General features: G+C 38.7%; 3 protein-coding genes across 7 annotated transcripts in view; 1 reads left to right on the forward strand and 2 right to left on the reverse strand.

Moving 5' to 3' along the window:
* Positions 1-6,806: 6,806 nt before the first annotated feature.
* LOC111262997 (brefeldin A-inhibited guanine nucleotide-exchange protein 1) lies at positions 6,807-31,484 on the reverse strand. 2 transcript variants are annotated; one of them, XM_022837676.2, is made up of 18 exons: positions 31,201-31,484; positions 25,470-25,633; positions 23,986-24,166; positions 23,598-23,768; positions 23,193-23,387; positions 22,774-22,926; positions 22,372-22,601; positions 21,877-22,108; positions 19,927-20,097; positions 17,785-18,057; positions 17,389-17,637; positions 14,661-14,809; positions 14,204-14,465; positions 12,740-13,828; positions 12,143-12,494; positions 11,521-11,710; positions 10,376-10,600; positions 6,807-8,999 (listed from the first exon to the last, which is right to left on the reverse strand). In XM_022837676.2, exons 1-18 carry the CDS (start codon positions 31,327-31,329, stop codon positions 8,477-8,479), a joined length of 4,938 nt encoding a protein of 1,645 aa, XP_022693411.1. In that variant the 5' UTR covers positions 31,330-31,484; the 3' UTR covers positions 6,807-8,476. The 2 variants fall into 2 exon arrangements, with proteins under 2 accessions (XP_022693411.1, XP_022693410.1); XM_022837675.2 differs by having other exon boundaries at positions 23,598-23,792.
* A 659-nt stretch (positions 31,485-32,143) lies between these two features.
* LOC111262999 (BOS complex subunit ncln) lies at positions 32,144-44,801 on the forward strand. Of its 3 annotated transcripts, none has more exons than XM_022837678.2 (8): positions 32,144-32,268; positions 35,158-35,392; positions 35,542-35,763; positions 39,998-40,235; positions 40,575-40,872; positions 41,639-41,795; positions 42,531-42,794; positions 42,964-44,801. In XM_022837678.2, exons 1-8 carry the CDS (start codon positions 32,159-32,161, stop codon positions 43,096-43,098), a joined length of 1,659 nt encoding a protein of 552 aa, XP_022693413.1. In that variant the 5' UTR covers positions 32,144-32,158; the 3' UTR covers positions 43,099-44,801. The 3 variants fall into 3 exon arrangements, with proteins under 3 accessions (XP_022693413.1, XP_022693414.1, XP_022693415.1); XM_022837679.2 differs by lacking the exon at positions 32,144-32,268 and adding an exon at positions 32,376-32,749; XM_022837680.2 differs by lacking the exon at positions 32,144-32,268 and adding an exon at positions 32,377-32,523.
* A 21,380-nt stretch (positions 44,802-66,181) lies between these two features.
* Positions 66,182-72,089, reverse strand: part of LOC111263009 (uncharacterized) — a 9,772-nt gene continuing 3,864 nt past the window's right edge. For both annotated transcript variants that reach the window (XM_022837704.2, XM_022837705.2), the window contains exons 5-8: positions 71,184-71,399; positions 69,114-69,241; positions 68,657-68,825; positions 66,182-66,509 (exon numbers count right to left, since the gene is read on the reverse strand). In XM_022837704.2, the coding sequence (XP_022693439.1) occupies positions 66,326-66,509; positions 68,657-68,825; positions 69,114-69,241; positions 71,184-71,399 (697 nt within the window). In that variant the 3' untranslated portion in view covers positions 66,182-66,325. The remainder of the gene's footprint in view (positions 66,510-68,656; positions 68,826-69,113; positions 69,242-71,183; positions 71,400-72,089) is intronic.

Below are 72,089 nucleotides of genomic sequence, written 5' to 3' on the forward strand. Positions count from 1 at the left end.
TAAGTGAATGGGTGTACACCCAGGTCAGTCAGTTTCTCAAATAAAATCCCATGATTTTCTAACAAATGCCCTTTTTTGATAAAAAGGAACGCAATGGCATAGCCTGTTACTGTTTATGTATGTAACTTAATTTTTCTTAACAATTGTGTACAAGCAAAGCAATGAGCAATGGAATCACATTTGGGCAAAATTGAATAGTTCATTTTTGGAAAGAGAAGCCAACATAGAACGCACTATTTTTATATATTATTAATACATTAGACACTTGAGTACTAAAGAACTGGACGCTTATTCTCTGTATCCCCTTTTCTTAACTCACGCGTAACAATGCTCTGTCGAAGAAGGTCTGGGACAGCACCATCATTATAAGATTTAGCAAAAATAGGACTTTAGGGGTTCAGCAAAGGTAATACCAATATTTTTGTTAAATTTGGATTGTCGAGTGTAGACTTTGTTTTTGCATCAATTGAAGACAATACCCTTATTATCGATAAGATCCTTTAAATAAGCGCTGTGATCTCGAATATTTCGACTGAACGAGTTCATTTTAAGCGTGAATCACTCTATCACCAATCGAAATAAGCCAACAAACGTTTTGTGCATTCTATGTACAGCATTGCAAGTGTTATAGAGCCTTCCACTTGATTTTGTCACAATCACAATCAATTTCATCGAAATTGAACTGGTTACTTAGAAACGTGCATCGATCAATACGGCATTATGTCGGTATTGTAGTTTAGAAATAAACCTCCATGTATGTGTGACATATGTCTGTTTTCAATTAGTTGAAGTGGAATGTTGCGAGAACAACAGTTAATAAACAGTGCATCCTTGATGGTAAAGTAGGAGAATGCCGCAGTATTTCAGTTAATTCAGGGAATTATGATTACAGTAGAATGTATACATAGAACGACAGAGGGTTTTAATACTTTCAGTAGTTTTCATAGTTTTCAGCGTTAGTGATATAACAGCTCTTAAAAACCATTACATTTTAAAAGTTATGAGGTCGATCGCAACATATTTGATGGCAATATTCATTCTACCACGTTTCTGCGTTCATTACTTAGTTGATTACCTGTCTAGCCAAAACATAGACTTCTCGGGCAATAGGTTTGAATAGCATTTTACAGGGTAGCCCAGCATCACGTACTGTGTTACCGAGTTCCATAAATATTACATCGATACGATTGAGTAAATACTACGCATGAATAGGAGTACCGACTTCAATGGCGGAGCAAAGATTAAGGTATGCACATTTTACTAGTTTGTTTCAGCTGGCGACGAACATTGCGGCCGTCAACAAGTCTAAAGCAGTTGATGTGTTCTGTGTAATTTGGATACGAGTATCATCAACATCTCTGTAAAATTCGAATAGTCTTTAATCGGATGACAGCCATCCGAGGAACATTTTGAATAGTACAGGTGGTCCGTAAGGATTATGTGTGTGAAGTCGTCACAATGATGGAAATTGTTTTAATTTCGGTCTTACAGAAGTCGAATACGCCAAAATTTGGGGCTATCCTTTATATATTTTTTGGGGAAATCGGTACCGGCGACAGCTGTCCCGATCATCACTAAACGACTGTGTCGATTGTTGTTTCGGTTGAGAGTGCATGAACTCTGGCAGACTGCTCATAAACATTGGACTCCGATGCGGCTGGCTACATCGTGAGCGGAAAAGGCTGTCTATTCACGGACGCACTAATGAAAAAGCTAAAGTAGTTGTTTGTACTCAGATCAAGCAATGTTTGGTTTTGACGTCGAGCAGAAAGTGTGATTAGCTCCACGTTTTACATGGCCAATAGTACCATAGCGATAAATACAGCGTCGAAGGGTACCAACAGCACGCGTAATGCAAATTATACAATACTGAGACGATTATCAAGTACTGCTCAAGGTCTAAAAAATAGTATAACACGTTTACTCGGTGCATTGATATATCGTAATTTCGATAGAATTGGACGGAGCAAAGAATTACAAATACATATTACGGGTCTACGGCAAAAAACATAACTGATGTTAATTGGATAAGCATGTGAGAACGCCAGAGTATTTACAGCACTTCAAGTAAAAACTTGATTAGATAGTACACAATAAAAGACCAAAAAAAAAGCAATTTGTGATGAAACAAATGACCGTTATAATCCGCGCTAAGATCTGAACTTGAGCTAAAAGATTCAAACAGAACTGGCGACTTTATACTCTCTGGCGGATATCGGTCCCTATGTGGAGATTCATTGCCGCGTTTCTTTGTTCACTTCTTACCCCTTTCCTCATTTTTTTTAACCCCGCTATTATTGTCGCTTCATACCGGTGAGCCAATGTTTAACTGGAACACGACACGTGTAGAAAACGATGAAAAGGCGTTTTTGGCTCCCAGCGCTTCAGCAGATTGACGCCTGACTGAGAGAAGGAAGAAGTTACTCGAGTCAGTAATCTTTAATAGTTCTCTTTCGTTCCGGCAAGAGCTATAAAGACGAAGAAAAATAAAAGCCATCCAAACATAGCGAATTTTTCATTCAAGTAGAGAATTTTGAGCCCCCTCGTCTTTTGCCCCCGTAATAGTGAGTACAACGGTACCATGCGACAATTGCGCGCCGAACCGGAAGAAACGTATCCACATCAGACGCTTGCACTAAAAAAGATTACGAAGAGGACATCGTCAAAAAGTTGCAGCACGAGTGGTAAAGCATGACAGAGGCCGCTGCCTAAACTAGAAAGTTGATAACGGAAATCAAAGCACAATACTGGAAGAGCTTAAAAAAGCGGCCTACTTCCTGACTTACATTTTCATTGGCCGCGGGTATTTTTATGCGTATCTTCGTGGAATAGGAAACAAGTTAGGTAATTCATACGTTTATGACGACATGATGATACATTAGGTACTGCATACCCTATGATGATAAAAGGACAGAAAAAGAAAACTAGAGCGGCTGTTTAGGGCCGATGCCATAGTAAATTGAATGCTTTAAGGTAAAAAGGGCTAGACTGCAATATTCAAGTACATGATAAAGGTTATGAAAACACTCAAGGAAAATAGAACACTAGCGAAAAAGACAGGCGGAGAACAGAGCCTCCCTGAGCTGTGCATCAAGTGAACAGGCGGATCGCCTCTGGAGTCGGAAGTGGTTAATTACAACAAATGTCAAAGGGAGGGGGTGATAGGGGACCGTCTGTATTTAGCGGATTAACTGAAGTTACCAAATGGTAACTAAAGTCGTACATGATCGTATCACCTATTTAGATGAGAGACCACGTATCCATAAACGATGTACTCATACTAGCCTCTTGAAAAAGTGTAGAAAATAATAAATACCCAGCGCCTTTTCTGCAGAGCCTACAGGTAATAAACTTTTTTTTGCTATGACCTAAATATCTTTCTTTTTAGAGCACATTATAAATTTCACTGTTTTGTATATACCATCTTGAGGAAACGTTTCATACTAAAGTGGCAGGAGCGCGAAGGGAAGCAACAATGTGTTGTGTTTCATATGTGAAATTTGTGTCGTTGGTTTATTTCAAGTCCCTAAAAAACATATCGGTGGATCATTATAAGTGTCCATGTTTTTTTTTTTCTAACGGAGGACTTCTTATGTTACTTGGAAATCCTCAATGAATCATCGACGCCGTCTGTTTTTTTCTGCGAGATATTCATTACTGATATATAGCGGCCCGGCGAAAGCTGGGTGGTGGCTACTCTGGCCTATGTCTGGGGTAAAAACTTTGCATGAGTGGTGTAGTTGAATTCAGTTACAGTCTAATACAGTTCCTGCATGCGGCCTCATGACTTTCGTTACGACGGATTTCAGAATGAAGGCAAGAAAATTGTTAAGCAGGCCTTTAAGAAAGAGAATGTTCAATTTGCCACCACCACTCTTTAAGAAATGTGCCAAAACTTTCAATTTTCATGTAACATCAATATATAACAATAATTCCGAAGAACTTCCATTCTGGAAAAGTACGTGATAGAAAACACCTTTCCTTGGCTAATATATTCAAATAATACAACGAATGACTAAAGTAGCAGCTGGGTACTCTCTTGCAGAAGTACACAATAGTTTTAGGTGATGTGAAATGTTCTCCATCTGGGCCAAAAGGGCAAGTGTTGCTGTAGACATTTATGGGCATTTGGCCATCGGACGCGAACTAAAAATCTCCAAGCAATCAAAAAGTTTAACTAAACTTACGAGAAACGAATTATAACTATTTATGCATCTTGCTTACGTAACGGAAGTAGCCTACAACGTTAAGAAGTGCCTAGTTGTTCTATGGTTCACATTATACCATCAAATAATTGCCCCTATTAGAAGTATCATTATTATTAGGGGATTGGTCTTGCCGTACTTATTTCTTTAATAGTCCAATGAAGCAGCAAGAGACGGATGCTGATGTTATGAATCGGATAGCTGAGCATACGAAAAAAACGCAGTAACACCGTATCAGCACAGGAACAGTGAAGACGTTATTGTAAATTGTTGTGCCGAAGATTCACATCTACAGTATAAGAGCGATTAAAATAAGTGTCAAAATAAGCACTTTTTTTTAACAATTGATAGAATTGATTCGTGCTCAATCGTCACACAACATCATGCAGATGTATCAGATTACGACTGTCTCTCATACAGCCATTTCAGGCTTTGAAAATATAGATCTGCCAGGTATACATCAATTAGTAGAGGAAGATGAGAGCAACTATTTTTTTTTCTAATGGAAGCAATAACTTTCTTTGCTGCCTTAGCTGAAAATCTATCCCAGACGCTGTTGAAAAACAAGTAGACACAGCCTTGTCTTCTCAAGGTTAACTCGGAACATTTCAAAAATAGGTGTGTCACGTGCCAGGAAATCACTTACCCAATGTCAACAAGGGTACCGTAGGGCTTCATTTTGGGGCCTCCGCTATAAAATATTGCGTACCATTATGCTAAATTTTCAGAACTTACCAGGAGGCACAGAGCTCTTCTAGGAAGCCAGAAGTCGTGCAGGTAAGAACCTTCCAAAAGGCTGAAATGCCTGTGAATAGAGCCTTTGAACTGCTAGCTAACTGATTATCAACACCAGGTATGCTCTTCTACATGAAAAATGTGAAACAACATTTTTTTTATATGAGAACGGCCTCCTCGACCTCTCAACGTAACATTTGGTAGCACTGGGTGTATCATCAAAGCACTCCAGAAGATTCCCTGGAACACTGCTAAACAGTCGACCAGTTGTATAGCAATATGCACTAGCAGCTACAGTCAAAGTTGCCAAAATAGCTATTGCTAAAGCATGCGTCCTTCCCCACAGAAATGGCCTGAGTAAATACAAAAATCGATCGTTCACTCTGTAGCGCCAATATGAAGTCAATTGACAAGAGATAAGAAAAACAGAGGGACAAGGCCTAAAGAATGCAGCCTATAATAACGTTCCGCGTGGTTAGTATTTCTGTCGCACTCCTACTGGCAGAAATATTGAGACTTCTTGAAAGTGACACAAATAGTGGAAGTTAGATAAGCCGAAAGCAGGGATCAAAGCCGCCAAAGGCATGTAACTATCCAGAAAAATAGAAGTGCCATGCAAATTACGAGATGCTTCCGGCACAAAAAGCCGTTCCGATTCTGGATCCGAGGTTTAGAGGGGAGATAAACTACTGCTTCAAATAAGTAATCATAGAACACGACCACATTCCGATTTATTTACACTATTAGGAGGCACCTAACTCACCTGTTGACTACGATTTCGCAGTGGAAATCTATGCATGCTACGCCCTGTTAGCTTGCTGTGAAACAGTGGATGATGTCTAGGAAGCAATGTGCTGGAATAAGCAGCTGAAGGGTAAGCCAGACATAAAAACTGAAGGGTGTCGCCAGAGAAAGTCTGGCTCGCTTCGTTGAACTTATCTTGGGTACCAATCGATGATAAGGGCTTGAATTAATATATACTTTTGATTAACTGATCTTCAAAATTAACAGGTTCCAATGCCTAAGTCGCTTTGGGCAATGATCTAGACCATATTAGGTTTCTTCGTTCCAATTTCAGCGGGGTAACACGTAGTGCACGACGCGACCTTGCTGAAGTTCAGGAGATGAGCAATAGGGTCACGGTTTTTGCTTGGGCCAAGGCTCGTTAGGCGGTTTACATAGATTTTTTCTGATTAGGTGATTCGGTGAACGTTGGCCAATTTTTTTATTCAGCATGTGGTGCTGCTACTGGAAATCCGATGAAGCTTAAGGGCAGGCGATAAAGTAGCCGGTGACCATCTTGGTGAACTGAGCCCAGCCGGCAAGAACGAGTTCAATAGAACTCCGGTGATATCCATAGAGTATTCAAGTCCATCGCCTTATAAAAAAGACGAAAAAGAATAGCACCGGATTCATGATGCTTTACTGCCTAACATTAAAACAAAATTGATCAATGCCTTCCGGAAAGTTCAAAAAAGTGCGATAAATGTTTAATTCTGTCGAAAAGCAGTAAAAGGAATTCTCGCATTTACAACTAGAGAAGAGCTTCATACATTAATTTTTTTACATAGAAATTTCCTAAAAAAAATATATCACGTGAGAGGCGCGTAAAAGTCCATTGGCGCTTACTTATTCTTAATCACAACCTCTAAGTTTAACGTCTAAGAGCGGTAGGCTAGTTGGATTCGTTGTTTCTAACCAAGTTGTACATTTAGTAACGTTTTGCTGGAATCACTGACCGGTTCAAACCCTGTCATGACACATATTTACTTAATATGGTGGTGAAATAGCAAAGGGTTTTTCAGAAGTGGTACTTTAAGACTTCTAATTCTATCACTTCTGAACACAAACAGTGAGATCGCAATATCTTAGTAAATTCGTATCGATTTTCCGACGTGTTTATTTAGAATCTCTTTTGAATTCACCCGTACGTTCATCCGTTGACCATATATGTGGTTCTAATATAATAATATTTGTGATTCTTAATAAACTTTTTTATTTATCATAGATATATCATCACTCTTTCTTCAACATAATACGATGAGATAGAACGTTCGGACTAACTACAGTAGATTGTTGAGTAATTCGTTCCTTCCTTGTTCCTTTCTTTGATTGGACAATGTTTCCGTTAATTCTACAGTCGTTAATTTTCTTTCTATTGACGACCGAACAAATGACTTGCGTACAGTGAGTGCTCCGTCTGATCTCAATAGCAACGCATAGGCGTATTTTTCGTCGTTACGTTTTCTAAGTGTACGTTCGTATCTACCACTCCTAAACAATAAACATTTGTTTGTACTCGTTAGAATGCGCAGGCTTCGCCGTGTATTATTGTATTATAAGAATAACAGGCTTGTCTTCATCTCAGTCAACTGCCCGTTTATCCGAGGTCAGTGCTCATCTGTGCAAAATTTACGCCAGCCTTAAATAACCTCGATTTTTTTTATTCCTTTTTCTAGTCTACCGGCTATCACGTATTGTTGTGCTATATTTTTCGATTTATATCCAGTTGTTTTTCAGTTTTTGAAATCTGGTGTCACTAACACTTTGGGGTCCAATGGTGAATAACCGAGTGGTCACTTTGTCTTAAGTCGCATTAATTATTGGTCGAAATTTAATATGCACCGTAGTGAAAATATGCGAAGTACAATTTTATTTACTAGAGCAAAACAAAACCCTTTCCGGTTAATTCTATAAATTTTTTTTTCTTGAATTGCTAATTCATACGATAAAATAAATATATATATATATATGATGAAAGATGAGCGAAAACATTTCTATTTGATCTTATTATTTTGCTACGAAAAGAAGATGTTCCAGACACGAAAAAAAGGTTAATTTGCTGACTGAATCGCCATCGATTGTATCTAACATTTTTTGCATAGACTGTATTATAACCATCTATGTCAACACAAATGTGACTTTATCAAATCGATCATAATGGACGTTTTTTCGTTATATTATTTTCCTTCTATCGGCGTCCGTTTCCTTTAGCTATCTTTAATCTTCGTAAGCACTTCCCTTCATTTTGCTGACATCCTTCCCATGGAACTAACTTACATAGGGAATATGGTTAACTCACCGCATACGGGCTGGACGATATATATATATATATATATATATATATATATATATCTGCTCTATTATTCTGTACAGGACTCCGTAGAGTTGTGTGCCAAATATAATAAAACATGCAGCACGGTAAGTTATTCGTTATGAAGTCTCGGTATCAACAACGTATTCATCCTCCCTATCGCTTAGCAGTAGGTTATCGTAACTCATATATATATATATATATATATTGCCCCTACAGTTATACTATGCCCCTAGATCATCATCAACAAAAAGCTCGGAGCAAAAAATCTCCGAAGTAGTGATACAAAACTTCACATTTGCCTCGTGTCATTTGTTTTTGCTTACGTAATTACCGCTCTTATTCTCATTGCCTTATTATTTTAGGCTTAACAATACTAATTAGTGCAAAACCCCTATCACAAGTTACCACTTCAATCATGTTCTCCATTTTGTTTAATAGCTCAGTAATTTTGGTGGCAATAATAATGCTCAGTAGTACTATCATGCTCACTACAGTGGTGTCCGTTGGCTTTTACAGTGCGCCGCGCATCGCACGAATCGTCCGCCGCAATAGCCGCGTTGTCACCAGCGATGTCTAAAGATGTCTTTGTTCGACCACAATTGCTAGAAGGCGTTAGAGATCTTTCTAATTCCTTTATTTCTTGGTTGTTATCAGCATTGCTTGATGTTGTGATTACCTCTACTGTTGACGTCACGCCAAATGCCACACCGCAACGCACAAAGAACTCTCGAAGGGGCTTTACAAGAGCTGGTTTTAGATCCGGCTGACATATGAAGTCGCAGAGGTACGGATAAAGGAGTGCCGAGTGCCGCTGAAACTGGTTGTCGTCGAGACGGTTTAGTCGAGAGATAAGCAGAAGGACAATCATAGACCAAGCTTTACGGTAATGCTCAGCATCCAATGAAAGGAAATATGAAAGCGATTCCCGAGACAGCTCGACTAAGCGGGTCTCCACCAACGGCCTGTAATAATAAAACGGTATACATTAGGTTGGAAAAAGTTGCCAAGACCAAACAGAACACAGCATATTCTTATCCTTGTGACAGTGTGAAGTTATGTATGTTATGTATCCGCCGTCATTGTTCACGACCTTTTGTTATCTGTCAATCAGTGTAGTTATGCCTTTCCGCCAAACCTTTTCAGGTTTGGTATTGAAGAATTCGTTTAGTCACGTTGTCAGGCCCCCTTCGAAATGTGCGGTTGCTGATTTCACTTGTCAATAAACGAAAAAAGTCAAAATCCGTCAGTGCAAGGTCCGGAGAATAGGGAAGGTATCACAAAGTTAAACAGGTTCAAAATCCAGGGTGGCAGCTTTTACGACGCTAGCCATGTATGGCCTCGCATTGCCATGGAACAGGTTGATCTGACCTCTCGTTTGTCGGGTCTTTTCGCTTAACTAGCTTGGCTACCTTGATGCAAATAAAGATGCAAATCAACTGTCTTGTTCATAGGGAGATACTCCTTGCACATCAGGTCCTCACAGTCCCAACAAACGCGGAGTATTATCTTTTTATGATGATCTGGGTGGGCGATAGACATACGTTTTTCTTCTAGAGCCATTCATTAAAATCTTTAGTTTATACTGATGTACAGACACCGCTCTTTATCACCAGTGATTATAATTCTATGCAAAAATCGGTCATTGAGGTTGTATGATGCTCGATACCGGCCGACATGTTGAGATGCAGCATTAAGCCATAGTTCTTTATTTAATTCAAAGAGTTCATGAAGTATCCAAGCTGCAAGTCTGTGTAAATTCATGATGAAATTGAGTTGATTAGCGACGATTTGATGATTGTGGCCCGCCTTTTTGGCCAATTACTGAGTTGTCTGTTAGAAAGTACCTTCAGATAGTCGTCATTATACTCAGACGGTCAGTTAGAGCAGGGGGGGGGGGGGGGGGAATTTTTTAGGTCTGGATACTGTTCTCAAATTTGGCAAATAGCTCTTGAGCAACCCTTACAGTTTCCCAATACGTTGTTACCATACATAAGGCAAATGCTTTAGGTGATTTCGGCATTAAGAGTTTCGATGAAATGCATTGTAGAGAAAATGTACTTTTTCTTCCACGTATATTATTATTATTATAATATATTTGAGCTCAATCGAGTAGAAATTGCACTGACATTACAATATCCTTATAGCACGTTGGCAGCAGGAAAGCGCTTTTGGATGAATTGAAAAGCGAACTTTATTTAAAAAAAAACTTCTTTACAACCTAATAGAACAGAAATCGTTTTAACTAAATATATTTAAGAGATGGTTGAACACCTATAAAGCTCTGCAACGTAATGTATTTGAACCTTATTTTAAACTAATCCGGCTTCGGACGTCTTACCTGGATTTTGTGCGCAAAGGATCTGCATACATTCTAAAAAGGATACGTAGAGCGCACGCAATAGCAGCTGTCTCCTGGGGTAATAGGTCGGGCTTCACATTACCCCTGAAAGCCGCTTTCCAGAGAATCGACCGCTGACTTGAATTCCGATTAAATGATTTGGCTAAACGATGCGATCGCGTCAGACAATCGACCAGCACCAAAAGATGTTCACACCGCAAATGCCTAAAGCAATGGCGTTACATGTGCACGTAAGTACTAGAAAGTTTATTATGCCCATCTCTGAGATAAATACATTTCGATGTGTTCTCTACCTAGCGTATTTCTTAGGTATCATTCCATAAGGACAACAGTTTAGGGATTCGTTTCTGTAATTCTGGTTAGGTAGAGCTCAGTTCGGTCAGTTGCTTTGTCACTAAACACATAATTAGGCTGGGTGAATAATAGAAACCGGCTTGCCGGTGTATTCTATTATGGTAAATTCTATATGGTAAAAAAATTGTATAATTTCCAATTAAACTAACAGAGCCTGTTCATCGTTAAAGAATTAGACTTGGAGAACTTTTGATTTGCATGTTGTTCAAATGAGGTAAAATAAGTAGGCAATGCCTTTTAGTGTGTCAATATGTTAGCATTTATTATTAAATATAATCTTAGAAATTAATTAACATTTTAAACTGCTATTTTTACTAATTTTTATTAAAAAAAGCTATAGTTGGATTCGTCAATTTTTGTCATAGGCAGCAATATGCATTAGTCGCTATTATTGACCTCGTCTGCGTTAATTGATTGAATTGGTTGATTTCAGGCGGCACTTAGTACTTATATAGCGCATATCGAGCAATTAATGGCGAACTTCCTGCCAGGAACTCCAGATCCGCACGAGTTCTTTAATCATTTTGTGGTGTTGTGCATATACCTTTTAGATCTGAATTTCTATTCTCACAACTTTTGAATCACATTCCGAAGGAGGTAGACAATATATGACTCCATTTAAATATCAACCTATCAGACCAGAAAAGGGCCTTCCACTTGAATACCATCACCAACAACTCCACCATCAACATATTATCAAAAAAGAACTTAATGCTCTTTACGTGAAGGACTACACATGCATAGCTCAAGCAGAAACGCTGTGCACTTACTTGAACATTCCAAGATCATCTTCTGGGGGTGGATAGATGTTGGCATTATTCTTGGCGACGATTCCTTGGAGTAATTCTTGTTCTTCTTTTCTCGAGGTCGCGGGGAAAAAAACAACATTATCGACACTCTGGATTACCTCCATTTGAACGGTGCACTGAATACGCAGCAGCGGAAACATACGCTCTTCCCCTGTAGTATGTTGACGTAAATGACAGTTCACCAAAATGATTCCGAATAAACATCTCGTAAATCTCATGAAAAACTATCATATATACTATAATATATACTAAAATATCATATAAACTATCATATATATTTATATATCATATCTATAAATCAACTAGAGTTTTGTCCAAATTGTGCTCGACTGATCTTTGTTCGATCACGTTGTAAAACGCTATAAAGATTTAGATGATACATTTTTTAATCCCCATTATAGACTCTAGTATAGGATTTTTTTAGTAGGGCCCTAGTATAGGTATCACAACATTTTTTGCCAGGTATAGATATCAAACCTATCTATTCACTAGTACTAGCTTAAACCTTGAAGACGAAGATCACTCAATTTGTCTGGAACATTTCTTTTAATCTAATCTGGGAATATAGAGGTATGGCTAATACCTTCTTTCCAGGTGAGCAGTTGCTGAGGCGCAGTCGCTTCGAACATCTCAACAATGCAGTTGCACGTTTTTACCCAGATTTGCTCGCTGAAACGAGTTCCGTTGCTAACAACAAAGTTCTCCAAACAGTTGGTGCCGCTTTTTGCTAACTGCTTATTGTCTTGTCGTGCGCACTGCAATAGCAACGTGTAAAGGTCATCGAGAAGAAGACCAGAAAGAACAGTGTAGTACTGAGTGAATACATCGATGAGCGCGTACAGAGCATGATTGCACGTGGTTGTCATCCATTCCGACTTTTCCGGGCCACTCTCCGGCAATTTCATTATCATATTGTCGAAGATGCGCAGAACAAGCTGTTGAATATACAGCAGATAAGGATATCAATAAATTATTTAGTACTAAAAGACAGTTATAAAATACATATATAATATATATATATATATATATATGCAAGCAGCATATAAAAGAGGAAAACTATCAGTTGTAAAGTCACTGCTGGCTGTAATGCAAGTCGCCTTGTTATCTAACATAGTCTAACTAGATTACATATAACTAATATAGTCTAGTATAATCTAGTTGACTACCAAGGGTTACTAACCTGGAAGAGATCGTGCCACCAGTGCGTGGCAAATGTACTTCCATAACTCTTCACCACTTCAAAGAGGACTGTGAGGGCACGCGTGCGCACGTCGAGCTTGCACCGGGACACGATACATGACAGTTCAAACAGAATTGGAATCCAGCCCCGTACCCAAAGGCGGTCTTCTGATCCCCCAATGTTTCCGCCTACTGTCGCAGCATTAACAGATTGTTGCTGTTGCGTATCTTGCAATTGTTGATGAAATTGCTGTGCAGGTGCTGAGATTGCTGGTCCAGTTCCTGTTGCTGTTGCCGTCGGCGTGGCGGTGGTTGTAGCCGTTGAAGGGACATCAGAGGCACTGACTTCCCGGAATAAGTCAGCCCGCTCGGCGACATATTTAGCGCAATGTCGAATTAACCGAATAGCCTCCATCGATGTATCGGGAAAATGTGCGTTACACGCAAATTCGGACAGGCACTTAATAGCGTCCTGAAAAGAATCGACCAGATGCGGAAACTGTGCTTCATACACTTGGGTAATGATGCGCAATGTCGTTTGGAATGCCGTGTCGACGAGAGTGTCATCTTTTTCCGACGCAGCTAAATGGAAGACTGAGAAGACGTTCGTCCAGCCTGAGCGAATGCTGGCCGAATGCGCGTGCACCATGCTAGCTACACAGTGCACTACGAGTTCCTTGATATTGCGCGATGGGGTCTTTTTCATGATGTGCTCAAAAGGGCGAAGAAATTCTTTTTGGAAGCGAAAATTAGCAAATTCTCCTTTTTCTAGAAATTTGAATGAAAGTTGACGCAAAGAATCAATCGAGGTATATGCAATATGTTCGTCGGGATAGGTTCCCACTGTATTGAAATGTTCCCCAAGTACTTCCCAGATACGAGACCACTGCAGACGAATTCGGGCCATGTTGTAGTAAGAAATTTCCACAATCTTATGCATGGAAAAAAGCCGTTTATGTGTTAGCTCCTCCATGCAAACTTGACACAGAGCCTTAACGAAATCGACAATGGCGTTTCCGTCTAAGTTCGCCGAGTTCGTGAATATTCGGTCGACAGCTACCACCAAGCCCTGCTGCTGTGCCTCGGCTACCTGCAATCAGCATCATAAATACATTTCTTCTCTTGACGTACTTGTCCTTCGAAATATAGCCTATATGTTCGTGCGGCTCGAATAAGCGACTCGTGGTCGAGTAATTCTGTTGCGTGTCAACAGTATATCTATAGGGTGTTTTGGAGCTCTTGGGAAATATTTTCAGTGGTAGTGGAGATCGGTAAAAAACATTTTTTCCTTACGGAGTGACACCAGGACATAATGAAACTGTGATTACATAATGAGGAATTAACGGACCGGTTTTTGGATTTTTTTAAACGAACACAACATCCAATAGAGAAGACGAAAAGGTGAAAGGCGAAGCTTTTTTTTTTTGAACGTAACTTATTTATTGGAATTCGCCGAATTGCTTACCTGTTGTCCGCCAGTAGCAGATTGCTGTTTACTTAATGAACCGAATAGTTCTGTCATTTCTAGCTGTGAGACACATCTTAATATGTCTAGCCAGGAAGTTGCCAAAAGATTTCCATCGTGCTGGGCAACGGAGATTAATGTACGAATGGTCGCGACGTTTTTGGCCTTCATATCCACGGCTGCTACTGCCGCGCCACCTTCAGCCGTTAGAAGAGTGAAACGAACCAGGGCCGCTACATACGCATTGCGCTCCAGTTCCAATCTGTTCCAAGTAAAAAAATATAGCGAAAAACAGAAGCTACTTTAATGATGAATAAATAGAAGTATGTACGAAAAGCGAGTCATAAACGCAGCGAGTAAAAACTGAGTAATCTAACATCGTAGTTGTTGACGAAAGCATGTTACTCACTTTGATCCAATTTTCATACTTGACCAGGATTATTTTATGATGTCTGACCTGAAAATGCATGCTATCCTTATTGCGAGCCGAATCCCTTCTAGGCAAAGTGTAGCTACTTCGGGTTCGTCACAATCCTGTAACCCGACAGAGAATGCCGCCAGAAAAGGTGTCCAAGCTAGGCGAAACATCGGTACCACATGCTCCACCTAAAGGTAAGAATCAATGAAGCCAACCTGTTGTAACGGCTAGAAATGCAAAGTCACATATCGATGTCATATCTAAAAGACCCTCTCACAGACACACCGTAGTGTATATTGTTACCAAACGCATATTAACCTTATAAGGAAAGCCAATTAAATTCGGTGCTATGGAAAATCAGGCATTTTAGTATTCAGGTTCAATGGATATAAGAGACTCTAGGTAAGATCTTGTCCAGCATAATATACTCTACGACAATCTTAGCTCGGAATTGCTAGATCCAGGAGGCAATATTATCTCTCATAGACACTCAACTCAAGCAGCTCCAAAAAGCCTGCGCCTATCGTCTGCTAAGACGTGCGTTGAAAATCACTCACAGTTTGCTTATTGCACCAGTATTTTGTAACTTACCCCACAAAACTTTCGCTGAAAACAATGTGCTTAAGCAGTATTATCAATTAATCAAATTCATTTAGTGTGTAGTTTATTCACTTTTGCTCACAGTAGCCAAAGACTTTATATATATAGGTTAACAGCACAGTATCCCAACATTAGAAAGTGTATATAGAATTATTTAGAACACTTCACGTTATATGGGTTATACGAATCTTATTGAGCTTAAAAAATTAATTTAAGAGATTTACCAAATGTCCTAAAAATAATACCAGGTAGCAACGAGCTCCATAATAACCATTACAACTTCCTCCGCACTTGAAGTACCTACATGTGTCACCAAGCTCATGGAAACCCGGTTTCATGTTGAGCCTATGGTGAGACGCACGCACGACAAAGCAAGTAACGACATGCCTGTTTAGTCGGTTCTCATCGTACTCGAGACCAAGATATTCCCGTAAATATCAGCTAAACTTTTGCTCCTAATTTCCGAGTTTAGTCTTAAGGATTACGTCGCTGGGAACTCAAGGCGATGACATAGTTCCTTAAACAGCACTGGCAGGTCTGCTAGGACATACATGGGGCGAGTTCGAGTCATGATGCAGTAGTCGTCAGAGAAATCTATCTGGCTGCAATAACCACAGAGTGCGTCATGATTTAGCTGTTTAAAATAAACAGTAAAAATAAAATATTTTCCCAACGAGGCATCTCAATTCAACGTTTCTCTGCCTGCGTCCTCGAATTTAAAAATAAGACCTGTGTGCGATGGGTCGCGGTCACACGGCTATAGCACGAGACGCTCAGCACGCCGCGATTACCGATTTACGTTAGCCCTTTAAATGGTTCTGCAGGCAGCTATGCCTCTTGTTGCCTAGCGTTAGCGCCTCCATGGAAAGGCTAGCATTCGCCCTGATGAGCTGCCCATATGGTAAGCATGTGATTTTGAATTCCTTGGTTTAAATCACTTTCCTAACTGGCATATCTTTAAATAGGCAATAAGTGGAACAAGAGGTTTTGCCATATAGAGCTACGTTGACCAAAAAAGACCATATCGTGCATTCATCGACAAACACGTGCTGCTAGGTTTTCCTTATAAGCATTTGGTCTTTTTAAAAAAGAAATACTTGCATTGGAAAATGATATCGATCTTCGAATCAATTTCTACAGAAAATCTCATATCAAAGAATTTTTAGTGCATTGCCATCGGCTGTAAAGAGGCAATACTGTCATTCCTTGAAATGTATTTGTTTGCTTACATGAGAAAGAGGGGGCCGAGCTGGTTCGACTCAACTGATCTTAAATCTTAGTTCGATCAAACAACTATCTTATGCTTCAACGCTGTGACGTGTATACGGTCTGTGTTTCCACTGTGAACCTTTTAAATAACAGTTAAATTATTCGCATCCTTAAAAGATATCTGTTTACATTTTTAAATGGTATTAGTTCTAGGTGATTGTCAGGCAGTGCTCTATTTTTGCACTAAATTTTAACACACCTAAAATTGTTGAAGTTCGAAACCGGGCGTAGATGCACTCGTTTCATGCTAGGAGCCAGTCGTCTGAAGCAATGCTTAACACCAGTACAAGGCTCAAAATTTGGAAGATTTATTTAGTTTTAGGTCTTAGGCCATAGATGTTATAGAAGCTTAGTAGGAAGGCTGCAGTAAGTTATTTTTTTGCAGAATATAGCCAGAGAGTTCCTCAGCACGTCACTAACTGAACTGTACTTGTGATTTTTATGTTTCTGAAGCAAACTAGTTGAAACAAAGCTGAAAGACCGAAGTGACCGAGGTCAGAATCTGTCTGTACATACAGTGTTCAATAAGAACTCGCACAAATGTAAAACGAGGAACAAAAATGTTTTTTATAAATTAATTCGTCATTGTCTCTGATGGATAGCAGTGTAAGTTCTGGAATACATTTTTGAGCTCAAATGCATAGGCAACAAAGCAAGTTCAAGCTTCAATAATATTACCTAAAATTCTGCTAATCCCTCCCAATACAACAATATTATATTTGAACGATGCTGCATAAAAGTATTTCAAAAACGTCTAAATAAGAAGATCAAATGTTGAGAAAAACACCAGCAGCCTAAATTACCAAATTTTCAGAATTAATAATTGCTTGGTACGCAACTAATTACGCTATTTTTCGAAGCATTCACCGGATAGTGTAACTAACGACACGCCGTTTACCTGACTGGCGCACTGGAACTCTGCATTCACATGGGATACTGACTCCATTAGGGCATTGGCAGTCGACGCGATTTGTTCAAGCTGCATATTGCTCAAAAGTCGACCTGTTGATGCTGAGGGCTTCATTTTGATTTCGTTTTCGGCAATCTCATCGTATATTCGCGATAGGTAATCGGAAGGTAAATCAGCCTGATCATTGATACCACGGTTCATAGTGATGTACTGCTCCTTCGTCATTTTGTGTTTAACCTGTAAGTTAATTAGCAACGTGCAGATAAACGAGTTAAACTTTAAATAAAAGCTTAAAAAAAACTTTAAATTGCGCGGTAATATTTATGGAAGCATCAAGGTTACAATCATTTCTACACTGTTAGTGTAGTTAATGTAGCAATATACCTGTTGGCTGTGTAAATCAGTTGTAAGCATGATGATTGAGTAAGCAAGTACGTATGCCGTATCAGCGGAAGCAAACACGCCGCCAGGGTTGTTCTCAAAATATCTCGAGGCGAACTTTTCCATGAGTCGATCGATTTTCTGCGCCTCGCCTGGTAGCCGAAAGCCTTCAAGAAAATGCCGTAATGCAGCCACAATTTCCTTCCCCGAAAAGTCCATCTGATCGATATATGCGCTCATAATTAAACGCTTAAACGGATCAGGATCACCAATTACCTTTAACATTTGATAAACGACATAACAACTTAGTTTCTATCGGACTCTTACGTATATGCACTTAACAAAGCCGCGTGCACCCCATGCTCAAGCATATATTAAAGAATTGACGGCGGAAAGTTATGACATAAGTACAAAGCACTGTATCTGAGCACAAGCTCCTTCACAATTGTTGGATCTTCCAACTAACAAGCAACTTTATGTCGTAGTCCATTGAAATTCAAATTAAGGAAATTGTAGAGCGTATATACTAAGTCATTTACTATAAAAGGTGATACAGTAGACTCGTAACTTGCTGAACCTTTTCCACAGCATTAGTTCTCTAATTTCAGTCGAAATATGCACCACCGTTATATATTACTTTCTGCCATTTCGATAGTAACTAATTTGCCTCTACCGTTGAAGTCTAAGTTCAAGATTTTTTGAAGTTTCGAAAAGCAACTTCGACAATTTCATGTTGGGCCTTCAACAATTTTTACATTAAGATGTTGTTGAAACTTTCAACAAAACGGTAATGCATGGCAGCAGTGCTTGGCTAGTGTGGTGGGTAGGAGGCCTTAAATTATTTCTGCCTTTTTGCCACTTTAAAGTCGCGTATGATCGTGCAATGAGGATGGTCTATCTCTGTTCATTATTCTTAACTGCTTAATGAAGATTTTTTAGTCATTTCTTTCAGTTGTTGGTATCCGTAATTGACAAACTATGACTAATGCAGTTGAATGCACCTTTATCAGATCGTGAAACAGATTCTATAAGTTTGTAAGTAAGCAGCCAAACATTTGCTGTAAACGAATGTCCAAAATGTAGAGGAGTAAGCATCTTTGTCTTTAAAAGGCTTGTTTTCGAGATCCAAATGTTCTTCCCAAAATTTTTGTGACTACCGGCGGTGTCTCTAGCGGTCGAACTTTCACCGAATACAAAGTTGATACGGTGAGCCGTCTCAATGCCGTAGTTGCAAGATGAAAGTTATATTCGTAAACCACTTGATTGCTAATTTCCCGTGACCCACTACAACTCACTCGCTAATAGCTCAAGTGACGATATTCGAGTCACGATTTCAAAATCTTTAGAGTATAAGTACATTTCGAATACAAAAAATGTATCATGACTCACCGTTGTAAACTGTCATGTACCACTGTCATAAAAATAGCGTTTTTTTTCACGTCCCATACTGAATGATTCAATATATATTTCATCCCGACGATTTTTAGAGAAATTGACGTCTGTACTGTTTAACCGGTCATAACTTTCTGGTTGTTATTTCTTTTAGAACTTCATTCATTAGAAATATCGAGTAACTCAAAATTAATTCTTGAACAAAAGAAGTCTTAATATGCTATTTGAAGCATAAAAATCTAGCAGAAGTACAAAGACAAGATCGCAGGAAGTTTTAAGTGAGCCCATACGTGACTTACAATTAATTGAATAAAGAATAAGTTTAAAAGGGATGGAACCGTTCAGAATGTTCGTAAGTAATATTTTTTAAGACCAAGAGCATCAACAGACTTCACTAGCCAAGGAAGAGCAGTGCATAGCTATAGCTAAGTAAAGCACCGCAAATATCTGTACACATCAAATGACAAGCTTGATATATCAAGTGTTCTTCGCATTGTTAGGCGTGAATTGAAAGTTGCATTTCAACAATGGTACATGCTATCAACGAAAATTATCAGGACCGAAGAAGACAATTGTCCAAATATATTACAACAATGTGAACAAAATGCACAATTTTCGGAAAAGGCGATGAAGCTACACTCAGATTAAATGGCACTACTAATCGACCTAACTGTGCTTACTGAGCAAAAAATAGTAATAGCCATATAAATTTCTTCTGTAAGACATCTTTCCCTTTCTGACGCAAACACTAACCTCTCCTATTTGCATTTTATCGAGTCGTGGCTCGGAATGGAAAAAGCGCGCTATATCTTCGGGCATATCCCCAACAATCTTTTGTTCTTGTAGAAACTGGAGACCTTTGGCGGGTTTTCGCTTAAATAGCTCGATGCCCTGCTCAATTATTTCCTTTTGCTGTTTTACTACCTGCAACAAAGAAACCTTTTAGTCACCGATTACGGGAAAATAAGTAATGATGGCAATGCTGTTAATGTAAATGCCCAAATCGGTACCAATGTGTTGCAACCGGCTTCAGACATCAGTAGTCCTTTGGGCACTATATCATTTTAAAAGGAAGTACAAACAGTATCTCTCTGACACTTTTTTGCTACTTTGATAGTTAGTTTTGAATTCTGGGTTGGGATATTTCAATACTTGGCCAAGATGATCACAAGGGACCAAGCGTTTTCATTTTAGTCGAAAAAGAACTAATTGCCAATTAAGTGCCACGCTTGATAATAGTGAACTACACGTCAGCTACCTAAATTGATTTTTTTTATGAATAAAATGGCCCCGCTGCTTGTAAATATTGTAATTTCTTTTTTGCAAGAAACCGTGAAAATGTATGCTAGCGTCACCCCGTTATTTAAAGGTATTTAAAGATTTTATTACGTAATAGTTCACGTGGCATTTTTTTATTTTAAGTTATATTACTTTTAGATTCTCGTCTAAGGTACAACTTCCTTCGGTTAGGTTTCGTTTTATAAACGTCAGATTCGGAACAGTGAAGTTTGATGTGCTTGTAGCACGGTTTCAATTAAATTTACCAGTCGATGAATGGCGCAGTATCTGGTAGTACGGCTTTCGAAATGAAAATTTAGAAAATATATGTATTGTATATATATTGGACTGAAAGGTCTTCTTCAGGAGTCTCCGCCATCTTGATTACGATCAGGTACCAGAAGAATTTCGTTGCACGTCGGAACAGCTAACATATTCCATTTTTCTCTGTTGGAAAAAACTTCCAATAGCACCGAATAAGTAAAAAATAAAGGATGTTATTTATCGGCGGCGGCAGAGCCTCGGACAGATCCACTGAAATGACCGAAAAGGACTAGATCTCCGGAATCGGCAGCAGCTCATTCGCCTGATTTCTCGTTAATTGTAGAGGATTAACGACAAGGTCAAGAACGCTAAAGGTTGACGAAGGCAGGCAATCTTGTGGCTTTATTCGTTGAAAGAGGCAGGTCTTGGCGTTTCTGTTAGTATAGACAGCGCATTAGGTTTGGCGATCGATGAGAAAGACAGAGAGCAAGTAGCTTTAGCAGAGACGCATCATCTGTGCATAAAAAGGATACGCATACCAGGAAGCGGGAGTTGTCGGCGGAAATGTTATAAATTAAATTCATAACTAACAAATAGTGTCTAAGTTGATAGTTAACCGGTCTCCAAAGAAGTTCCCAATAATAGATACACTAATGCAGCTGAAGGGTCTATTCAGAGTAATTCCGTTCGAACAGGAATTTAAGAAACTAGTTTCGTTAACTAAAGAAACTAGTATATGTTAACAAACAGAACTGCACCACAAACCAAACTTCAAGCCACGGCCTATACTCTTTTTCTCTAAATGAGTATAGCTTCTAAAAAATGAAAATATGCACGAAAAATCACAGAGTCGTTTGGCATATCATGCGGTAATATATGGTTATCTCACCCAAAACTAATGATCTCAAAATTCAGGTTGTATCAGCTCATAGAGTTTTATAAGCAAAATTATATTTAGCCAAATTGTAAATAGACGTTTTTAAGTTTACATCCAGTACGAGTGTTAAGCACTACTTCAGATGGTTGGCTCTCACTACGAAACTAATCTAAATGACCGTTCAGTCCCGAACTTTTTTCTATGCGACAAAGACCTTTTGACGGTGACATTTTTGTGGCTTAACGCTACCAAGAAACAGAAGTCTCGAGAACTTCGATACCAACCTGAAGTTGTTCAGCAGAGTTTCCATCGACTTCACGCCCACCTTGATTGTTCCTGTGGAGCCCCTGACGTTGGGACCCGTCGTCTTTCTCCGTATCTCCCCCTGGTCTAGGAGCTCCCCACTCAACGATACATCTGAGAAGCGAGACCAGACACTCGAGAGACTTCACTCGCATACTTCGCTCGGCTGCTTCTGAACCACTCTGTGCCAAACGGGCTAGATCCATAACCAATCTGTAAAAAATGACAAATACGTAACCACAACCCTTTGAAGCATCGTTAATATTTGGTCATATAAATTCATATACTAATCATGTTTCCATACTTTTAAATTTAAGATGGGGCGTTTGCTTCGGTACTGGGTCTCAAATCTAATATCCTTCTTTGAATTCACTTTTTGGCATTTTGATGCAAATAATATTTTTTTTCATTTGAGTTTGTTGTCGTGCATACACGAACTACATTACCTAGATTGTAACAACTTCAATTACACGAACCTTTCGAAAATATTCGCGGCCATCAGGTCGCAGTCGTAATTTACATAAATGTCAACAATCGACTGTGAATCCGCGCAGAGTCGGGTTAGCACCTGTACAACTTTCCACTTGTGGCTGAACGAGGCTGACTGACTCTCGAGAATACCAAGAAGAATTTCACGGAAGAAAACTTCTACTTGCATCTTAAGGTGCGTCTTAAATTTGTCCAACAGCGCCAAAAAGATTGTCACCTGTCAAAGCACCCCATCAAGGTGTCAAGTGATCTTCGGCAAAAAATTAGATTCGTTCAATCTTGATAATTTAAACAGAATGCTCTATTTTTACGAAAACATTTAATTAGGTTGAATAGTGGCCTTGACTGGAGCAGCTTTTGCATCATAACGGCCGTTAATGCAACCTTACCGAAAGCTGAAACACGTCTGGGAGCGGGGAAACCCCGTTCTTAGAGAGCGCTACGCAAAGGTACTGCTTGATGGCGTTGATGAACACCGGATTCGAGCGAAAGACTGGACCCGCATTCTGGATCACCGACAGCAAAAGCTGAAGAGACAGGATCTACAAAAAAAAAATAAATACATAACAAATAAAGCACAGATTTTCCTGTGGGCTATATAGTTTACCTTCATAACTGTACATTCATACAGTGTTCTTTTTCTGATATTTTCGAAGAATCGAGGTATTATTTTAAGTAAAAGTATTAAGGTAAATACACCGCTTCTTTGTCTAACGTCAGACCTAAAAATTTATCCGGAAACACAGTAACCCCCTTTCTTCTCATAAAATATTTTTATTTACGCATTTAAGAAACTAAAATATTGCACCTTTGATCTCATCTCGTGAGACTTGGGATCAAGTTGTTGTTGAGTTAAGGTCCCTGTGTGAGTGGTGTTCCCATTAGTTTCGTGAGGCAGGGGCTTCATCGAAAGTTTGCACAGTGAACGGAAGACCAAGAAGGCGTCTTTGTGCGTAATGTGCGCGAAGTGCGTTGCAGGCGAAGGCTCACCATCCTTAGCGACCTATTCATAAATGCAAATATTAGGAAGTTCGTTATCATTGATCATGTACAATTTTTCGCTTTGTATCCTTCCTAATCCATGTTTCTCAATTTATGTTCCTAAAACCGCAATATTTTTGTAGCTCTAGCGAATTGCTATTTTGGCTTAGAATTGCTTTCTCAAACGTAACTGATTTAATACACTTATGGTATGTTAAGATGTCAACCAGACCTGGCTGACAATATCGTGTAGAACGTTTGCAATTATAGCTTCATCATCCTGCGGCGCCCGTTCCATTCGAAGGAATATTGCTGACAACATCTGAGTTAGCGTGGCAATCGATGTTGTTTGGTTGACGAGACTTCGGGAAGCCAGATAGATATTGTACGCCGTTCGTACAGCCTGTAAAACAGCTCCTTCATGCACCTAAAATGATAATAACGTTATGAATTTGCTTGGCATTGTTGATCGCACAATGTCAAACGATAAAAAGTGGTTTTAATATTGGTAGACAATCCATATACAGAATAGAAGTTTTGTAACCAAAATTCTAAATATTAGATCTTAAAGTACGTTAAGTTCTATAAGTAGTTTCGTAATCAGACATGCCTCCACATACCTCGCAGCAGGCACATGTGAGCAGCGTCAATAAAGCTTTTAATATTTGCAGCTGAACCTTTTCATCCGTCTGTGGGCCAAGAAAACAGCCGCAAATTACTTCAACTATCCGGTCCTGACCAGATAAAAGATAACCGTACGCCACTAGCTTCTGAACACAATCCAGCGCTATGACGGTCAACCTGCAAAAATAAAAAACGTGCAAAAGCATTTAACTGAGTGGTAAATAAGAATAGATCACACATATACTTTCAAAATGCTGGGTGTGCGAATAAGCACCGATGGTTGTTGTGTATATTACACTGACCGCTTTGCGTTTAATTCGCGTAAGTATACCAGTAAGAGCTGCGGTAGCTATATATTCATTCCATGTTTAGTTTCAATACATTCAAATTACTGTTGAACAAAAATATATAACGCACGGAACCGCGAATAGGTTAGCTCGGATTGCACGTGTTTTCAGTATTTTAAATAAATTCATCGAAAAATCTAAATACGGATAATCTATTAGCGGATGTGAATTCCAGAAGTCTGCCAAAGAGAAAAATCAAGGTTAATATATAAATTTTGAAACATCCAGACGCAATTTTAGCTCCATATATGAAAAAAAAAACTAAATAAGTTAGAAGTTGCGTTATTACGAAACCAAGCGCGCACTTCACGGCTTCAAAAATAGAGCTTGGGCAGACCCTAAGCCAACGCCAAAATACCTTGCCTAAAAAGTTATCACCAGCTCCAACTGTTGTATTCCCTGTAGCTCCTGCTTGTCTCTAGTGTTCCGGTTTATTAATTATGTGAAGACAGGCATCCATTTACTAACAGAAGCGAAGTTTGTAAAGTCTCTAAGGGCCTGGGCCTTTTGTTAACATCATTCGTTTATTAATTCTTTAACCTTAAGTGCCGGAAGAAGCATTAAAGGAGGAATTTGGGAGTTGCACCATGCAGAATAGCGGTACGTAAATATACATAATATGAACTATCAATAGTTCTTCTTGAGCACCTTAAACCCAAGTCTCCAGTTTTTAAACGAAGTGTTTTGATAGGTACATTGAACAACTTCTGCGTGCACCTTATCCAACATAAAACATGAATTACATAACTACAATGGCATAGGTTTTTGGTCAATCATTCTCATTCACCAGTAGAATCCATAATTAACAACTAAACCCTTTTAGAGTAGTTAATGCCTCTTCTGCTTGAGTTAGATTAGTCTAAAACTTCTAACGCTAATTAACTTTATTGTTTGACTGATATTAAGGAATTAATACATTGTCGCGCAGTTCATTTTTCATAAATGGACTAAAGCCATACCCTTTATTCTAATCCCCGTATCTGTTATGCATCCTTATGTAGTTGATTACGGGACGCCAAACTCGTAAGAACATGCGGGAAGGAAATACAGGAAGCTCAATAGCGTGTCTATAGGTTTCGGTCATTTACAAAAAAACTCACTGCGATGAGAAGTTAATCAATTTCTATACTCACCTGGGCGATTTACTCTGACAAGCTAGTTCGAAGGGAGTCATAAAAATATGTGCAGCATTATTCTGCTGTTCGAGGGCTTCACAGGGACCAGGTAGCGCTCCTCGGCCTGGCCCAGAGGATTCATCCGGGTCTGGAGGCAGTTCTTTCAATGACTCTTGACACAACTGAAAAAAACGAGCAAAATAGGCAGAAATAAAAAGAGTCCCTGTCATTGCAGCCGTGCTAAATACTAACAAAATGTAAAACAGATACATGATAAGTTATCGAGTTTCGTACGGCTTGCGCAAGCCTTCCTTAGGTTCCCTAAGAGCCACTAGCAACGGGTAATACTGAAAGCAGTCACCTCAGGTAATTAGCAAAATTCATTGTATGGATTACAATACGCCTAGCACAAGGGCTCAGGATAGTCGTTGCCTGCATATGAAATGTCAAATTGATTACATTTGGTACAAGAGAAAAGACGTTCGTCAACGTTTGTAATCCGATGTAAATCTGCTTCGGATATGGAAACCCACAAATTCCCATTCGCATCGCAGACACCCTTGCACTATGAGCTGACAACCTGTTTAAAATATTCACCCTCAAAGAGTTAATATCATATACTCGCCTGAGCTATGCAGTTAGGTATACATATATAATCGATTAGGCAAAACCGTGCAGCCAAAAGGCATATTCGGAAAAAATAAAATTAAATAGTTAAAAGCATACGAAGATTTTTATTTAAGTGACCATACTTTATTTGTATTAGTGTGGATAAGTTCTATTGAATAATAGCCCGAAAAATAAGACTAGAGGTTTGTTGACATTTTTTGTCAGAGGAAGTTTTTGAATAGGTCAGCTTTTTATTTAGAGGGCGATGTCGCTTCAAGTCGCCTAATGCATTGGTCTTAGGCTAGTTATACATCTATCTATGAAACTAAGACCTTTTAGTATGCATAATTTCATCATGAATTAGTTACTTCCCGTAGTGGTATGTCAATTTTATACGACTAAGATTTATCTTTAACTTTAATCGAAATGCCATGCCGCGTCCTCAGAAAGGAGCAGACATGCTGGCAATTGCCTATAGCCTTCATGCGCTGCTAAGTGATCAAGTCATATACTTCCAGCCACACTACCCTGCTAAAGAGCTACTGCAAAACAAATAATGCGATTTTTATTTGATGTCTAGCAGCATTTTGAGGCTACCTCTCTTTAATTTTATTTCAAAAATATAAAAAGTTACTGCGCGTTGAGTCGAATAGATAGAGGAATTAAGAGAAGACACAGGTTGAACGATTTTGGTAGAAAACTGAAGTTAGCTGTAAAGCGTCGACAATTGCAACATCTAAAACATGCGAAGCGTCTTTAAAGAGTATGAACCTCTTGTATAGGACACGTTGACGGAATCACTCTTAAATTACTTATGAATACTTTTTTCTGACGGCAGCATTAACCAGCAAGAAAGATATTTCCTACTTCAACACACTGCTTGATTAGCATTGTTGAAAGTTTTCCATAAGGAAAGCCAGCTTTGAGATTTTTAAACACGGGAGTATGGCTCTTACAAACTAGGCTATGGACGTCGTCTCATTGCTCGTCCTTTTCGAATTTCGAATATTTTATTCACACTTGGTGTGTAAAATTAAGCTTGATGCAATTTTGCTGCTCCTTAGCACGCAAAAATCAAGCGCCATAGTTTACAATAGTCTGGAGATTAAAAATTAAATTGAGTGTAAATTAGGTCAAAACGATACTACAACGCAACACTTCCAACCGATATCCGACCATTCGAAATAGACCAATTCGTTTGGTTGTAAATATAATTCATCTTGGAATTTTTTTAATTAAGTAGTACAACCGGAGCGAAATGGAAAAAAAACTGTACTAATTGATTTGCGTTGAATTGAGACATAGGCTTCTGTAATTTGCCTTAAGGGTAAACTATTTTTAAGACACTTTTAATTTAGTAACAAATTACATACATAAAGTAAGAAAATTCAAAGATGGCGATGTAATAGTCCCTAAAATTGTAAACATATCAATGCAAGCTGATTGGCCTGTCCTATGTTAAGCTATGTAATATAACAAGAGAATGTAGCGAATGCTCGTCGTCGTCGTCGTCGTCGTCGTCGTCGTCGCTGTTATTAACGGAGATCTCCCCTATTGTCTTGATTGATTAGCCCTATAGGCGGTCGCACGTCGTGAAAACTGCCCTGCTCTTGAAGCTTCTCTTCGGTGCATTACTAACCGCAAGCTATTTCTATTTTATGTAAATATCTGTAATGTGTCAAAAAGCTTTCAATTGTAGACAAAGCCACATTTTACATCATTGTCTATGCTATCGCTTACGTAAGTATTTGCAGTTTACGGCGAGGCTTATTTAATTTACAGTATGAGGATATGTGATCTTTTTAAATTTGAGCGTTACTCATCGTGTCAGGTGTGCCTGATTTACCAATCAAGTAGCACCGTTCCGCAAAATATGTGACATTGAGTGGGATTACTTTGAACCAAATCACTCTAAAATTAGAGATGTAACCCAACTTAAATCTTGTCTGAATTGCACATTATTCGACAAACAAATTAGAGCATCGAAGAATAGAAAAAATGAACACCTAGTGAATGGCTTATACATTCTGCTTTGCTACTTTTGGCACTAACAACAGCAAACATATGTTAAAGCGTACTTGTGGCAATTTTACTTCTGTGTTGACAACCAATTTTTGCACCACCCGCGTGGGCATCCGCCATGTGCATCGATGCAGGCCTGTCGTTCCTGTATCCTCTTGCTATTTCAGGTTAGGTGCCTCTAGATAGTATTGAATAACCCCGCACGTACTAAACCAAAGCTGAATATGATACTGCACCATCATAGTATGTGACGGAATGCGTCCTAACAAATCGTACTGACATATAACAAAAAGATCATAATGCTTTTAGACCAGTATCAGAATAATCCATTTGCATAAAGTTGACAACAAATTTATCCCCCGCAGGCGACGTTTCTACAATAAGATCACCATAGAACCCATAAATAAATTCATTTTTTTTTACAGGCGGTCACGTATAAACACACAAAGTTCGTAGTATAAGTATGGAAACATACATTAGGTGTCGTTGCACATTGCTGGTCTTGTCACCTAAACACTTCGCATTATTTAACCTTCAAATCGCGTGCCACCCCGAATCGACGGGGGACGATTCACTCTAAAGATATCCTCCCCAGAAAATTTTTATTTCTTAGAGGCTAAGATTTCCAGGGACATGGAAAAAGTATAACGAGTACGCAGAATGAAAAATAGTTACTAAGATAAACATCTCACGTTGTTCCAATAAGCATATATTCTAAGTAAACGTTAATTATCGGTATACGCTTTTAGTAATAATAATAACATTAATATATAGTCAGCATCATTACTATCATAAATGTTGTTTGAATGTGTATGAATGAAAACGTTTGATCACACGCACGTATTGCCTATATTTCTAATTATAAAAAATAAAAAGTATTATAAAAACACGTTAAAGACATATTCACATAAATCCTAATCTTTCATAATTTTAGTATGATCACCATCAAAATGCTCTTTAGAGCTATTATATATATATATAGTTGAGTTTAGGTACCTTTATATGAATAGCTTGTAACCCTTTTTTTAGACTGTGCCTAACAAGCTAATTATGGTAAAGAAATAGTCTTTAGCATAATTAACGTTAATCTTATTTTGCTTTTTTTCCTATTTTCTTAATTTTTGCTTATTTTTTTCGAAATATTAATGCAGTCATAGTTATTTAATGCTTGAAACGTATACATGATTCGTTGCCCACGGGCATGATAAGAACATACGTCCATAATAGATTCGTAGATTTTCGGCAGCACTTTCTCATGAATACGGGTGAAAAAAATATACCCTTAGACTCACTTTTTTTTTTGTTATAAGACTTTGTTAGGTACAACACGTGAGAACATTCAAAATTAAACCACGATATAGAACATAACAGGCAGATTTTTATATTTATTCTATTCTGGTTTAATCTATATTCGATGACATTAGAGAACACAAAAGAACAACTATTTAGTCCCGAAGACTGTTTAATATTGGAGTATGCTTTACTGTGAGAAACACTCGAAACAAGTTGAGTAATATATTAAGGTTATGTATGATTAGGTTCTCATGCAGTAAGCGTATTTTTATTTTTTTGCTTTCTCCTACTAACAATAAGTCAAAGGGCTCTTCATTTGCGTCGCCAAACAGAATGTATCCAACGGATAAATTAAATAACTACAGCTCTTATATATGTGATATTCACACATTTATCGATCGAACCAATTATAAGGTGGCTTATCATTTTTGCAAACCGCAATCCGTGAGAGCATCAGTGCTAAACAGCTATGATAGTTACATTTCAAACATGGCATTCTATACACTCTGCATATGTAGCTAATATGAAGTCACAACATTAAGTCATAATACTATATAAGCAATTTCACCCAACCAACTCCGCCTTCAACAAGACGTTGTAGTACGCCTCGGTTGAAGGACCCAATTACTTATTTATATATTTTTTATGTTTTTCATCTTACAGTGCGAACTTCCATTAAAGTACTACGGAGAGCATCGCATGCTCTTGTGTCTTTGTTTGAATTTGTACAGTCGTATCTATGCGATATATACTTCTAACAACAGCATTAAAGATGCATACTTTTATTGTAACAAATAATTTAAAAAAAATTCTTATTTCCTTCCCATATTATTATGGCAAAATAGTGTTTGCACGTTTGCTTACCAAATCACGCCACATATTAAATTCACCTTCTACGAACTCTCAAGTCAATAGACCTTATTACTCGTTATCGAATATTATTATCAAACATTTTAAATACTCCGAAAGAAATGAAGTGGTGTAGAAGAAGAACCAGTCAAATGCTTATGTGATAAACTTATTTAATGTTGTTGCTCGTGGCTCCTTGGCTCGCATGTAACATCAATGACAAGCGGTAATTTTATTACGTTACTGCTGATTTGTATTGCTAACCCATAATATTAGCACAAAACGTGGCAAAAATTGGTTGTAGATTTTACAGACGATCCTACAACCAATGAACTTTGAAGATTTCTTACGTTACTACCCATTTCTCAAATATCTTCTAAGATAAATAAAGATAAATAATAAAAAAGTTGGAATCTGCGTGACTCTTAACGTGTCGACAAGCATATAACCCCATGATTCACAACTGTGACGGTTTCACAAGGTGTACAAAGGATTAAATACATTCGTTCTATTTTGATTCCCGTGCATATGTATTTTCTTTAGGAAAAAGCATATTATATAAATCAAAAACGTACACTAATTTTTATTATTATTATTATTATTACTAAAATTACTAGTCGTTTTATAATCAGCGAGACGTATTCAGCAGGATAGTACTTGTGGAATTTAAACTAAGCAGTGGAAGTACGATAATAAAACATATGTGTAAACTGCTATTTTGAAGTAATATAGTTCAAAAATACTAGCAATTAAACCCGAAACGTTGGAATTTATAGCTAGGCATTCCGCCCTTACTATTAAAGCAGCTTTTACAGTTGGATTAACCATTGCTATATGAGGATTTGGCACTACACAGTAATTTTAAATTCACTTCTTAAACTTTTACACAATTTATAATAATATTCAGAGCACGCTTACCTGTTCGATCATAGACCGAATCAACCTTTGCTCTGATATATAAAGGTGCTCAACCCACCTGTCTTAGCTGGGTACATCTCTTCGAGTCTTTTTCTGCCACCAATCGCTCGAGTGCTCTCCGTACAAACGGCTGCCAACTTTCTGCTCCTCCGCCACCGCCACTGGTGCCGCTGATGCTAGCTGACATTGCAGCAGCTGCCAGATGGCTCGAGCGCTCTAACCGCCACAGTTAGAAACAGGCCACGAACCTCTTATAGAGTGTTAGACCTCCTTTAGAGAACTTCCGCAACACCGATCTACAATCCACGGATCACTTCATTCGCCGGTTAAGACACTCGTTGGCGCAAGGTAATACAAAATTAACTGATGCCTTCACATCCACGTCACACGAAACTGCCTATGGCAGCGGTGTTTATGTCCCGTCAATAGAACTACGTGGAACACAGCACTAAGCTTCTTCGCATGGAATAGGTGAACGGACATATACGCACGCACTCTTTGATGGTAAAGGGCGTTTAATTTGCAGATATTTTACAATGCAGTTCCGAATAGCCGTGTCGAGTTACGTGGCACAGAACTTTCCCGGGAATGATGCCCGAAATGTTCCGGACAGGCCCTACGTTACGTGCAGTATCCGGCTGTCTTCGAAATATATCATTATGCCAACTGCTTACGCGTACACGAACACAGATAAACACACGACCGGATGGCCCATGTACGCAATTTACTACTAATACTGCTGCTCCTATGACCCACACGGGGTTTGCAGATGATGCACAAGGGTCCACTGCCAGTTCGTCTCTTGTATCTGGCATCAGTGTTTACAAACTCACTGTGTCTCTATTTGTTCTCCAGTTTCCATTCATTGTATCCTTGCAAATAGTGAACAGATATGTGGTCTGCTTACATGATGACCATCGAGACCGAAATCGTTACGGGATACGTAGAGAGTAATGAGAATCGTACTGGATTCATTAATTAGTAATCTCCTAAGTGATGTAAAGACTTCCTGGTACATGCCACATGCTGTCTTTCATAAATGTATTTCGGATGACATCGGCTTGTTCGGTTATTTAATTGCCTTGGTTCTTATCAAACCTTACGTAGCATCACCCCCCCCCCAGAGGTAAGTTTCAACAGGCTGCCTATCTGCAGTTGCAGACGGCCTGTACCTGTGAGGCCATCAGGTGAAGCTCAATGTCTAGTGTGTGGGATTACTTATGTGTAGGACAGTCAGTGAAAATAATATTTTCCGTTATCGGCGGGATACCAATTCCTGCCACTTGTACCCCGTGTTGAATTGTTATCACAGTCTCACCAGTGTTGCCCGCTATTGCCGTAGTGTATATAGTCTGCGATTTCGGTAGAACGCGTATATGGTGTGAGTTTCCTCTTAGTTGCGACAACTGTGATGTGATCGGTGTAGTCAGTGAATAATTAAGATATACTAAGCGAATTAATTCGAGTGCCGGTCGAATGGCCTCCTATTCGCTGATGGTAACCATCAGTTTATTAGCCCTTTTATTGTTAGCGGTAAAAGATGCGCTTGCTGCTGTAGAATTGCCGGCTTACCGTATGCAGCAGTACGAACTCCTTGGAATTTTCAGGTAACAGAACAAACTATCCGATAAATAATTACAGTATGAAACTAAGATATAATACGTTAGGGCATATGTAGGAAAATGTAAGACACGCATCTAAAGTTAATTCTAAAAATTACTTGTTTTATTCACACAAGTTGTGTAGTAAAAAATATGCCAGTGGTTCTAAAAGTAGGTCAGTGTAAATGTTTATAATAAAAACAAATTCGCTGTTTTTTCCATCTTAGAAAACCGAATATATGATTGTTTGAGTATAATACTAGTACTGTTAAAATCATGACGTACATATCGTAGTGTATACCAAACTGCGATGCGTTTCTACTCTCCTCGTCAGTCCGTTCTTGGAATTAACTTAAATGCAGTTCTGTAAATAAAGATTTGTTATTATTATTATTTTCTACCATATCAATTTTCAGAAATTCTACTTGGGAAATAGAACTATTTGGAGTGACCACTTCGTTTAGTAGGAAAGTCATAATATAATCTGGTTAATCATGCAGAAAACATTTAAAGATGTATGTGTCAATAAAGTAGGTAACGTTGAATCTGATAAAAGGATATTTAGACATTAACGCTTTGTTATGAAGTTCGCCCCCCGTACTTGTAGACAGCACAAGCTATTACCACCCAAATAATCGGCCTTAAATTACCTTAGAGCCGAAATTAGGCTGCATAGTACCAATTAATATATTTGTTTTTGGTATTTTACATCCGGTGCTCAGAGTTTACTTGAACCAGATATTAACTAAACAACAACATGGAAGGTTACGCAACTGCTGTTGGTCAGCATTAACAACAAACCATAAATTAAAAACCTGTACATATGTTTTGCCAAGACAGCATTCAAAACAAATTCGGTATGGAAAGAAGTTGAAGTCTGAAAAAAATAGCTACAATTTTAAACAAATTAAATTACTTTTAATCAGTAGATAGTCACAGTGCCGTTTCACTGTGGTCTTGTTAATGCCCCCGACAATTAAACTGTATCTATTTTGGCTGAACATCGGAACCGATATTACATAAAATAATGTCCAACCGAAAAGAAACTGAACGTAACGAATAAACGTTCTGTGATCAAATTAATAAATAAAAATAATATAGGTATGAAGGCGATAGAACGGAGTGAATATGTAGTTGAAGCAGAGCTGACATAAAGAAACTACAGGCCATTTGTAAGCAAACATGTGCCTGTATTGGTTAGCAAAAAGAGCTGTTACAATTATGGCATTTTTAACATAATTATGGTATCACATGTAGTCACATAAAAAACTACAAGTAACATGCGGTTCTCTAATATGTTACTTGTTGAGATGTTGATTTCTAAGCTTTGGTCAAAGGTTTTGTTTTGTAAAAAATTTAGCAAATGGTGAATCGGCTAATTGGTGTGATAAGAAGGCGGTGCATTTCGTAAAATTAGCAATTTCCTTCATAAGATGTGTGTTGGTAATGTGCTGAATACAGAAACATTCTCGAGATACATGCAAATTGAGTACTTTAGCCTGTCATCCTCTCCCAATACACCCAGCACAATTCTGATAAAGCCTTTTTAGGTGGAGACTGACGCGGTTTCGGTACCACTGCAAATATACATGACTTTCAAGATGAACGTAATTATAAAGCACTACTTTTAAGATAATAGTAACACTTAAAATGCTAGCCTTTCTTTACTAACTTTAAAAGTAACTATTGGAAGAACTAGGAATTTGCAAAATTACTTCCTTTATCTGCGTGCTGTAACGAAATCGACAATATAAGCACCCGATGGCCACCAGGGCTGGCAGGATTTTTTATTGGTTGATTCATAATTGCTATTCATTATCGCCAAGCTCCTGAAATTAATATTCTACAAAAGATTAAAATCTGTTCTGCATGCTTGCATATTTAATCAAAGCAGCAATTCTCATGCAATTCTGTGTTTTCTTAACTGATGTGTATTAAACCATATTTGGTGTTATACGCCTAGTACTGCCATTAAATAACATTTCGAACGACATATGTTTTTTTCAGCTTTGAACTTTCATATTCTTAAGTTAAATAGGCACCGCTGCGCAACTGCGAGGATGGCTCTCGGCGTTTAGCGATAAACTTTTACTTAAGTTACGTAAATCCTGCAGAAATATTTCTTTTGCTAAATTCTGTTGTTCCTTACAGTATAACCTATGAGTTTTGAAACACTCAGTGTAGGACACCCAAGGGGAATCCATCAAGGACTTAAAGTCGTAAAAAATTGTTACGGGTAACTGTCCTTCCCTGCTGAGTGGATCCTTATTGTTTTTATATGGAGAAATGAAGCCCGACCGCGTACGGTGCTTCTGTTTGAGCAGTTAGCCCTGAAATCGAATGCTTTCAATATTATTCAGATTAATCATCGAATGATTTTATGGCTGACTAAGCTGTTTATTACATCTGCACAGAGGTACCCGTTCATCCTCGTTAGCAGGGGAAGCCGCTAGTTGGAGTGCTTTATCACAACTTCGAAATGGCGCTGGTCGAGTGGCAGTACTTCGTTGGGAAGAGATCCATCATATGAGGGAAGTCATAGGAAAAGGCGTGGCTGGTGTAGTGCTTGTACTACCACCAGAAAATTCTACCGCACAAGATGAAGATATGGAATTGCAAACTATGGAACTTGAACACAAGCTTTTTCAGGTCAGTTTTATGTTAGGAAAACCATTCATGTGAGACTAAACTTGCTTGCATTATGGGAAGTTTTTTTTTCTTAAAAGGAAATTATGTAGACATTTAGTCCAGCAATACAATTTTTTTACAATTATCTGTATAATTCTATTCTAATCTAGGACACATATGCCGTCGCAGTATATTTGGTACGTAATTGCCCCGAAATTGAATCTGTTCTTTCCCGTGCAAGTGCATCTTCGTCAGCAACGTTCGATTTGAGCGCTCTGTGGGCTGGCACTGCCACTCAGCTCAGTATACAGAGAGCTGCGCCAAAACAGATTCGAAACCCACGACTGCCAACCCTATGGGCCAAGCTAGTCGGATTTGGACTCGAGGAACAGGTAACTTAACGTCATTACTTGACAAGAATCAGAATGTTACAGTTTAAAATTATATTGTGCAAGTTTACTTCTTTCGCTCTCTACAGCATGCTTGTGCGTTAATTTTACTGCCGTATCAATATATAACATTCCTGTTTAGACAGGGTATTCTGATTTTACCTATACAGTGCTCCGTAAGAAATCGGATTTTCAAGTGTTTCTAATGCTATCGAAATAAAAACAGATATTTTAATAAAATTTTTCCCTTGTTATGTAAGTGTCGGTCCCAACGGGTATTCTTATTTAATATAATATCTATTTATAGTTTGAGTTTGGCACCCAAATCGATTACAAACGCACTTCAAAGCTTTCCTTTGTAACCGAAGGAACGTCTTTTTGAAACACGAATGAACAACTGAAGCAAGATACATCGAATAGGTCCTGAAGCTCTAGCGGTCTAAAATAGTCTCTTTCACAGATGACACATGTCCGAGTTTCTTGTTAGCAATCCGGGAATGATAGCTATCCTACATAGAATGGTCTCTCTAACGACATTACCAAGGCAGAAGGCTAATATATTATATATATATATATAATATGTAATAATATAATAATAATTTTGAAATCTGTACTTTTTCGTCAGTTGAAATTTTCCCTTACGCAATAATAGAAGTTGCTTTTGCTTTTCTGCATACCCACTTGCAATGTCGTGCGCTGTTAACTCGGGGTAACCGAAGAAACTGCCTATCTCTATTGGTGTTTTGACCGATGCGAGAATATTGGATAATCGTTGATTGATGAATCGTTGTTTATTATTATGCCCATTATGCTTACACTTTTACTTGTATTTCCCATGGACAAATTTTCGTCTAGTAATACTGGTTTTGGATGAATTCGTTAATTAAATCGCGTGCAGGCTTTAAAAAATAATTAAACGGGTCTATATATATATACATATATATAGTAGGGTCAAGAAAGTATTGACCATTATTCAGGCGAAACAAAAGCAAATAATTAAGTATGTGCCATTTTGATCGATGACTCCCTGCCATTTTTCTTATGACATCATAATTCCTTTACCGTAAAATTCTGCGGTTTTTAAGCGAAACATTTCGAAAAAGAACTTTTGCATCGCTCAATTAAAACTAAATTAACAATATTTAAGGAGTCCTGTAAATATTGAAACAGATGAGAGTTTGGTAGTGTAAGGTCCTGGCTATACGGCGGGTACATGAAAATTTCCCATCCAAGCATTTTCAATCCTTGTCGAGTAGCTAAAGGTGCGTGCGGTCTAGCATTGTTATGGTGGAAAACAAAGCTTCTTCTGTTCAGTAGTTCCAGCCGGTCTTTTCAATGTTGATGCAATATTGTTAATTGCTGACAGTAAAAGTCTAAATTAATCGTTTTCTTAAGCTGTAGAAGCTTATAATGTATAAGTCCTTTCCGGTTCCCCAGAAAATATAGCACCATCCGAGCTTTGCCGCAAATTGTGTAGCACATTTTTTCGCGCATATTTATCGTATGTGATCCACTTTTTACGTAATGAACAGCTTAAACATTGTCTTATTTTGTTGCGTTTCTGTGAAGTTTTTCGGATAAAACTGCAGTCGAATACATTTTTTGTGTCAAGTTGTCTGGCGCTCAAACATCAAGTTTTTTTTTTGTAGCCAGCCTTCTTCAAGTGGTTCAAAACTCTTAAGTGGGGGAGATCACATGTCGTTCTTGCTCAAGCCCTGTAGTTTTATCAACTTTTTTTTATCGACCGCTCCGAGGATCATCTACCATATCTAAGTTTCTCGTATAAGAGCGACAGAACAATTTTATTTTTTATTTTTCAAACAAGGAAGCCGATTTGGCCACAAAATATTTTCCGTTAAAGTTACAACAAGACGCGGATAGCAACTAGCTAGCTAGTTTCAGAGTCCTACATATCCAACTACATCCGAAAATGAGGACACAACTTACTTTATTAAACACATATAAACTACAGCGCAACGTTTGTACCACATTAGCGATCATGCTTCTTAGGATTCCTACTTGATGACTTGGGATAGGCTGGGGGTCCTGTTTGTTTTAAACATGATTAGTGTATGCAAGTTGGCTCCATATATTGTAGCTGGCATCCATAGGAAAGTGGACAGTTTCGCAAACGATCTCTGTCCGCGTATTTGTAAATCAGCCAGCACGAGAAGAAACCTTGCACATCAGTTACTCTTTTCGTTTAGTGTTTTATTAAGAGGCGCGGGTGCGAATGCCATCGTTGACACAAACTTTACCTAACGTCAAATTGACAGTTAGCCGGCTATTTGCAGGGGGCTATATAATCACCCTCGTATTGTTCATGCCTCGAAAATATCGTGTACTGTACGACAAGTATGATTGACTCATTATTATACAGGGTGCCATAAAAACGTATGGAACTTCTAAGGAGTCATGACTGATTATTGTTCGTTTTTTCAGGGTGTAGTTACTTAGAACTAATAAGTGGATTAAGATTAACTTTGGATACAACAAATTTAAAACGATATTGGAAGTATGAAAATGTAGCAAAAATACAACAACATTGTAGGAAGATCAGGCAGGTTCAGCAACGCGCCTTATAGTTTATCGGATACAAGACAAGTTTGAAATTAAAAAAAAAAACTGTTGGGGATGTTTATATATAAACTTCCGGAAGATCTAGAACTTCTACAAGGCTCAGAAAGCACACTGGACAGTTATAACATCCAAAAAATTTCTAAGACAATCAAAAGTCCATTATATTTTAAAACGTTGAAAATAGAAAAGTTGCATTTCAACAATAATGCATGCCATCAATAAATATGATTTGGCCCGAAGAAAATTGTTTTGCGTATGATACTCGGAAAAATGTAAACAGGATGCCCATTGTCCCAGGAAGGTTGCTTGGAACGATAAAGCTACATTCAAGTGAAATAATACATTTAATCGACATATTTATACCCACTGAGTTGTAAATCCACATACTACACAAAAACATCCCGTAAATTAAACAGGGGTTACAGTGTGCAGCGGAATTTCAGACAAAAAATGAATTGCATCATTTTTTGTGACTGATGATAATCAATTCACGCGGTGTTTTGGACAGGCAAACTTGTGGTTGAAAGAAACTGAAATTACTACCTCAACTTTGGCCAACGGTACATACTATTTTACCTGTGTGAATTAAACAAAAATTACTTTATTGAATGCGTATAGTTCGTACTGTACTCCACTTTGGATCTTCTTTCGATTCCTCGCCGAGCTTTAACCTTATTAATTAATACTAATAAACAGAGAATAAACATTAAAAAGCAATTCACTTGGATTAGGTTATACGGAAAATTTTATCAGAATTGGGTTAAACTTTAACGGGCTGTATATTGTCGCGAACATGTGTCAATCTGTCAGCCTTGGTTCTAAGCGAAAGCCGGTTCATTTAAGAACAAAACATTAACGTCACCACAGAAAAAACTACGTCGCTTTCGCACTTTGAATGAAGATTATCCGATCTTTTCGCGCTGGACGAAGATCCACACATCGTGCGTTTTCGCAAATATTCGAGGAAGATTTCTATCAAGCAAACCGGATAATTCTCAATAGTGTGTAGATTTAAAGAGCCCGAAAAGCAAAACCGATTAGAGGTTATTCTTGATACATCTAGATTTTTGATAGTGGAACTAAAGACCGTTTTGGAGAAAATCTTATTAATTAAATATTAGGTTATCTAGATAAGCTTAAACGGTTAGTTTTTTAAGACTTTTTTAATTTTTAGGTTTCTGCGCGCTTTTTTGTCTTTTGGACTTCGAAGTTTTAAATTGGATTTTTGGCCTGCTGTCAGTTCAAAATGCACTTTCGCTGGTATTTTTTGCACGTTGCATATTAGAACAACACTTTAACAAGGTTACACCTACCGATATCGCTAGACAACACGGTTACTTTTATTTTTTATTTATTTTTTATTCAGCGGATTAGAGAGGGAATCCTTTTGAAAAATGACTAGCGACTAATTAATGTCGCTAATTGAAAATGGAGTCGCGCTAAATAATGGTAATAAAATAAAGATATTTAAATAAACATGACCGTCAGAAGTGATACTTTTAACGCATGCAAAAAGATTCATTCAAACTAGTGTTTTCGTTTACTTACAGTTTGAAAATAATCTATAAGAGAAATTTCGGATTTAGGAAAGTTCTAGCATTTATGGGGGCATCTCTATAAAAATTCATTTATGCTGTTTCTACATTTGTGACTTTAGTTACCAACGATATCCATAGTCGCCCATTATGATGCATTTGGCGCGGCTCCGCAGTTGGCGAGAGGTATGGATTCCAATGCTTCAGGGGTAGCTGCCCTCTTGGAAATCATGCGACTTTTCTCTCGTCTATACGGACAAAGTAAGACTCACCCTAGAGCTAATCTAATTTTCGTCCTTAGCTCTAGTGGAAAACTCAACTATCTTGGTATTAAAAAACTCATCGATGACGCAGTTGAAGGTGAGCTGCCCTTCGTTTCGTCTGACACAATTTATGTATTTAACAATAATAAAACTGTTGTTATAATGCGTGTCCCCAGACACTAACCCCAGCTAATGCAATTCTTGAAAGTTAAAACAACACTAGACCAGAGAACCTGAGAATATGCGAAACGGTGTTATTTTATTATTTATAAGTCAACTGAATTTCTTTTGATAGAGAAATAGCTGAGATGTATGAGAGACAGCCGTTTTTTTATCGTTCATTAATCGGTAGGAGTAAGTTGGTTCATTCAACAATTCGATCAAATCATTTTAAATCCTTTAAACCGCAGTCTTGGGTCGTCTGTGGCTTTAACAGGTTCAAACGCGGAGGTCAGCCTACTAGCGGAATCTCAATTCTCTATGTGTCTTGAGGCTATAAGTGGGCGAAGAGGTTTGAACGCACATGTATCAAAACCTCCGAAGCAAGGACAACCGATGGCTCGCTTCTTTGAGTTACTAAATGGCACGCGATTCGATTCCCAACCAGTGCATCTGGTCCATAAGAAAATTAATCTTGCCGAAGAAATGCGTGTCTGGGAACATGAAAGATTCTCGTTGAGTAAATTGCCGGCTTTCACCCTATCATCACATATAACATACAACGCCCGAAGCAGGTTGGTTTTGCAAATTTATCAAGGTATAGGCTATGAAACACCCATTGCTCTGTTTTCATAAACAGGAGGCCGGTCCCATGCAATTTCGATTTTAAGATATCTGGATATTCCCATATCGATTCTGTGGAACGGAAACGGGTTCTGCTAGCAATCAAATAATTAATTTGAATGCATTCAGATCTATTATTTTGTTGACGTACACTTTTATCAAACCAGCTTAAATAGTTCTCTATCATATTCAGTTTGTATATTTGACTTGTCCATTTATTCAAACTGACAGTTTGAAAGACAAAGCTCTCAAAAAGCACCGTAACTTTTGAAGAGGAAAGGGAGTAGCTAAAAAGTTGAGTCCTAACTAAATTTCTTTTTATTTTAAACTATTTTAAATTGAGGCTGTAACCTCTGAGATCTGCCTTAAATAACTGAAAACAAATTAGGATACGGTTGAATAAAAGCCAGATAAATTACTTTAGGATAATGATTATTTTGGTTAGTCCCGCTTGGATTTGCTTCACAGCTTGAACGCTGTGCTCACATAATAAGTTATGGTTTCATAATACTTACACCTTCCAAAAGCAAAATTCTTTGTAAGTTCAACTGGGATTCGCTTTACAACCTAAATGAATCGTTATGTCCGATGGCAGTATGCTTCAAAGTATCCATTGGCCTCTAGTGCAAATAGCAACTTAGCCTAAATGGCCAGTTCCAAAATAAGTAGCACATTTTAATAAAAAATGTTGTTTTTATGTGCTGGTTTATTTATTAGATACTCTATCTTCGATCGGCACTATGATCTCGACGCACTCGTTCAAAATGTTCAAGACATTGTAGCTTCTCTCGCTGCTTTTGTCTATCAGAAACCACGAGAAGTAGCTGATGAGTTCATGGCTGAGTCTCTTGCTGTAGACAAAGAACATCTTAAGGTATCAGAAAATATGAATTTATTACCATACATAGACTAGCCGGTCCAAACATACTTACACAAACAGCTGATGTCTTCGTAAAGGCACTTTTTTATAATGTAAGATATGTAGGTATAAAACATAGTCAGTTTATTTATTAAGACTACGTCCTTTAGATGCTATAAAGCTAAAGACAGCTATAGAACCGTAGAATATTCGCACAGGTACTGTTAGCTTCTAACGGCTTTAAAGGCTATGTAGTTGAGCTACCCAAACATATCCTACAGTAGGTCGGGTTCATAAAACGTATTTAGAGTATAGATCCTATAACAGAAGTAGCAGCGCACGAGTAGCGGGAAGTGTTTCTATTAGTGATTAAATGAAAAACTGGTCGTTTACAATAACTAATTTCTGCTTAAATTTAAATTTCGGGTTTCAAGAAGATTTTCTTATAAACAAAATCATGTTTTACTCATTATTTACTGTTCTTGTCAAATTAGGCTACATGTGCTTAACGTTGCTGAGTTAGTTTGCTGTAAATTGTTTCAGGTGGCTTAAATTCATACAATACTACCGAGGTTAGATTTGAAACAAAACAGTTTCAGAAACATTATTAGTCTGTTTCAAGTGATCGTTAGAAAACATATTTTCATACTATAGCATTTATCATTTTAATACTGAGTTATATAATTAAAATGTTAGTTAATCTTGAAGTTGTGACAGACCTGTTTTTAAACTTGTTTTATCCAACTTTAGGCTGTGGTTGACTACTTGGCAACTCAACCACGCTCTGCAGCTTTACATGCGTCTCGTTCAAGCCTTAGCCAGCTGGTATCGACTCTCAAAGAGATGATGACTCGTTTTTTGCCGAACGAAGGAAGTGCCCAAGGCACTCCAAAAGGCCAGGCGGGTCCCACAAGTGCCGGACAAGTTCGTATATCTTATTACGAGCCTGATCGTCGAGAACCAGAGCTAGTTCTTTATGATCAGGCAGAAGAAGTCCTACTTAGTGTTAACGAGGTACGTTTTAGATTGGTCAATGTTATTTTTGGCAATGCATATGCACACATTATATTACCTAAGGAAGCTCTATTTGTGCACAATGATGGAGATCGGAGGAAATTCAGATCTAGTTTTAATTACTTACAATAATTTCGTGTTATCCTAATTTTTTAACGATTTCGCTTAGGTGAAACCCGTCACGTTCGACCTTGTACTCTTAGCATGCATCGCGCTCTACCTCCTAATCGTCTACGGCGCGCTGTCGAAGTTTAGTCTGGTAGTCGCAGCACTTCAGCCCGCCTCCGGCAAGAAAGTCGACTAACGAATGCTTTAGATTTGGATGTGTCCAAACAGAATTACACTGGCAGTCATTTCTAAAAAACAAGCTACTTATAGTCCTCCCTACACTGACGCCATTACCAGAAAAAATTAAGAGGACGATGCGCCTTCCATTAAGCCACACCACTGACGCAATTTTTCAAGGTGCTCAGCAGCTAAGTGAATAAATATGTTGGCTTACATAAACATTGGTTACGTTATGGTGGGCTAGTGGTAGTCCCTAACTAACATCTTAGGTATTTTTTAGGTTTGAATCAAATTACGTTGCTCGCCGTATGCGGATAAAGTTAACAATCTTTAGACAGTGCAAATATTAGGAAATGCAAAGGCTGTCGAAAACATCTAAATAGAAACATACCATGTATAAGAGTGACTTCAGTATATATATATATAAACGATATGACAATATCCATCTGCGTCGCTACTAGTCTAAAATTCCTTTTTCTTTTAGGCTATTATCCTTAAATTCATTTTAGTATTCTAGGAACTGGCCCTCTTCAGTTAACGTCAATTGCTGCAGGCTTTTAGAGAATACAAAAACACATTTAGAATACACTTCACTAAAAAACCTAATGGAGATCCCACGTTTTATATGTGAATTAAGATCTCTTGTGCCAGAGTACATTGGTTTTTTTTTTACTGCATTATGTTTCATTGATACATAGATATTATTTTGTGATATACGGATGTCAACTATGGAGCGTGCATGTAGCATAAAAAGAAGATAGAAGTCAGAATAATGTCAATTTATCGTTTTGCGTCTGCACGACACTGAAAAAGAGAGAAAGAAAGACAGAAGTAATCTGTACAAAGGAGCATCTTATTGATTAGATTATTCGACAACGATTACGGTCGGTGTCAGTTGTTATACCAATAGGCGATAAAACTACGTTGAATCTTCTGACCCCACTGTAGCAGAGATTTAAAACGAGATAGGACTAAGTGCCCTAATTAATTACGAAATAAATGCAGATATCTCGCGCCATATTCTAAAATGCTTTTTCTTAATTGATCGAAGCTAAATGTTTAGATAGAGAAAAATGAGAGTAAGGGGTATCGAGGAGCCAGCGTAGTGAATTATCTAGGCCCATTTGAGCTAGCATAATCGTACCTTTATTGTGCAGTTATAATATTATTGGATTTCGCATATCTGGAGCAAATTTTTATTCTGCATGAACACACGAAGACTAAAATGGATAAATAATACTGGATTCGTTTAGATTTATAATGCTTTTTCAAACCGTCATATCTTCGTAGAAGCTAACGAGAGAAACTAAAGAAAAGTCTTACTTACTTGAAAATTATTTAGAGACTCAACCTTAGTTTTATGATAAATAATTCAAAGTTATCTACTTCACGAAACGAGATCTAAAAATTTAAAAAAAAAACCTAATATTGAACCTATACGAAACAGACTGCGAATGGAAAGAGGGAAAAATGCATTGGATTATGACTTCATATTGTTACAACATAATCGAAATTAAATTCAATAACATTGAACGATATATCTTTATCGCGTTGGCATTAAACATCACGCTGCTATGGTTGTTCATATCTCAGCGTTGTCTATGATTACCAGAAATACGGCCTTTAGGAAGAACAACGAACTAAGTAAAATAAACAATTTTCCATGTTATGTGTCATAGGAGGTCTATAAAAAATATAAGATAAGCGCAGCGATATCCATTCCGCTGGAGTTTTTACTGGGCGCAAGTGCCTGACACTTTGTTTTTGTTCGTTTAGGGATCCATAAAATTTCTTGGGATCGTCTAGTATACCATCTTGCTGAACTTGTTAGATACATATGTAAATTAGAGAAATCAGCTCATTGCTGTCCTATGAATGACTTAGCATCTGCCTCTGCAATATTTTGACTTTTTTAACTAGAGAATTAGTGCTAAAGCATTAACCTTACGTTAGCAACCGGAAGCTATGTTAGATGTTTACCATAGCCTTTGTTTTTAATTGATCTGTCCTTAGATTATATTTATGAATCATTTGTTATTATTGTTATTATTCGTACTATATACTATATGTTATTCAACATAGTAAACAAGTCAGCCATAGTTTGACTTCAGTAGACATAGTTCTCTAAATGCTAGAGTCGCTCTCTCATGCAAACGTCTAGAACTCGTTTACTTTTGAGTTTTATAAAGCACAGTTTGTTCCGAAATTTACCTTCCAGAATCCTTCCGACCCTTCATGATATAAATTACATTGTCGTGCTTCACATCTTAATAGGATCTTTCATGTTTTTTCAGCGTCCTCCTGCATATTGTTTTATTTTCCCAACTAACATAACAACAATGTTAAAAAAATTGTAAAAAAGTTATGCCTTACAAACGTTATATTCCTACAAATCTCCCTTCCAAATATACCAACTTGTGAAAATGCCTCTAAGGTCGTGAATTTCAAGCACACTACCAATAGTTGAATGAGCAGTTATTGTTATTCAAAAGGCCTACTCCAGAGGTTTTCCGGACGACTGAAAATTACAACACCGTCGATTTTGGGATTATTGTTGAGCTCGTTGCAATTTTTGCGGAAATAGCAGTTACGTCCGTTGACTTTGTTACCAATGCCTACTTCAATTTCATTTCGCTTGTGAGGATCATTGGCGGAGATAAACGACCCAGATGAATTTTGTAACGACCGAGATCATGCAACTATTTTTACAGACTAGATGCTATAATTATCTTCTACTGACAAATCGAAGCAATACTTTATTGCAATTGTTGAAACTAACAAACCAATAATCAGAAAATGGCTAATTTGTAATTATAAAGAAAATTTCCAACGTGTGCCTCGAGACCCAAAAATATTCTTAGCGTCCTTCGCCCATAGTTAACTAGCATTGTTTCAGGGTTGCCAGATGGAACGTATTTTTCTGAGGCTCGAATAGCATTATAAATCTTCGACAAAAAATGGTATTCTTAGCAAAGGGTGACGAATTCTGACCAGCCTTAGACACTTAAAAGTGGAATTGATGAAGCGGTCGCTTTCAAACCAGAAGTCTATTTCCAATCTTCTGTTCGTCGCATATGAGTATTTTAAGGCATACTTAACCCTGCACGAATGTCTCGCTTTGATAGGTTACTTAGCAAAAACAAATAGAAAATAATGCGTTGGTTATTTTGACTGCACTCGTTGTTGCAGTTACCTTATTAATTGATTCCTGAGGTATAAGGTGAACTATACCTTATTCCACGTCCCTATAAAAATTTCATGGTTTGTTTTATTAAAAGTGAACCCCAAAAGATCTAATCTATTCTACCAACGGACCAAATTTGACGCTCATACACAGTCCTCAGCCCGTGTTGCAAGACATGGCCTGGGTTTTTCGTATTTATATAGCCAAGCCAAGAGTTTTGAATTCGGAGACTACATCTGTTAGTACCCGTTGAGCTCCTACTGCGGCAGGCGAAAGTTCTTCAATACATTGTCACCTAGTGCAGTTTTATTGCAATACGGATACGAAAAGTATTTGTGATGGACGTCACTTTGTGGAATTAGTATTTTTTTTCTACTGTAGCAGTTTCAAGAATGACTCTCCCACATTAAGCAAAGACTTTCCGTCCAGTTCAATAGAACGCAAGAATTCTTTAAAAGGGATTGCTTCTATGCCCGCAAAGTTTGCTAGAAGATCGTTAAAACAGAGCTGTTATCGTTCGAACTTGCTAAACACTCGTGATGAGATCGTCTATATTGTCCTAGGGTGAGCGCAGCGAATTGTGAACTAATTGAATCAGATGATGTGCTCTTTTTCTCAATCTCTTCCATGCATCTTCTTAAAAGCATCCACTTTAAAACGCTTTTGACGTCGAACTTTTCGTTATTATTGTCAATATTTGATGTCTCTTTTGGACAAATAGAACATCTGAACCTGGCTTCCGCTTATTAATGGGACGGTGAGAACCGTTTCCTCTGTTTTTTTTTAGTCTATACTTTATCAGTCGGTACTTGCCTCTTTTATGTTTTAAATGAACAAAACTTCCACAGACGCCGGTCAGTTCCAGCACCGGTGCAGTATTCAACCCGCAGATTTCTTTTTATTGATGGCTCAAATGCCTCATTCAGATCAGACAGGATCACTACTGTGAGAACAGTACCAATTAAAACCCGTTTTAAGCTATACCTTCTCATCCAAGCCTAGACGCTTGATTAAACAGTGCCACAGGTCAATGAAAGAAATATCTTATTTCATGTGAACTCGGATGTGTAGCCGCGTTACTTGCCTCCGCAGTTTCAAGTTTAGCCCTTTTGATTTTTTTAAGACATCCTTTTCTCTCAGGACTTCTGCTGTTATGGCCAAATCAATCTCTCAGTTACCTATGGTAACAGAGATGAAATCCATAATTTCTGTCATACAGTTCTTTAGTACCGCTGGAGTACTATTTGTCGCGAGCCACTTTTGCCGCTACCCTTCTTGCTCCTGATTTAACGTCTTCTAGCGTGTGCTGCATCATCTTTCACCCCTTGATTACAGTAAACACATAGATTTTGAAAATCTAGATTTGTAAACAATCATGTACTGTTATAACTATATTTCTATATATATTTTTCTTTTTTTTTTTAAAATTTTTTTTCTCTGTAAGTAAGAATGTGGTTTATTTATCGATACCTGCCCTAGGGCGACCTAACTATCTATTGACGTTCGGTATAAGGTCCCTGACATGTGCACCTGAGCCTAAATGAGCTTAAAATAGCCTTCCATCCACTTGGCCATTCCCACTAGTTTTATCTATCTTCAATCTACGCGTGAAGTTTCGGTTAAGACTAGCGTTGCGTACATATTAACCGTGCGGTACGCTTACGGGACGCGTAGTGCAGCCATCCTCTGTTCTACAAAGAGGTTTTCTATTTGACGTCGTGTTTACTGCTTTCGTTATTTATGCAGTGGCTCCAAAGAAGCCTATCGATATCAATTACTTACGGCACCCTACATGTTTCAATTCGTAAATGTTCAATTTTATTTGCTTGCTTTGTGGCCATCTTTACGTTAGCTGCTGCTGCTTATAATGTTGTTCAGGTGCGCACCCAGGTTTCTTGCCTCGTCTCTTATCATAACTTGCCTATTATATAGGCGTAGATTTTGGTGGTCGTACTTTTTCCTTTTTGACAACCAGGATTCCCCCGCTCTTCTCAGAAGTAAGGTTTAAACCTGATTTCGTCATCTATTTTTATACAGCGCTCAGGGTCTCATTTGCATACAGGTCTGTTTTGGTGCTTGTATTCATCCTGCCTTGCAGGTTGTTAGAAATATAGATGCACTCGTTTTCTGATTAAGGAGTGTAAAATAACTTTCCACAATAAACCATTAAAAGCGTTTCAGACAAGGACCGCTGAGGACACCTCATTTAAAGTGGTACTGTAAATAATGTCTGTCTTCTGGAACACTATGGATGACGCAGTGCATCGAACTATTTTTAATCGATGCTATATGAGAGAGTACACTAAACTTTCCCGCGACTTCTTCTGTAATGGTTTCGAAACTTTTAGCGATAGTACTGATGAAACAAATGAGTTTTTGTCCATCCTCGCCATTTAGTGCCACCTAAATTTCTGGCTTCTTCCAGTTATTAGGCTGCTTTCTCTGACGATTTTATCTGCAACATCTGCGACAACTCACAGAAACTGCTTTAAAAGGATTTTCACTGCATCTGGGAGAGACATCGTTCTGTCCGAGAACCTTATGCCGTTTGTGTATACTTCTTCAGGGTTGCTTTGCTTACACTTCTTCCATCAAAAGTCCTCATTCTGAGGGAAGAATTTCTTCTGCTCGGAAACGCCGACCTTGGAAATAATCTCACCTCGCCTCGTGTACATGAGCAACTCTAAGGATTTTCGTTAAGATCCTTAAAAAAAACTTCCTACAGCTCCCGCAGCGGAATGACTTAAAGTGGCTCAACATGTTTGATATGTAGCTTCTAGGGTAGAGGTCGTCCTTGCGATACCTTAGTGGGTAACGTAGTCGCCTGCTAATCTTAGGGACGCGTTAGTCTGGGTGCGAACCCGTAGGGACAGACTTTGTTTTGCGCTGGGAGCTAACCATCTGACGGAATGCCTACCAGTGATACTGACATAGAGGTCAGGGGCCGTTAACCTGTTCCCCTTTTTGATATCCCAGGCGTTCTTGCGTGTTGGAATTTTCCAAATTCCAACATTTTAATCGACCCGTTTTGTTTGCCTAAGTTGGACAGTGGGTCACTAGTCACCGAACAGGCCTTTGCGAAGGCCTGTTCGATGGTCAATGATTTTTTACTGTTATTTATTGGACTATGTTTTGCCATCACATGGTGTAAAACCCTTTCAAGCCCTTCGACTTGAAACCATTTCTGTGGTTATTTTTCTCAGGTCATTTCTTCTAGGTTACCCTATGCAGTACTAACCGTTAAGATTTCCTTTTCTTAAAGCACCTGCCAGCTCGTGATACTTTCATATCTGGACTCACCATGGTTAGGTGCAGAAAAATTCCTTCTAGGTGGATTCCAACGCATCGATTAACTGAACTATTTACAGCGGTCCATTCTAGAACTGCTTTCTCGTTGCTGTCTGTTATTCTTAAACCCGAGGTTTCCTCTACCGCATTAAAACCTCTTCCTATGGACACCTTTTTCGAGTTTGGTATGCTTTGAATGCATTCATTAAGATCGTCCGTAAAACTTTCAGAGTCACTCCCTGTACAACTCGGACTTGCATAACACTGGTAAAACCGGTCCGAAGCCTTTGCCATGTTTCCGTCGAGAAATCGTGCCTACGCGGTCTACAATTATACATGCACTCTTTTACTTGTTTACTTGTGTTTTTTTATTAATTCCGGTTTCATGTTTACTGAAGCAAGGTTCAGTTCACTAATAAGTGTAAGCACTGCTCTTCCTCTGCTAGCAGGTTTTTTCACCACTGCATGAGTGCAATTGCAGTCGACCTGTATCACTTTATGATGACTATTCATTTCTAATGGCCTTTGCAGCATCGTTTTCCTCCTATTCTATCATGTTTGCGCTTTCGTGTTATGTGGTCAAGGAACTGACCTGAGCATCTAAGAATTGAAATCCACTCCTCTAATCGGCAGCTGGAACGCCGATTTAAAGCGTCCTGCGTTCCAGCAGCTGTTCGGTAGCGCTGCACGATATAACAGCTCGGCAGTGTTAACTGCCGTTTTTCTCCTATATTCGTGGCTTCTGTTTGGGTTCTCGTCCCCTAGGGCAATCTTTATGCCCCATGTAATTCTTTTTTTATCTGCTCAGCGCTCGAAAAGGCTCGAATTAAATATTTGTTTTGACAAAAATTACAGGTAATAGTAATCAGAGAAGCACTTAGGGACAAAGTCGTTAGTCAATCGCAATGCCCCCTCGATAATCAGGATGCAAATCTACAGGTGGAACTTAGAGAATTACATTAACAGCCACGAAGTCGTAACTATCCTAGTTGAACGTAGTTCAAACCGGTTATTATTAAGTCCATCACAAGTTTGTTAAAGATTCCCCACGAATTTTTGGGACTCACGTCATTGGCTGTAATAAGATTGAGGACATTGGCTCACGCTTTTGTGAGTCTTCGAGGATCAATACTGTTTATAAAGTTTTGCTTACCGATAAATAAACAAAATCTATATAGACTATATATATACTGTATATATCATAAAGGATATGTCTGTGTGCCTTGAGTTTGACCCTCGCCATAGAGACGCCCTTTGGGAAATAGAGTCGGATTTAGTCAATATTGTTTCGTTTTAAAATGGCTAGCGATGATACGGAGCCATTGTTCAGATTACATATGTATCCGTCTATGTACAAATTACCTTTGAAACTCCCTACGATAAGGCACAACATTTTTATGTCTGCTTCGCTGATTCGTTTTACGTAGATTTTTTTTGTGCGCTCAACTACAATATGCCAGAGGGCTAGAAAATATGTCCTTGGCTAGACGCTGTCTGCTCCCGATGTTTTTATCAATCACGGATGTTCTTCAGACCGTGACTAAGAAACCTCTTCGCGGACTTAATTGCGCTAAAATTGTCTCTTCATTTTGTTTCCCTCGAGGCTTGGATTTGATTTTTTTATTCGGTGCTACCAGTAGCATACTACAGTGATTCCACCTCCTGGCAAGAAATTGACCAGCTGTCATTTTATGGTACCCGCCTAGCTGACCTGCTGACCATCAAGCAATTACAAAAAGGTACTCAAATTTGTTTAGGGTCCTCTGGAAATTTTGATCGCTGAGCCCCTCCTTTTATTATTTGCACTCAAGACTCATCAGAGCCCGAATCCTTGTAGATGTCCACGAGTCAATGAAAAAGGATGAATTTACTCAGTCGTAAATTCGATGTCATCCTTCCGATTCCCCTACTCGTTATGTCCTATCTATAGCTGTTTCAACACTTATGCTTCGATCGCCGAGTCGAATTTCCTATCGCCGGTAGTATTGTAAATTGAAATTCACAAACTGTTTTATATTTTCTATCAAGTCCACTGGTTAAATTTTATCGGTTTCGGTTTATTGGATCAAAATTTAGGGCCATTTTTGCTTCCACTTTTCTTCTTGCGGTGTTCTTGGCTGCGTCAAGTTACGGACAGATGAGTGAGATTCAGACCAGGTTATCGTCTGCCCCCAGATTAGTAAGTCTCCGATGGAGCCTTGTCGACTCCGCAAAAGGTTAAAGTTGCTGTGTATGGCTATGATTTGGGTTAAAAAGTGATTAATTTGGCTACCCGGGCAATCCAGCTACTTTTTAATGTAAAGGATGAATTCCTGGGGTCCGTTGACCCACCGTTTATCCCACAAGCACTTCGTTGCTCTTCATATCTTACTTAGTATCTTAGCCATCAGCACTGTAGAAATTCTGGCCATACGAGACGTTAGTATAACGTCGAATCCAGCTATTCTTAGAGTGTTGCCTAATAGATTTATCGTTCGTATTAACGTTCTTCATTGACATTGAAGCTCTGGGCAGAGCAATAGATTCTTTGACTGACATCAACGGCCTGCGCATTTTGGTCTAAAAATGCTTAGAAAGTCTTGTCACTGAACTCCATATTTTGTCTACTTTAGCTGTAGTTTCTATACCATGAGTTACCATCAACTGATTTGTCTAATTACACTTAAGTATTTCGCACCATTTTACTATCTTATCTTGATTGGTTGGCCGTTTAGGTAAAGATTGATTTTTTCTTTCCAATGAGTAGAATTTCTCTGGGGTCGATTGTATATTTGTTTTCGATATCCAGTTTGATTCGGCATACAGTCCTATTTACTTGAACTTATGTTCACTGTGAAGGTCAAGTCTGGCCTTGACGGTGATACCTAAACCGTTCCCATTTTACTTTCCTGGGAAAGCTATGGAGACAAAAAAACGTCTCTTACGCTACCTTTCACAGTAGCGTCTTAGGTTAGATGTTCGTGAGAATCCTGCCTTTATTTATAGATAAAAGTTATCCGAAAGAAATATGAAGTGCTTTTCCTGATCATGGTATTCAGAATTACCCTTCGTTGAAAGTGGTTTTGATATCTAATGGTATTGCTAAATAGAGTAGAACTGAATGCCAATTTGGCTTTTTGGATCACCAGTTGTATTGGCGAGTACACCGACCTGCGCATCCTGAAACCGTATTGCATGTTAAAAAGCAGAAGGAACTCATTCGGCTTATTTCCAAAGTGGCTTTTTATTGTAGTTTCAAAATTTAAATTAATGGACTTGTATTCCTCTTTTAATATCAGCCCCATTTGCGTTTTCTTACAGTTATTGCTGTCGGTGAGGGGTTTTGTCGCTCTTTGAAACTACCGCTGTAAACTTTTTGAAGAAGACTCGTTTATTCACATATCCGACGGCTGAAGGTTCCAGAGTGAGGAAACAGTTTCCACAAAGTATAAACTTTCTCCTGCTCAAAAATGTCAACTTTGAAGGAATGTGTTAATTGATTTCTGGCAATTTCGCCTAAGCGGTCTCAGAGATCTCCGTTAGTCTTTTCGGGTGCTGTCTTCCGCCATTTCTTTTTCCTGTCCACAATGGAGGGTTTCAGGAAACTTGCCGTTCTTGGTATGTCGTCGCCAGCTCAGGAATCACTAATATATCTCCTCTGGCGTCTGCAGATATGCTCTTCTAGCCTTAGCAAGGGTTGTGTTCCACCAGTATTTTGGCTTTGCCGGCTTTGTCCTTATGAGATGTAGGGGAGAGCCTGTATTAGAATGTTCGTAGTTCTAGAACCCAGATTTTAGCACTGAAGTTTTTTTCGACAGCTATCTTACTTAAATTAAGCCCGTCCCAAAAGGATTATGTGATATTATAATAAAATATTAGGATTAGAACTCGCTCCGCGTTCAAATTCTATTCTTACTAAAGCAGATAAATACTTTAGTGCGACAATGAGCCCGGTGACAATCTCCCTTCAAAGAAAGTACCAAGATTGCGTGAAGTTGGAGAAGGACAGATCTATGTCAGTAGTGGAAATTTTCGCATTCAATTTGAAATTGGCCAGCTCAGAATCCGGATTCCACAAAGAATTTTGTAGCTCGCTTTGAAATTGATCATCAAGCCGCTGACGACACTTGATATTTCAGCTATCTATTACGTACAGCAAGTCTGCGAAAATAGTCGACACAGTTTTAGGGGAGAGGCTATGAGTGACTGGTCGCCTTGGGGCGAGCTAGCCATTGATATCGCAATACTAAGAAAATCCTGGGTAATTATTACTTAGCAGGTTATTGTTTCGCGCACTAGAGGAGCTAAATCTAGCTCTCCTAAAGGCCAAGTATCAATCTTCTAGAACTGCCAAGCAAGAGACCTCGCAGTCAACCTAGCCTAGAATATCGTAGTCGCACAGTCTCGACCTTATAAAAGGACAAGAGCTTACGTTTCTTCTGCGGATAGCGAACCGATTTTAATAGATTTAAACTCTTCAGTAGAATTCCTATAAGAAAAAGCCTCTGCCTAGACGACTAGACACCGAAAAGCTGCTAAAGCATGTTTGCAGAGTACTTTTCGTGCCAAGTGTGACGTCTACGACTATCCGCACCATCGAACTGACATTGTTTTATATGCGATACGTCTAGCTCGTCCGAACAGATAGATACAGGTTGTGTTTTGATCTGCCACTTAGCTGAAAATGCGTAAAAACTGTTTAGATGGAGGAAATGCAGCCGTCTATTATATCTCTATTTACTGCCTTTAAGGAATCATGTCCATCAATGCAAAAATATTTAGAGCAGTAGGAGGAAATTATTCCTAGGGAGACGGAGAATCAAGCGTTCAAGTGACTTATCGTTGAAAATATCCTGCTTGTCCGGTAGATGCACCTGTATTGATTGATAACCTCGCTAAAATGTTCTCTTGGAGCTATACTATTTCTCAATGGGCCGCTTCGCTCATCACAGCGTAGGATAAATCAGCCTAAGGACAGGTGATCCTGTAACAGGAATTCTCTGAGCCAGTTGTTCTACCGACGCAAGCGTCGGTAGAGCAGCTGGCTCAATAAGATATGAAACGGCCATCTTAAGAGCGCACTAACCTCGGCCCATTGCCATTGTTGTTTAGTTCGGTAACGTTTCCACTTCAATGGGGGCACTTACTGGTCATCCCTAAAGGCAAAGAAGATTCAAGGCAGCCCATGTTGTGACGTGGCATATTAAAAGCGTGTAATGGAAGCTTCTCTCCTACTTTTTGGCACAAAGACTGGTACTTCCTTGAGAGCAACATGGATCTAGGTAGGAATGTTTTACGGCCATGGCATAAAAGGTTCTACCTGATGGACTTCCCTTAGGCAATTCATGGCGTAGATCCTTTCGCGCTGTCTTTGTGGACTTTAGCTCCGTTATCTAGAAGCGCATTATTAACAAACCTTGAAAAATCACCACACAGGTGCCAGGATTGACAGCAGCGACATTTCAATAAAGCAGGGTAACGATTAACGGTGAACACTCTCAACCATTTTCTCAAACTACTGAGCTGGTATAGAGAAACAATCTAGCCCTCTTTTTTTCGTTGATGAGAGACCGATTCGACGGGACCTTTGAGGTTGGAAACCTTGTGAGAATGTTTCTACGAACAAACACTTAGTTGTTCATAAAAATAGAAGGCTTCAGGTACAGCGAGACTTTGCTAGCTTGCGTACAACCGTCACGGAATCTCACGTCTCAAAGGCTGAAGCAGTAGGGTTCAAACGCGAAGGCAACGAGGTACACCAACCTATGCTAATTATGTCGGGCACGCACGCAAGATGCATAGATGGATGTTCATATCTAGAACTGCTCATGCCGTGCAATGGCCGTAGCTTACATCGTAAATAGAGGAAAGATGCAAGAAAGCACTGGCTGCAATGACTATCAAAGGACCCACAGCGCCTATCTAATTCAATTGTTCTACGTTTCTTCGATCTCAACATCACTCCAGTAGCAGCATATGATATCGACATCGTATACCAAGCTTTGACCGTAAATAATGTCGAGCAGCTAAATCGGCTAAAGGCGTCGTTTTTGAAAGCCCCGTTGGGACTGCACCGCCCAGGGTGAAACATTTTGTCGAAACGCCGCTTCCTGCACGAGCAGTCAACGACGCCAACTTCCCGCACACTTCCCCCTTCGAAAAAAAATTTTGAAGCCTCACCTAGCTTATAATACAACCGAATCCCCATAAAAGCGACAGGGTCGGTTGCAATGCTTCGCTGTGTTACAGACGTCGCCACAATCATTGCAGTTTCTACCCATGCCCCATCGAGTTCACGTTCTCGAACTATGTGCAATTTCTATAACAGCGTAAGCATGTACGAGGAAATACCCATTTCTCAACACGATAGCTGAAGCCATCGATTTATGTTTTCCTGTGTTTCTATGGTTTCTTAGGTGCGCTGCTTGAATGGTAGCAAAACAGTACCAAGCACAATTGTTTTCTTTGCCTGGACGTTCGGTTTTAGTTCTTGTACTTCTCGTAATTTTCAGTGTGTTCCGCAAATCGTTTTCCATCTGCGTGGAGCTCAGAAAAACATCGCCGAAGATAACTGCTGGGCAGGGATCAACCGCATTTCAAACGTCTACCTCTGCCTTGTGTTGTATTGGACATCTTCGCGCGGCTTAGCAGTATCGACTTTTTTCAATCAATATTTGAATTTTCTGCCATTATGTGCTTTTCAGCCTTGCATTGTTCACGTAGCTTGCTGTTGCGTCGGCATTTTACTGCGACGTAGTTGAGCTTAGACCTTGCATTGTTTTTGACTTTTGATTGAATAAAAAATGTTGAAAATGAATTGAATAGAGCCAGACATCTTGATTTCACTTTTTTAAGTCGAATGTACTTTTTGATGAACCATCCGTCCGCCGCTTTGTGTATGTGCATTAAAATCAATATACTGCTATAATTTCCTGACCTTTGAGAGCTTCAGCAACTTTTATAGAGAGATGCACCTTGTGCCCTGCCCTTAAGTGGTACTATGACTTATTATAGATAGATTTTTGAAACTCTGACAAATTCGCGGCTGACTCGGCCAATTGCCGCCATTTCTATGTGCTCTGCAAAGCTTTTATCTTCTGTCTTAACACAGGCACAGGTTTTTTACTTGTAGCTGGATGTTGCCTAAAAGGAAGTTAGGACATTAACCCATCGTGTAGTGCACGCTTATTATGTTTTCCGCCACTGGTGTTATTTCCCATTTCTTCATCATCACGTATTCTATCAGTTTATTGCAATCAATTACCCATTCATGGATTTTATTATTACATTAATCCAAAACGGCAACGCTCATTCTTACTTTGAGTTGAGCGGAGCGGAGCGGAAGCTGCCTCACAATTTGCTGTGTAAATTAAGTTTCGTCCTTTAACATTTCTTGGTTCTTGGACGTCCGCAAATTGTTTGAAAGATCCATTTAATTTTTAGGGTGACGGCCTCTCGCAGCGTAAAAATATTAGGATGTTTGTTTCCTGTTTTACCTTTAAAACGTTCATAAATCTATAAATGTCAGATTTCCTGGTTGAACATCGCCTCTGGGTGACATCTTTCAGTCCGTGCGCTAGGAATGTTACGTTTGTATGTTTGTATAGACATACACCTTTATTAATCGTATTTAGGTGTTTCTTTTATTGTGTATGCAAAGTTCTGAGCTTTGGTGAACTGCTTGAATGCTGCGTTAAGACACCGAACTTTAATTGTCCGAATCGAAATCTTTTCGATTTGAACTAACGCGTCTTAAAACTCATTGATATCAGATACGAGCGCTCTGTTGGGCGTAGGGATCATTTTCGTCAATGCGTTGGCCGTTAAAAACCGCTCGCTTTTGTTTTAAGGATTAACATAATTATTTTTTCGAAGCACTGATGAGTGCCTTTTCCAGACCGCATAAAAGCATGAAATTTAAGCGAACTTGAAAAATTTAGTTCTACGAGTTGATTGATTATCTTTTCTCTATAGTCCGGTGCATTCTCTCTTTCTTTTGGTTGACCTAATGACATCAATGACGTATGAACGGGATTTTAAATAATGTTTAGTTTCTTGCCAATGTGGAATAGCTTTCCTGTAAGTTATATAACTATATAAAAACAGGTCTTTTTGCATCGAACGCCAACGTTTCTGACAATACTTGTTATCATGGCTAATTTGTGCATGCTTTATTCAAGCCTAGCTTGCCACATTTCGAAGCACCACCCACAGCAGTACACTATTAGGCGAGCCCGTTTATTAGGATTAAGAATCTTTTAGTTTACAAAACCTTATATAACTTTATGAAATCCTAATCACTGCAGAATTTCTTGGGATAACACTCTCATAGGATGAAAATAGATAATCAATATCTACCAAGCTAAGTCTATAGAAACAGATCTTGACTTAACGATCGGCGGTGAGGCATATAATGTGATTACTGGAACTGATACCGAATAGATAGACAATGCTAACTTTCAGGCGCTCGCAAAAATGAAAGATCTCTAGGTCCTGCAGTTTAGCCAATCTCTGCCAAGTATTTCAATGAGCTCCTCCTGATATTGAAATCGGGGTGGAAGCATTCCCAGAAACGAATCAAGCCCACACCACGTGCATCAGCATCGAAAATTTTAAACAGATGAAATCCTCCAATGCAGCTACAAATACTCTAGCGGTATTTATCTACCTTTACTTGTATCAAAGGTTGTGGGGTTATACATGCACTTCATTATCAGAAACACGAAAGAATACTAATTGATAGGATTATAAAATAATATAAAATATTTCCAAGACTTCACAAATAAGCTTCGCTAGACCTGCTAACACAAAAGGCGGAAACCCTCTATAATAAGGACACTTCCGAGTAGAAGGAAAATGATCTTTGTAATTTCTCTCGTCGTTTACTCCTGAATCTTTTCCGAAGTCAATACTGACTAAAGCGGCTCTGTTCTCTTCAAGGCTCATGCATAAGGACCAATGACTGCCACTTTCTTCTTTTGCACAAAGAGGTGCATGGACATAAGAACCCCATTAAGAACATCTTAAATGGAACAGCTGCTCTATAGAAGAAAATGTAGACGCCAACTCTTTTATAAAAACGCTGCATTGCTTACGATCGCCGCTGGGCCGTCTCCAGTATGAACGCCAATTGTATACCCGAAACGATATCTAATGACCTCGAAGAATATTGTTAGAAGAAACTGCCAGGTCATTTATCTTATTTGCTGCATGCATACACTCTCAGCTAAGGCTCACACAAGCGCCCGCAAAAATGTATAAATGCTCGAACATGTTCTGTCCTTCGTACCACATACTCCCTGTGGGTCAAATATAATGGGTTGGGAAAAACGGCAAATAAACACACTGTTATGAGTGCAAAGAAAATTACACAATATCCAGCATACTGCCAACAAATATACGTAAACCTTGTTATTATTGCGCAATCAAAGAATATTCCTTCGAGCCTGCAGTTCACAGTAGCAAAAATGGCTTCAAACTCCTAACAGAGCCGCGGCATAGGAAAATTACAGATAAAAATAGTTAAAGTGCACAACAATGATACTGTCACCTTTAGGTTATCGTCTGGATGGCGCTCAGCCAGGAGCGCTTCGCGGCTTCTCACTCCGAAATTATTAAGACACTGCTACGGCAACCATGACATGCGAAACCGTTACCTCGTAGCCGTACGTCTTCTACATGTGCCTCTCCACCTGGCATTGATAGAGCCATCTTTCCTTTCCTCGTCAGACCTTTTTAATGGCATGTCTCAACTTTTAGCCGACATTTTTTCCTTCAAGTTCGTATCCTTATTATTTGCGCTTGTACCTTTAGCGGTTTTCACGTTATTCTTGCATTCGCATTCTTCGCTTTCCTCCCACATCAGAAGTACCATTTGCTAACGAATTTCTCACTATGAAGGCTTCTTCTCGTGAAAAGATCTTTGTAAAAATCTTCTGCACGGATTTCCAGATTTAAACACGTGACTTACGCAAAATGGCTCTATAATACCATCCTCGCCACAGCCTTATTTATCATCAACATTACGTTCGGCATTACTTCGTTGAAGTATGCCTGAACTCCACCCTTTTTGTTACCGATTTTCACAGACGGACACACTAACAATTATGATTAAAATTTTCAATCGACCCTCGAGTATGAGGAATGCGCAGCCCCATGTTACCTTAATTCACCTGGAACAATCCTCTAGCGGGTAGATCAAACTACGACCTTAGACCTCAATTTCTACTCAATGACATTTTACTGGTCTAAGTAATGGAAACTACTACAGGTCGTCATTTCTTTCAGTATTGACACGTTTTAGTTGAACCCTCAATCCTCTCTTCTCACTTCCGATGTGACTTGCATGAATTCCGCAGACGACTTCGTACGGCAATCTCAAGACGCACCGATGCATAGATGCTGAAAGACGTTCGAAAGACGGCTTGCCGCCTTTTGCACGTGCAACTCGCGCATTAAATACCACGTTACTGGTGGAAGTCTCAGGTTATTGCATGAATTTAGAATTGTTATCGTAACCTGACCCGAACCGTCCCCTTTGAGAGAAACACAAAAATGGACGAGTCCTAGGGAAGAAAAGAGCGAAACTTCACTGTAATCGACTGTACCATCTCATTAATGAAAACATTTAGTGGCAGGGATTTAAAATAACTAGGCACAAACTTCGACATGCGCAACCATTTCTTTCATCAGGCATAGCACGAAAAGCTATTAATACTATCCAGAACGGCCTTCACTCCATTGAGTCATTAAAGGACCCAAAATTTCCTTCAACCTCGAAGGGGTCAAAGACGTTTTATATAGCCCTAAATCCCACCTAGCCTCCGGTGTGGACTCTTCAGGGGGGCACTACAGATTCCAATGTACAGAAGACACCTAAGCCTTGCGTTCAAACGTAAGCTCTATGCAAAATCTCTACGCTCAAGTAGATGCCGAAGAACCTGTTAAACTGTAAAGAAATTTCCGATCGCCTGAAAGAAGGCGCATAGCCCTGATCGTTAGACCTGGTAAATCCCCAAGTAACTGTGGTCTTCAGGTCTGTATGTATGCTAAGCGGCCTCTCAAAAGTAGTCGAACATATCAAATCTAAATAATACACCTATTAAATACCTCTAGAAAGGGCCATTATCACAAAACCGGCACGTTGACTATTAGGCTGCCCAATGTAAAACATAACGGCGAATTGCAGTCATTGCGTTAGTCTTCAGGGATGAAGTCCTCGAACCGACATTACAGAATATTGCGCACGCGGCGGTGTATTTACACCTGGCTATTATCATCGCTGCTCGAACGACAGCTATCATAGACTTTATACAATGGTGCACTAATAGATGTATGAAGAAAAAATACCCTCAATGATCTTAACAAACTACATGGAGAATTTCGCCTACAGCTGGACGACCTTAGAATCCACTACTTATAAACTCTACCACACACAGATCTTAAAGGAACACCCCACATCAAGTACGCCTCCAAAAAAAGTAGAAGTTCCTGCGAAGCTATATCTAATGCTCCTCTGGACTGGAGTAAAGAATTCCCTTGATAAGATCTAAAGACATAGCTTTAAGAATCTTCAAGAAGCGTAAGGCAAATACTATGGGAGCTCCAGTTTGCTGAATTCGCAGCTTCACCCTCCGCAGCACCCTTTCAAAATCAAGCAACGAACAAGAAGATAGATCTTTCTACATCCAAAATAAGCCGGGCATCGAACGAAATCTATTGCTCTAGATCTGACACCACGGTACGAACATCATGGTTTTCTTGCAAACGCGGTGTCACAGCTCCTATCCAGTCACCGATTTCTTGATAGCTTATAGATTTTGTAGGTAAAATTTTCAGAACAGTGGAAACTCAGCACCATTTGTAATGATGACGAAATTCAATACATATTCTAAAGGTGCCCTGCATCTAAAAAGAAATGCCCACACGTGACCGTCGCTTTTGACACTTCCTAATACCCCGACATGCCAAAACTTAACAACCCACCTCATAAAAGCCGTACCTCATAAAATCTCGCCAAGTAGGGGCATAATGCCGTAGGAAAATTTTGGACAACAACCAAAAGGTGCAATTGCAATGGGCGCAATGAACGATGCAAGTTGAGGTGTAAGATAATGATAAATAACGGTCCCAAACCTCTCGCCTCACATTTTTTACTAGAGGAGCATATGCAGCAGAGCTCGCGTTTTAGGGGGTTGGTTAGTTTGAGCCTTTTGACTTCGTCGTTATGGTGGATCAAATGGTTGCTACACGTACGACTGTTAATATTAGTGCTAAGATTTTGCATCCACTGACGAAGTGCATAGCTCTGGTCACTGATTCTATGAGTTTTGACATGCACCTCAACAAAACTACGTAGGCATCTAAATTGTCCATTCGGTGGAATCAGGCGCAAGCCTGTCAAGTGCACTAGTCTAGCTTTAAAGGTCAACAGAGGCATAACTGAAATTTCGGTGTCCGTGTTGAGTTCCATATTGACATCAGCATGCTCAATATCGACTAATGAGAAACCTTTGCGTTCATTATTTAAACAAACTTCATTATCACTATCCTCCGCCTTATCGACGTATTTAACTGCTCTAGTTGCCTTTATGCGTGCTTTGTACACATCACGGGGAACGTATGGTGCTTCTCCTGTCAAAGTTGTATCGGATTTTTGCCAACCATTGAGATAAATCTGCCGAAAATGGCCACCAAATAATTCACTACCTGTTCTTAGGCTTCTTCCGAGACAGACAGGGTTTTTAGTAAATAATACTACAAACGGCTGGTATGTGCCTACCAAATCAAATAGTTTGAACATCTCTCACGAATTTCTCGCTTCTAAATGAGCCCAGTCCCTGGCGGAAGACGCTGCCCTCCCAGTCCTGACGTTATGAATGCAATTATTGATCGAAGCTTACCGGAGCCCCTTCCGGTTTAGTTAAGGTTAAAAAGCGCAGTACACTCGTGTTACTTAAGATTTCCTTCGTTGTAAGATCCCCTGTTGCGAATCTCGGGCCTAGTTGAGCTCCTAACCTTCAACCATATCCAGGATAAACTTCACAGAGCGTTCGAAACTCTCTTTAGAGAGGAGTTTTTCTCTTGAATTTGAATGAGTTTTTCTTCCGATGTAGTCTTGGCCAAGCATGTTTTTTTGTTGCTTCAAACGCAAAGTAAGCCAGAAAAGGATGATAGGTATCATTTTCTAATCTTTAACCACAATGGAAATATACTCGCACATTTGTAAGCGGCTTCCCAGCTCATATTAAGTACATCTGAAAGGTGCCAGGTCCAATGACTATTTAGGTGTAGAAAAAAATATGTCTTTTAAACGTGATATTCGAGATGAGGTTTTATGCTTAGGACGCTGAGGCATTTTCCAGTAAGGCCAACCACTTATCCCATTATCCTTAAATTGTTCAAATCCTTTAAATCCCTTAAATCGCTATTTTCTTTATTTATTGATGTCTCGTTATAGTGTTATGGTCTATACTTACAATCTATTTGTATGTTCCAAAGCAGAGCCCCTATCATCAAAATGGCCGCATTGTTGCTAACTATGCTGTAAGCCTCAATCGCACGAAGAGCCGTTAGTATTCGCATACCCGCTATCATATCATCATACGCAAGGTTTCAGAATAGTAAAATAAATAGATAGATAGAACCTTGCGAAACCTCAGATGTTATCGAGATGGTCAATTCCCACTGGTGACGCTTGTGATACCCTGATATCATTTTAAGAAAATAGGGCTTCTTTTTAAGCCTTTGAAAAAAGTTTTTGTGGTAAACTATTATTACCACATATTAAGGAGGACGATTAAATGCTTTATTTTTTTTTCATTAAAAAAAAGCAGTGATTGTGCCCGGTCTTTTTTCAGATAAAAGGAGAAGGCGGTCCAAATTTATTAAATAAGAGAGGATAACAATTATTAGCAAGCGTCTCTTAAGAATTAGGACTGCCTCTCCGGTTATTTACTTTCTGGGTAAAATGCACTTACTATTTCCATGGCCACTACTGAGGAGAGCTTTGTCACGGGAATTTGAACAGCCTCAGGAGCAATATTTTTGAGCCTAGGAGCTTTCTCGAACTTTATTCCTTGGCGACTTGCAATACCTTTTTAGTAATGGAAATATTATTGAAGGTCGTGGCTCCCGTAGGTAGCACTTAAAGATGTACCGAGTAAAGAAGCATTTCTAAAAAAATTGCAATCATTTAGACTAGGGCATGTTTGGTTTGTGTGATGCCCCATTACCTCTAATAAGCTTATAGGTCCGTTTCGAGTTCCAGTAAAAAAATTTCTAACAACTTTTGATGCTTAATCTAATTTCCCTCTTGAGTAGCTTCCGCATAGCGGTAATCTAGCGGGACGGTATGAAATTCTGAATTTAGCTTCTTTTGACTGCATGTATTCCCTTAGCACTTCTCTGTCCGTGGGTGAAATAAGAGGCAGTTGCACCTACGGCGTGCATGCAAAAACAGTCTCGGCAAATCCCTAAAGGTTTCTTTGCTCTTCATTAACAGGCGTGGGTTTCTTAGTTTTAAAGGAGACTGCAGTTTTAGGGTCGAGTTGTATGCATTTATGACTGCTATCCTAAGGAGCTACTTCAAGATGTGCAAAAGGAGCCACAGATCCGTCTTCCAGTATTAGATTGAAGCGTGCCTCGCTAATATTTCTGTGAAATGCAAGCTCTTTACCTGTGTCGAAAATCGTTACACTGTTCGCTGCTCACCATTCTGGCAGTGAATGTATTCTGTTGTTAAGCTTTCTAGAACCTTACGTAACAGGGGCTGCGTTGGTATCCTTACAGGTGAGCAGTTTGTGACTCCTGGTTTGTGACTGAATGCGTTTACCTGGCTACTCGGGCTAATATAAAAAGTAAATTTTAATACTGTCTACCAGGCTATATGAGGGTAAACATTTTCGGAGTATTGTTGTATCCAATCCTTTAATTTCAGGTGTCTGTGTATTGCTAGGGTTCAGATGTATTCTCAATTCACAAAAGGTTTTGTTGTGCACTTTGTGTGTAGCTTTATCTAGCCGTTTCTATGTGTTGTATAATGCTCTGCAATTTTGTCCTTTTCGTTTTTTCTGACTCACTGAGCCTAAAATCACAGCTTTCCACTGCAACCGTTTACTCTACACCCGAGTCCTTACACAGCTACCTTTGAAAGCAGCACCATTCTTCAACTGCTCTTTTTTATCTTAATAAAGAAGCTCCCATTTTTGTTTGCAATAACAGAGACCATTTCCTCGCTGCAGTCTTTGGTCTGATATGGCCCTTTAGCTGAGCAACGGTTTCCTCCACTTTATTTCGAATAACGCATGTTAACGGCTTAGCTGCTTCATCACAAGAGTCTTAGGTTACAAAGATTTACTAGCTTGTTGGAGCTATATTTTTTCGACAAGATCGAATTTTCGACCAGTCTTCTGAGATGTGCAGCAAGAGGGCCATCGAACAAAATACCACTCGCTTTCCCCACGACCATAAAAAGGTTTAAAAAAGTTCCGGAATGTCTGGGGATATTAAACCACCATAAGAAATCGAATGCAGGGTTGAAAAAGAGAAATTTGCAACTGTGTACTGCCTTCTATTCCCAGGAGCTCAAGGCCATTGGTAATTCCAAAAAAGAATAATCCGACCTACAGGAAAACAGACATTGAATCGTGAGGGAACTATTGTCGTCTGGACGTTTAAACATGGAGGGCGTGTGCTTGTACATACAAGTAGAGCAGTCCGTAGTGAACAGACCAACAAATTTATAGAACGTTTTTCTTCGGCTGTTTCTGCAGAACGTTTGGATCCTCCAGTAATTTTCTTTAGAACTAGATGGAGCATGAAAAGCAACGCAGCAAAGGGTCGGCGCTCGCTATACGGTAAGCATCTTTTAGTAGCTCCTGAAAATCAGCCGTTTTGTTCACCTCCATCAACAGGATTTGCCGGCCGAACTCGAAATCTTATTGTGGATCCAAAATCGTGCTTCGATTCTGTGCTTCAGCTCTTCGTTTTTAAAGCGAAAAGCGTCCTGTTCTACCTGACATGCCTCTATCATGTCCAAAATTCCTCTAAGCCTGCTTTAGCTACTCGTTCTTGTTGCGAATAATCCTTCTGGGGGTCTTATATGACTTTGCCTGTTATACTGTATATATAATGACCTTGCACAGACACTGAAACCGGCTATGATACGTTCTATTGCATCTACGCTTTGACAAATCTACTTGTTCATGCGAGTTGATCTAAATGCATGATGTAGGTGGCAACATATTTTTCTTCCAGTTGTGGAACTTCGCATACTGAATGAGACGAGCATTATAACTTCAACCATAAATCATCAAAGATAGGATGGGAATCTGCCCACCTTACTTAGGCTTGTCTTGCCTGGATTTTGTCGTTTTTAATGTTAGATAGACAAACGACCTCGTTTCTGTTTCTATGATGTTTTATTTTCCCTTTAAAGAACTAGATATGAATAGATTTAAGAATATCCTACAGTATTGTTTTACTGAAGATTTACTGTAAAAGCATGATTTTCACGAATTTTTGCAACGAGAACAATTTATATTCCGTAATTAATTAATGAAACAACAAAGTATGATGCGTATATTAAGGTGTACCACACAAGTAGCCATAAAGCTAGTATTATAAGTACAAATAAAATTCACTGTACTTCATTTTAATATAATTTATTTTAATTTCCTGTGCAGTACTGCATGTATAACAGGTCCAATAATGTTACTCATGCAAGCTGCTAATCTACACATACGTAACTGAATAGCCAATTTAATAATACTCTTGTCGATCGAAGCAGTTTTCATAGCTGACTGGCACTCCCATTGTCTATAGCGGTTTCAAAAAGTAAAATTTGTACGTCCATTACATTGGTTCCGGTATGACCTATTTTAAGGTGCGTATCATCGTTCCCTTTAAAAAAGTTATACGAGTCGTTGTTGAATAAATAACTCGATGCATCTGCTTTGATCTCGAAGTCGCGTAGGCTGCAACGATGGAAAGAAGTACAGCAACGAAAACTTTCTATTAAAATCAGGTGAAGCTCCGGCTCACTGTACAATCCTTTACTTGTGGCAATGAAAATCACCATAATAGTTTAAAGCAGTCTTTTCAGTCTCTTCAGAAAATCCTCAAAAAAACAGCATATAACATTGTTAGTTAGTAATAGCATTAACAAAAATCTGCATGGTCGAACATGCTCGTTCGTTTTACCTATGTTTAAGTTATTCTACGACGGATAATCTTTCTGTTAATGAAGGGAGATCGACACACCCGAAGTGACTACAGGAAACTTGAAATCTTAAAATTTAGTGTTGGTTTTAATCGATCAACTTCAATATCTTAGAAAAATACAGATTCAAGACAATAATGCAATTGGCCGAGCAGTCTCTTTATCACACAGGCACACACTGTATATACAAAGCGGGTACACAGAACCTATCGTGACACGTGTTCGGGGCCCTATGCTGCTGAAAGCAAACAGCGAATTATAGACAGCTGCCCGGAATATTCCAGCAGTGGTTAGCTGCAGAAGTTAACAGGTATACGACTAGTATTTACTGTAGAAGTTTATATGAATGCAACTTGCTATAACATCGTAAACACCCCCATTAAGCAAATAAGTTTTGTACGTTCGATTGCTACGAACAGAGTGTTTTTCTCGGCCCATAGTAGAAGGCTTACATTTAAAACCATCCGCAAAGGACTGTGAAATATCCCATATAGCAAATTAGCAGCCACCAGTCACGGAGACCATAATTCTGACTCGTTCTGTCTGCCTCTCCTAGAACCCTAACAGGTGTATTAGATTTCTGATGTAGAAAATGACTATTGAATTTAACCTCGGCACTGGTCTAGTAATCGGACCTTTGAAAGTATGAGTGCAAAGCCTACGGCTTGCAAATGTGTTGGATAGACCACCCAGACCTTACAATTCACTGAGTGGCTTCTGTTGACCAAAACGGCGTAAAAATAATTAGTGCAATCGAATCACCGGTGGAATTACAAATGTTTAAAATCGTTTGAAACGACATCGGATGGCCAGCTCTCAACCTAAAATTAAATGAATATTCTGATACCTATGGTACATGTGAGACATGAGTACATGAAATTCTAGCTAGAAGTCTAGAAGTTGTTAAAGCATCGGAGAGACGTTAATAACGTTGCGTTAAAAAGCTTACGATGCGATGTGCACAAAACGATGAAAAATACATTATTTGCAAACTACGATCCTACGAATTATCGCGCTGCTTTCTCATAGGTTTCGCTACAACTTCACTATCCTCCTCGCTAGCCATAGGCTGGCTTTCCGGAGTCACGTACGCTCCAGTTTCTAATTCCGTATTCAAAACCAACACATGCGGCCATACTTGCATTTGTTTCTTATAAACTCACGTGATAAGTTTTTGTGTAACATCGTATAAATCATCGGCGTTGTACCATACGGGTGAAACAATCAGTGCTGATCATGTACAGCACAGAAATTACTTACCGCTCTAGAGACTTTCTCAAAATTTAATTAAGGTTAACAACTTGTTGTATATTATGTGCATTGGCTAATAAAATAGGCCACAAAAAAATAGTAAAGGCCAAAAAAAGTTTATACCTGAATGCCCGTTACTTGGAAACAGCCGAAAGTGTCCAGGAGTATTAGTACTTAATAACTGCTTAAAGAGTTTGCAAATAAAAATAAATTTTGCATATTAGATCAATTCTAATTCATTAATAATCAGCATTAATTAATTAGAAATTTCTGAAACAGGCGCTATTACAGTGACAATTAAGCTGTAAACTCTCATCGTTCCTTACCCATATTTATAAACGAACACTTCGCCCACTCCTAATGGCAGCGCAAATCTAGCAAAAACAACTGCAACAACCGACTATGATTCATTGATTAGGTCGATGGAAAAGCAAAACTTACACCTAAAAATGCTAGACCAGCCTTTAAAATATGGATCGTAGATGCATGTCAAATAAACCAATTCGAAGTGGAGCCATATCGACGCAATTCAGTAAGGGCCTAAATATAAAAATTAGCCCTCAATATTAAAACAAGTAGATAAATTCATAATAATGATTACTAATTCTCGTTTTATTGCATGATAAATCTATTGTAAAGCTTTACATTAACCTCATACGTGATGACACTGTATTTTGATCAACGACTGCACCAGCGGCGTCTGTAGGACCGTCGATTCCATCGGTACCTGCAGACAGGAGAACAACGTCCCTATGGAAGCCTTCTAAAGCTATCGCAGCCGAAAGGGCTAATTCCTGGTTACGTCCACCAATTCCCGTTCCTGAAAGTAATAGAAGATAGTTGACTAAATACATACGCTTGCATTTATTTTAAGCATGTTTTGCGTACCCAAGCGGCATTTCTATAATAATTAATAAATATTCTTTTATTTCTCTCTATTTAAAATATTCAACCGAGTTTAAATTCGAACAGTTTTAACAGATATGGTCAGGCAGATTGGCAATAGTGTGTTTCAGCCTTTGGGGGCCATACCACTAATAGCGATGTAAATTTAGAAGTCGTATGCGCAACGGTTAATAAAAGTTGGTATATGGTAAACGTTTCATACCAGTAACTTTCACGGTTGTTTCACCGCCAAAGAGAACGCAGACCGGTGCACCCTTAGGCAGATTTTTCAGCTGCTCGTGGATCACTTCATTAAGATTAAGATTTGAACTGTCTCGGTCCATTGCGATTCTGAAATGGAATTTTTGATAAGTGGTAAGTTTAGTCAATGATTCGGGTCATAAAAATGTTACCCACATTTAAAACAAAACTGTCATCACTTCGTGCCCTTTTAATAAGTAGTCCAAAGAAAGTGGTTAAGTATTTGCCCGTGTACGACGTCCATCTCTAATAATGGTCTTCAAACACGTTAGAAAAAAAGCTTCAAAAATTATACTTGTTTTTATACCCAATAGACAATAGTATTGTTCTTGTGCACTTCCTACTTATGTATGCTGGTGAATAACATTTACACTTTTTCCTAGTCGATATTTTCAAGATTTTTCGATGTCAAGATTGACGTAAATTTAGTGCAACATGACTTATTACTTTAGCTTTAAGACTGAGCTATCTGCTTTAGCAATAAGAAGTTATTTGATTATATCTATTTAATTGTCCAAAATATTTTTTTTTTTCGCAAAGTAACATATTGTATATTAGGGTCGCAGAAAATTTTGCGACCCTAATATACAATATGTTGTTCAAAAAGCGGCCGGTACCTTATATTAATTTTTTTCCATAGTAAACATTTTATGACACTGAGTAGCGCTCGTTGCGCAGCTAGTAAGGATAATGATCACTTGTTGAAACAACTGCGTTGATCGATAGTCATGGCCTCCCACAGAAAACAGACGGTCAAAGGTAACTAAAGAGTTATCAGAATTCTACTTAAATGTTATGAATATTAAAGGCTTCTTTTTTTCACCCAAAGAAGCGAAAAAGAAGTCTAAAAAATCTTATAAGTAGATCAGTACAAACAAGATTACTGCAACAAGATTAAGAATTAAGTGACGCTCCAGAAAACGCATGTTTTTATCTAAAGGATCCTCAGCTCATGGTGCTACAGAACTAGCTTTAGAAAAGGGACTAAATACTATTATTTATATGGCATCTGTACCGCAATAATAAACACCGTGCATCACATCGGGTTCATACTAAGCAGCCATTTGTCGTCAACCATTACTATATCAATTGTGTCTTGAGTAGCCAGCACACAAATTGGTTAATTTAGCTTAAATTTAAGTTTCTGTACGCATGCAAACAATTCGACGTAAACCTCGTAGGAGGTTTTAGATCTTCGTCTGTCAATAACGATAACGACAGAAATAATAATAAGTAATAATAAAGAAAATGTAGCAATATTTCTATTGTTCAAGTTATAACGCAATAAAACATTTAAACATCATATTAAGTGAGATAACACCTACCTTGCACTACGACCAAAATATATGCAACATATAAAGATCCCGTTTGAGAACACCAACAGAAAATATTGTTTTATTACGAATTTGGAAGTTTTGCTCAGAGTGATTCCGCATAAAAAAATCTTGTCATTTGAAGTATTCCAGAAAGTCAGGCCTCACCCAGCAATTTCTTTATAACTGATGAGCCGAAAGAGTGTTAACAGCAGATTTGGCACTTACGTGTTGACATAAAAAAAAATAGACTAAAAAAAAGTAGAGTTTAGAGAACAGCTATTGTATTATTGTAAAGCCACTTCAGTATCGTAAAGTAACACACATAATACTATTTCGTAATACCGACTTGGACATATTATTCGGCTTCGTTCTTAGTTTTATCGAAATTGGCCACTGATGTGTAAAAATGATGTAAAACTACATTAATAGAAAAACCTATTAGAAACGGTGGAAAAGAAGCGGAGATCAAAAACTAATCAAGTTCATCAAAATAAAATAACAGTAAAAATTCTACATAAAATGCGATTGAGATTATTATTATGGCTTATAATTTTACGTTTAAATAATTAAATTATACCTTTTTATGGTCTTATGTAGTTAAGCCAGCCACTTGTAACTTATATTAAAACTGAATTACATTTAATTTAAGTAAATGCTACGTCCTTAATGTCTCAAAGACAAAGATGCAGTTCTGGAATCTACATGTAACTACGTACTTAACAATATCGCGTCCCACGTTACGCGCCTCACCACACAAACGATCTGTTGCTATAACCACGTGATAACCGAGACTAAGAGCCTCCTCTTTAGCGGCTTCCAGAGCGATTAAATTAGATCCGATAATATGATTTTCTACGGACGCGAATTGTGGCTGAGGCGCAGAGGATTGATTAATCACACCTGCCAATTTTTCATTGACTTCTATATTGTACCTGCAAATCAAAGTTTTTCAGCAAAATCATACAAGTAGAATGTAAGCGAGCATATTGTATGCCACTGCTATAGTTTCGCATCAGCACTTACAAAACAAATTATAAAATTATAATACACGGCACCCCTCTCTGGCCACTTGGTATTGGAGGTTGGTATTGAAGCATCAAATATATGGACAGTACATGAATGAATAATTGGAAGTGAAAATAGATTTACGCTTTAATAAATCACAAAAAAAATCATAACAAATAAATAAAGATCAAGCCAAATTAAGCTCATGTAAGGTTCATTTATAACGTACATTCCACGTAACGTATATTCCAAAGGTCTATTAGTTGCGGTTATTTCGCCAGACCTTGTCAGTTTGTAAGTTACTGCTCTGTTTACCAGACGTTCGAAATGCGCTAAGAGGGTAAAAAATTACGTATGTTCTCCGCACAGCGCCAGCGTTTCTTTTCCTATCTAAGACATCTGATCTGACATCAGATAGGAAGAATAGCAGTTAATTTAGACTTCGAAAAAATATCCTGAAGCCAAACGAATCTTACACTTTAACCAAGTAAACCAGAAACAGCGTTTTCCAAGAGCCTGCGAGCGTGGCTTGACGCATTTCTATCTAAATATGTTAGAACGGTACTCGCCGACAATGAATTCCAAGCAACCAGCAGGATCCGGTAGACATCGCCATG

Source organism: Varroa jacobsoni, unplaced genomic scaffold (genome assembly GCF_002532875.2).
Source record: "Varroa jacobsoni isolate VJ856 unplaced genomic scaffold, vjacob_1.0 scaffold_724, whole genome shotgun sequence".
NCBI lineage: Eukaryota > Metazoa > Arthropoda > Arachnida > Mesostigmata > Varroidae > Varroa > Varroa jacobsoni.

What these genes read in the sequence shown, in the direction of transcription:
- LOC111262997 (XM_022837675.2), bottom strand. Translation starts at nt 31,329, where the DNA reads ATGTCAGCTAGCATCAGCGGCACCAGTGGCGGTGGCGGAGGAGCAGAA. An exon ending in TACACGATATTGTCAGCCAG is followed by an intron (nt 23,388 to 23,597) that starts GTCTGGTTGACA and finishes ATTTATGAATAG; the next exon opens with GTCGCTAAGGATGGTGAGCC. An exon ending in CAGACGTGTTTCAGCTTTCG is followed by an intron (nt 22,602 to 22,773) that starts GTAAGGTTGCAT and finishes GTGCTTTGACAG; the next exon opens with GTGACAATCTTTTTGGCGCT.
- LOC111262999 (XM_022837679.2), top strand. Translation starts at nt 32,619, where the DNA reads ATGGCCTCCTATTCGCTGATGGTAACCATCAGTTTATTAGCCCTTTTA. An exon ending in GAACTCCTTGGAATTTTCAG is followed by an intron (nt 32,750 to 35,157) that starts GTAACAGAACAA and finishes ACATCTGCACAG; the next exon opens with AGGTACCCGTTCATCCTCGT. An exon ending in TAGACAAAGAACATCTTAAG is followed by an intron (nt 41,796 to 42,530) that starts GTATCAGAAAAT and finishes ATCCAACTTTAG; the next exon opens with GCTGTGGTTGACTACTTGGC.